Source organism: Dermacentor silvarum, chromosome 4, assembly GCF_013339745.2.
Source record: "Dermacentor silvarum isolate Dsil-2018 chromosome 4, BIME_Dsil_1.4, whole genome shotgun sequence".
Taxonomy (NCBI): domain Eukaryota; kingdom Metazoa; phylum Arthropoda; class Arachnida; order Ixodida; family Ixodidae; genus Dermacentor; species Dermacentor silvarum.
In genome coordinates, this window is record NC_051157.2 from 151,740,708 (window position 1) to 151,812,796 (window position 72,089).

The following is a 72,089-nucleotide window of genomic DNA, read 5'->3' on the forward strand; positions in this document are numbered from 1 at the left end:
GACCAGAGGTGAATCCAGTGTCCTCCAAGCTGCGGTGGCTTCCTCTTCTCCTTCGCCAGAACGTGGCAGATGAACTTGTCCCACTCGAGGCTACGGGAGTCATCGAAAGGGTGGACGCCCTTTCTTTTCCTTTTTGAACGGGGCAATCTGTGGCTATTCAGAAAAATGTTCCGTTTTGTTCGGCATATTAATGCATTTTTTTCGCGTATACGTGACTTTGACGTGGTGAGTACTCTCTATGGTGACTGGGCACATCAGTCCTTTGTTCATAAGGTGCCTGTATGGTATGGTGAGGTGGCGCCACACTGTTTAGCTGGCTACCTACCGAGCTCTGTTTTTAACTGCCCCTGGCCCGGTCCAGGGCCTTGCCCGCACCTGGATTTACTCTCCATTTTTTCACGAAGACTTCGGAGATACGTGGACACCATTCGCATCCCGGTCCGACGCCAAGCTTGCCCTCCAGGCCCCTCCAAACATCCGAAGCGGCGCGGCGACGCGCCCACCCTATGACGTCGCGCCTGGACCTCTGGAATGTAGCGTCTCACCAAGCCCCTGCAGCCAGCACTCACCGCACCGTCCCAGGTTACCGCGCCTACCACGCCACGATGGGGACGCCGCTTGCGTCCGTTTATGTGCGCAACGACTGTTCTCGTCGAGTCACTTGACATCCCCGCTAGCCTCCTTAAATATTTAGTTGGTGTGGTCTATTATCGACCTTCGTCCCGCATCTCACTCGCCCTTATTTGTTTGTACAATCCCCCTGTCACATGCTCTTTATTCACGGCCCTGGGCAAGTTCCTTCATTCTCTTCCATCCACCACCCATCTCCTCCTTGGGGGCGACATTAACGCTCCTCACACACTCTGGAGCTACCCCCAGAGCCTCAAACCCGGCCTCCTTCTCCATTGTCTTGCCGAGGAACGCCACCTCGCTCTTCTTAATAATCCTGCCTCCCCTTCTCGAGCGGGCACTGTCTCACAGCGCTCCACGACACCCGACCTCACTTTCTCTCGGGGCGCCCTTTCCTGTCACTGCGCAGGTCACAGCCGAAACCCTTCTCAGCCACCACTTTCTCATTCATATTACCACCTCTCTTTCCCACATCGCTGGCACCAAGTCCCTCACACTGACTGGCAGGCATTTCGCAATAATCTTCTTTCCGTGTCCTTTGAATCTTACGACAACTGGACCTCATGCATCTCCGCAGCAGTGTCGACCAGTAGCCGTCGCGTTCGCTCACATCACCCGATCCTAGACCCGTATCCCCACTTTCTCCGTTTATGGCGTCGCCGTAAACGTCTCCAACGCTCCTTCCGCTCCCAGCCCTAGAATGCCCAACTTTGCTCCCGGATTACTGCTCTGCGAGCCGAGATAGTCGCCCACGGCGCATCCCTCGAGCATGCTCGTTGGAGTGCGCTTTGCGACGGCCTCGACTCCGCATTGCACTCCCGATCCACATGGTCTCTTTTATTGCGATAGCAATTATATGGACACTCAAAAGCAGATTTCTGCCGTCGGCGTCGCCGTCGCCGTCGGCGTCGCCGTCGCCGTCGCCGTGAGGTTCCGTATGACGTCAATGGAGATGAAATCGTGGCCGCGCGCCGCCGAACGCTGTATGTGCGAGTGAAAGGGCGCGAGGGACGCGCTCTTTCACGGGGAGTGAACGCACGGCGGAGAACAAACGCGCGTTCTGCGCCGTGCTTCCTTAAGGGCTGCAGAAGTAGGCGTCTCTTTCCTCCTTTACAATCACCATATATGTAGAGCAAACGCGCCTTCTTCCGATGTGCGAGAGGCCGTGGGGGAGGGGGGGAAGGGGGAGGGAAGGGAGGCGACGTTTAGCTGCGGCACCAAGTGCCTATTTATATCAGAGGCTCCGGCAACAGTCACCAACGCCGCACGCATTTTGAGCGAACGCGGGCAAAATGCCGACGGCGTCGACAACAGTTCGGCGCGTTGCCGGTGCTGCTGCATGTCCAAGTTTATACAGCTGATAAAGCTAATATCATTACTCCGTATATCTCTCTACAAATTTGCTATCGCAATTGATGCTTCACCTTTCAGGTGAAACTGCGACAACTTTTTTAAATCTCTCTTAGGTACTAAGCCTGTCCTTGCCCTCACTCAGGGCCCTTGCCCAGGGTCCTTGCCCAAAGCCCTTACTCAGGGGAATCCTTCGGAGGTCTTTGAGAAGCTCACCTCTCTGCATCTCCCGCCCCCTCTTACACCTTCCTAGCCAGCCTACTCGGGCGATCCTAACCCAGACCTGGACGGCCCTTTCACTCTCCGGGAGTTCGAGGCTGCCCTGGCTTCCAATGCTTCTCGCTCCGCTTCCGGTGAGGACGCCATAACATACACCACACTCCGCAATCTTCCTGACCACGCCAAGGAATTCCTTCTCCAGACTTTCAATAAGGCCTGCGACAGCGGCTCCCTGCCAAGCTCCTGGACATCCTCCCTCATTTCTATGATTCCAAAGCCACGCAAACCTCCCTCTGTCTCTAACCTTCGCCCCATCTCCCTGACGTCGGGTGTTGGCAAGACCCTTGCGTGAATGGCTCTAACTCGCCTCTCTGATTCTCTTGAGGCGAGAGAGTTCTTCCCCCATTCTCTTATCGGCTTCCGACGCCGCGTCTGTGCACAGGACATGTTCCTGATCCTCCAGCATACCTTCCTCTCACCCCTTCCCAGCCGGATCCACGCTCTTGTGACTATTGATGTCCGCAAGGCCTTCGACGGTGTGTGCCACGACCACATCCTGTCTCAGCTTTCCTCCCTGGGATGCGGCCACCGCTTGTACTCTTATATCCGCTCCTTCCTCTCTAACCGAGTGGCTCGCTTTCGAGTTGACACTCATCTGTCCCACCCCCACGTCCTCACCCGTGGTACTCCTCAAGGTGCTGTTCTCTCACCTACCCTTTTCAATATTGCTATGAACCCTCTCGCCTCCCAGGTAGCCCAAATTCCAGACCTCCACGACATCTTTTATGCCAACGACATCACTCTCTGGTGTTCGTCTGGCTCTTACGGTCACGTACAGGACACCCTGCAACGTAGGCTAGATCTCATCGGCTCCTTTCTCACCACAGCTGGCCTGTCGCCTGCTCCGGGGAAATCTGAGTTTCTCCCTCTCAACCACTCCGCATATCAGCGTTCCCACCACGCCCTCATCTGCCTCCATCTTTCTGGCTCTCCCATTCCTATCGTCCCCAATGCAAAGTTCTTGGCTTCCCTTTGCATGCAGCCAAGAACGCGCATGCCCTCCACCACGCTGTAACGACCTGCCACTCAGTAATTCACCTCCTGCGGCGCGTGGTCACTCGGCGCTCAGGCCTCCACGAGGCTCATGCGTGCCGCGTCGCCCGTGCGCTCGCCCTCAACAAGTTCCTGCACTCTGTACCTTACGTTTCCTTCACGAACACTTAACTAAAGACCCTTGAAACCGCCCTTTTAGACCTCTACAAAGCAGCTCTCAACCTCCGTAATACTACCCCCACGGCTAAGCTCTTTGCTACAGGCCTTTTCCATCCTCTCCGTTCTGTTCTCTCTCTCCACCGTGACTCCAAGCTTGCCCGGCTTTTCCTTACCCGTCAGGGTCAGTGGTTACTGGCCCAGGCGGGTATATCCCCCATTCCCGTTTCCACATTTACCTCTCCTATATCCACCCCGGCTCCCAACCTTAGTATCCTCCCCCTCCCGTACAATATGTCTCCCGTCTTGCATACCTGCCGTCGTCACGCGGCAGCGCGCACCATGCCCCCCCCCCCCCTTTACTACCCAAGGAGTAGCCTATACGGATGCCTCTTTCGTGGCTCCTCCAGGTTCCTGCGGCTACGCTATCTTCCATCCCCACCTCTCAGCACCTGAAACCCACACGAGCGTGCCGTTCCTACACCTTCCGGATGCACTCTCTCTCTCGAGGTCCTTGCCATTGCCCATGCCCTACAATCATTTACCTCCTTTCCTCTGTCCCAAAGTACACAATATACTCCGACTCCCAAGCCGCCATCCACCACATACAGAACCGCACATTACCCATTCAATCCAACAGGAGGTCGAACGAGCGGTCTCTGCACTGCAGCCTTCCACCGCTTTCCTTGGCTGGGTCCCTGGGCATTCAGCGATTGACGGCAATGAGCTGGCCCATCAGCTCGCCCGTGACGCTCCTAACCGGGCACCGTTGATCCCCTGGCCCAAGCCCTCGGGGGACGGTGGGAGACTCTCCCTGCGCCGCACCATCAAGGAAATCTACCTCCAGCTCCGTATCGACAAGCGCCTCTACCCTCCCCCTAATCCACCACTCACTGTGCGGGAGGCTCGCCTTCTGCGGCATGTCCAAATGAATGCATTGGTTACCCCCTCCCGTTTGTTTCTCTATCGTTATCGAGTCGACCCCAGCTGTCCCAACTGCCCCTCTACATATGCGGACCTAGCTCACTGCCTTTTCTACTGCCCCGCTGCTCAGCAATCGCATTCATCCCCCCCCCCCCCCTTCCCTTACAATGATCACCTGGCTCGACTAGCTTGGCGCTGAAGGGGAAGAAGAACGGCGTAGACTTGCCGCCCAGGCGGTTGATATGCTCGGCCTGTAGTTTTTGGCTGAATAAATGTCTACTACTACTACTATGGTATGGTAACCGCAACAGGACCCTGTGGTCCTGTTGCGCGCCTATTCGGCGAATTGGAGAAGGGCTACTTGTTCACCACTTCCAGCGTCGGCGACATTACAAGTGGCGATGAGGTCAAAAGGACTTCTACTGCTGCGGGCAATACATCCGAACGTTTACACTACTACTGCTCCGGATTACGCTTGTCTAATGCACGCCAGGCAACTTTGCTGCTACTGAGACGCATCCCTATTGTACGTGTACTACTGTAGCTGCGACGCGTCCAAATTGCCGCCCATGCTCTCTATAAAGAACCCCCTGCTATATACAGCTGCGACGAATGACATTACTGACCTTGCATACTACTACAGAAAGGCGCCCCTACTTCCTGCGACCACTTCTTCGGTCTGAGAATGGCTCAGACGCTACCCTGGCGCTAACCCTACTTCGAACGCTGCTGCTGCGGCGTCGACTGCGGCGTCGATGGACCCCCAGGTATGCCTCGTCTGCTGAGACGCTATTGCTGATACCCGAGTATGTCCTTCCTACTATTGCTTCGGACCACGGACGCTGAGCGCTTCAGCGCATTTCGTTGATGCGGACTGGAACATAGACGCTTCCCCGACATGGACTGCTCGGATACTGAGGCTTAGGAAACTGCATTCTTGCCCGCGTTCCAGTGTACCCTACTCGGACGCCGACCAAGCTTTGTGGAATTCCGCCGCCGTCTTTTCTGCAGACGCCGGGTCCACCTCCTATACCGTGGGCGCATTGGCGCCGCGTTTACGTGGAACTGGCGGTAGACACTACTCCTGATTTCAACAAGAGGATTCTCCTTACCGCCCCAGGGGTTGAGGGCCTGCTTACATATTCCCAACTCCAAGAGGCCCAGACACAGACCGGGAATTGCAAACATTCATCGAACGATGAGTCCACGGACGAGTACGAGGAGTCGCTAAAATGCTGGAGCGACACTTCAGAATGCAAGACACCCACACTCAAGATGCGCCTACAGCTCTTAGCGTCTCATGCGCTACATGAGCCCTTATGAGTGCAGAGCGTCCCAAGGAGACGCCTCTCCGGGTGTCCGTTCGACTACGATTATACCTCCCACCCCATCTCTTCCAACGCCGTCCCTTCAAAGTCTTACCCCTACGACGCCTGCTCCAATGCCTACGCCTCCTAGGCCTACGTCTGCCATGCCTACGCCCGTGAAGAATACTGTTTCAATGCCTGCTTCTACGAAGAGTATTTCTTCAATTCCCTGCCATGCTCTGTCGAGGGTGGAGAAGAGGCGACGCAGCTAACTTCGCTGCCGGACTTCTCGGCGACGAATCAATCAAGCCAGATGCGGCTCCTGTGGACTTAAACAGTGCCGGACTTCTACGAACGCCATGCGGTCATGTACGACGCCGCCTTCTGGGCCGACGGGCCAATGCACTCATACCCCATGCCCCTGCCGATCGACATCAGTCCACAGCGTCCACATTACTACGCGAACCACAGGACGATACTACTACTTTACCCCTTCGAGCGTCGGTTACAAGTCGCCGTACCAGCGGGCTTGGGTGCTCTGACTTACAAGTGCGCGAAACACCTGCGGCTTCTGTGGAGGACTTGGATGACCGCGTAAAAAGACGCCGGAAGGCTTGGGACTTGTTTGGACACCACATTACTTGACCATACCGTGTACTTTTTTGTGGTGTGCAGCTTCTTTGCAGTGTGTACTTTGCAGTGTGTACTTTGTAGTGCGGATACCTTCTGTGCAGTGTGTACTTTCTATGCAATCTGTACTTTGTTGGTGCGAGTTTTGTTGCGTGCAGTTACTGTTACCCTTATGGATGCTCTGTTTCTTTCAAGGGCGGGATGATGTGATGTCATCTATGCATCCCCCGAGTAGGACGCCCCAGAGCGGCAGTGACCAAGCGCTCCTAGCGTCACCTGGTGGCATGCCTATATGTACCGGATACACCATGAATAAATTGGGATTGCACGAGGGGTTCTTCGACTGTGCAGTTGTCCTTCCTTGCATGTGGTCGGCCGCCGCCCCGGCCGCCGCCCGGGCCGCCGTCGACGAGATAGCAGAAGAGTTGGCAGAGCGATGTCGTACGCATTGCGAAAGGGCTCGATAACGTATTACTGCCACGCAAAAAGTTTTATCATGCGCAATGCTCACCGCCATGCTCATGCTCACCGGCAGGCGCGAGTAGCGAAGGCCGAAGTGATGGGCGGGCAGCCATCTTCTATTCCTTGCGGAACGTGGCAATCTGTGGCTATTCAGAAAAAGTTTCAGTTTTGTTCGGCATATTAATGGGTTTTTTCGCATTCACGTCACTTTGACGTGATTAGATATCCTGGTTTTGTGACGTCACGTGACCGACAGGCAAAATGGGCGTAGCCATAAAACATTGGACCAATAGCACAGGGCTAATGGTGAAAAGGCTTCGAATCAGGAATCATTATTTTTCCTTTGTGTGGTTTAATCATGCATAACCAGTGGGCACACATTATATCACATGGGGAGCTATCGCTGTGTTCGTGACGTCGCGCGACAGACAGGCGAAGTTGGGAGTGGCCCGAAAAGGTTTTGACCAATCATGGAGGCTGATTGAAGAAATTGGACTCAAAACAGTTTTGAATCATTTTATGTTATAGCGCCCCTAGGATACGCACCTCACAAATAGATGGACCCATCGCTTATGTGTTGTTTTACTTCTATGCTCGCTGGTTTGCTTTATTTGTTTCTCTGTTGTCTTGTCCATGTCTGCTATGCAATCTCACCCAAAATGTAAAAGAAATAAGGGTTAGTTTACACATCAGCTTCTGTGTGATCGTTTTCTGAACAACATGACTTGTTCAAGTATTAAGCGCGACTTTTCTTGTATGATAACTATGGTGCAGAGTGCGTAGGAACACATTAAACGCTGCGTTACATCCTGTATATAACACGTCACTGATTCTTGTGTCTCTGTTCTTTCGAAGCCGAGCGTCGACCGGCATAGGATTGTGCTGCTTGGCCACAGGCTGCTTGCTTTTCACCGCCTTGGTCGGCGTCGTTTTGGCCCTTTCCTTGAATATTTGTAAGTATCGTACGCCTGTTTGCACACTCGAAGCGTCTTCGAGTGAGCGCATTGTACCAGTGCATTGCACTAGCGCGGAGCATGGAACATCAGTTAACGTAGCCATTGAAGAGGCGCCTACGTATAGCACCCTCAATGCGGCACTGGCCAGGCGACAATATGATTTACGAATTCAGTGAACCGCAATGTTTTACTTAAAAGACATTTCTTAAGCGTGACCTTTACAATGCATTACACTAGCGCCCCCCCCCCTTCCCTCCCTACCTTCCTCCGGAGCATTCCGCGCGACCGGACGACGGTGCACTTCGTTCCCGCTTCGCTCTCTAGCGTGCGCGTGATACAGCCGCGATCGCCCGCTCAACCTCGCGCGCTTCACTCGCACATACAGAATACGGCGCGCGGCCACGATTTTATCGCCCTTGCACTTTACATGGAACCTCACAGCGACGACGACGACGGCAGAAAGGCCCTTGGAGTGTCCATATAATTTCTATCGCAACAAAAGAGGTCAATCGGGTCACATTTGACGGAGAGAGCCAGAGAGCGACGTTAATTCACCGATGAGCACGTGTTATTGCGATAGCAATTACATGGACACTTCAAGCGGATTTCTGCCGTCGCCGTCGCCACCGTGAGGTTCGGTATAAAGTCCAAGGGTGATTAAATCGTCGCCACGCGTCATATGTAGCGAACGCACGGCGGAGAGCAAACGCCACTTCTTCCGTCGCGCGAAACCCATGGGGGTATGGGAGGGTGGGAAGGGGCGACGCTATGCGGCGGCACCAAATGCGTATCTTGCAACCGGGCGCAAGGGGAACTGACGACTCAATTTCCCACGCGAAAGGAGGAAATCGGGAAGGCAGCCCGGGAGGGAGGGAGGGAAGGGGGGCAGCTTCTACTCTGCCAACAGCAGCGCACTTGTGCTTCGCGCCGGTGCGGGCTGTCGCGCGCGCCGTATCTCGAAAGCGATCTCCACACGGCTCTGATCTTTGTATGCGTTGTGCTTTCGCCGCTAAGTTTCCGTTGAAGCGATAGACCACACGTACCTGCGCTTGCTGCGGCGGCCGCGCTTGTGGACGCCAGCGTTTTGACAGTGGTTGTCTGCGGTCATCGAGTGTGATCTATCCTTGTTTGCTTGTGCGCGCTGACAACACGCTTGTTAGTTCAGTTAGTAAGCGAATGTGTCCAAGTTTATGCAGCCGATAAAACTACTATCCCTACTCCGTATAGCTCCCCTGTCACGATTGTAAACAGGAAGATGATAAGAATTGGTCAGAAAGTCGCCCGCGTGTACAGTTCTCGCTCTATGGAGTATTGCGTCAGAATGCCCGATAGCACGAGGTATCTCGCTAATGTGCATTTTCTCAGTAGGTCATGTAGCTCTAGCTCACGTAGTGCCTGCAACTGGATGCAGGCAATGTCGCTGTTGCTTGTCTAAAATAAATTCTTATTGTAGCCTTATTGTACCTTATTGTACTTATTGTAACATTGCTGCTATTTCGAACAGATGCACATTGAATTGTCTCTTGGTCAATCAGTAACTTCACACTTGTGATCAAAAGCGTAATTAGTAGAGAAGAAGGCTTATCTGTCTTAGTCTGTAATTTTAATGCAACGCGATGCTTTTTGCATGCGCTCCTGTTCAATTTGAATAAAGACTTAGAGAACAAAACGCAATGTTTAATAGATAGTTACGGCAATCGGGTAAATACCTACAATACAGTACCATTACATTATCTACAAAACTTTTAGTGCTTCCTGCTTGAGTAAAATGCCATACGAGGAGGTATTGAATCGCACCTTTCTGAGTACATTCAGAGTCTGAGAAAATTTCCCTTCACGATCAACTTTCCTGGAATATGAGTGAAGTAGATCAATGACTGGTCTAAAAGGTACAATTTCGCTTATAGGCTTTAAGCAGCAAGCATTATAGATACATACAGCTAGAGAAAAGAGGATTTAGGTGGAGGCCAATCGCCATGGGGTTCACACGAGACTTCTAGACAAGCTCAGTCTTAGAGACTTTCAGATGCCGGTTATCTGATTAGCATTCAAAAGGCAGTTTCAGCGTCATTGTTTCGAGAACTACTTTCCTTGGAATGCTGCTGTGCTGTCCTCCTCAGAAAGTGAGAAATAATAAAGAACTGGATTTATTCCTATACTACATAATATTTCCTACCACACCCAAAAATAAAACAGTGATGTAAAGCAACAGTAGCAATAGCATTATAATCTTGGTTAGCTTTGTGGTTTATAACCTGAAGTAACGCGAAATGTTGGGCAATAAGAAACTGGCAGTGCAGTTTTTTAACTGTCAACAATAATGTATTGAAGCAGCTTCCAGACCACACGGTCTGTTCCATAGAAGGCGGTATCTGAGAACATTTCGCTAATAACAAGAGCACGTGTAATGATAGAGAACACGTGTAATGATAGGCTCTCGCTTGCACTATAAATTTTGCTGGTCATCGGCCGTTTTTATTGCATGTACTGCGGTGAGTAAGGACAACCACCAATTCATACACGGAATAATTAATGCGGTACCAATTTAACGACTTGAGTCAGACTATGTGAGTGCCCGTTTGTGGTCATGAGTGATACAAACGTTGAATTTCCATAAAATGCGATGCAAGCATGCTTGTAACTTTGTGTCACTGATGTCTATAAGTATGTGTCTTGGAAAACACTGCTGCAAGAAACTAGTGCTCTGTCTTTCTGTTCTTCATTCTTAAGTGTTCTTCATTCCCGCTTGTGTACCCTTGCTACAGATATCTTTCATAAATTTTGCAGTATGTCAATATAATATCTTGCTTACTATGCAGAGATTGAAAACAGCAGTTCCTGGACTGGTAATGCACGATGTATACATAACGCAGCGTGGCCCGGACAATGTGCGGAGTCTATAGCAAACAGTAGCTTTCCTATGTATTCAACCGCGACAGACGTAGTGGATGTTCTAGATAACATGTTAGACAATCCAATGCTAAGGATATTACCGATTACACGTACCTATAGAGTGTTTAGTGCAGTTACGTGACATCTCAGGTATAATGTCATACATTTTGTCAGTGCTGTTCAGCAATATGGCATATGCAAGTTATAAGACACGTGCATTTTGTAAGGTTGCTGTTTGACGCTTGATATTCTTCTAACGTGCTTTTGTAATGTTATTCCCCTACTGATGACATCGCAGCTGTTGGTGCGGAAGACGTTGCCGATACCGAGGAAGAGATCTACGGCGGCAGTGTTGGCGGTGGTGGAAGTGGAGGCGGTGGTGGAAGTGGAGGCGGTGGGAGCGGAGGAAGTACTTATCCCGGAGACCACCAGTTGTATTTGTTACGCCTAGCATGACAGGTGCGTGTGATGCCAACACAGTGGAACGCATCTACCACGAACGTCTCTATACCGAATTGAACTATTTAACTGAAACATTAATTATGTCGCAGTCGTATTTCTATCCTTCCTATATATGGTGAGTGACTCCGCAAGGAATACGACTAGAACAAATTTGCCTGCACAACGGAGAAATTTAGGCGTTCCCGACAGCTGAATTAATTCTTTACAACGAACCCCACGTCTCTCACGTGCAGCCTTGTCTTTATACTTAAAATGAGCGTAGCATCAAACAAGACAGATATACAGCCGCACTCTTTCCAATGGAATGATTGGGTAGATGACGGCTGGCTCTAGAGAGAAGCTTTTTGTTGCATTAAGCTATTACTTAAACAGCGCCCATTCTGGGTAACGTAGCCTTTCCTCAATGATAAAGGAGTGCCAAAGATGAGCCCTGTCTCACACGGCTATTCTCCGACGTGGCCTGATACTGTGCCTATGTGGGCTCACGCGCCACTCTCGACCCTTCCGTTCCACAGCGGCGCATAGTTTGGTCATTTTGTTCTTTGACGGAAACATTACATTACACCCATACGTGGCTCCCACTTAAGACTATGTGTAACGCCGTGCCACTACAGAAACCTTACAAATGAAACTTTCGAGCGATTGTTTCAGGTACTGAAGCGTTAAGTTCTGCTTTTGCCCATTGCATGACCCTCTCGCTCCGAAACGCCAGGCTCTCTCCAGGTTGCCGCGATTGGGTTAGTTTGCCTAGTTGCCTACCGAAGCTTTTGTCTATGCAATGCGCGTACAATTTATCAAGGCTGCATTCAGAGAGGAGGCAGCAATGATATTCTTGACTACCTTCTGATGGCCCAAGAGGAAGAATAGGTTTTACAGAATATGTTACATAGATACAACAAGTGTGAAATCTCCTAAATTGCAAGGTCTAGTCTAAACACGAGAACATCTTTCATTGGGGACATCCAACATGAACATTAAGCCAGGAACTCTTTATGTGAACACCCTAAAGATATTAACCGAGTTATCCACACGCATGCCTAGGTAAATAAAAAATAAGTGTTATCGGTGTACTTAAATGCTTTCACAGCAACATCATCCAGGCTGGTTTCATGTTCGTGACCTGAAACATATAATTAGATGTCGCTAAGAACCGGTTTAGCACTACAGCCTACACATATATCAGATTCTTGCAGATACCAGCCTGCCTTGTCTTCTCCAAAGATGGTTAAGGTGAGCGACACAAAAAACCTTAATAAGGACTCTAAAGAAACACCACATTTCTCTGTAAACCTCTGCTCATCGTTGATCATATATGCAGTTCTTAATAAAGTTAACCCCTGCTGTGGTAGTGAATAAAAAAACTGTGGTGGTTTAGGGGCAAATGCAAAAGAAATGCGTTAGTATTACGTGGTACCTCTTTCAGGTACAGCATCGATGACTTGAATCGTGTTTACTCAATTCGAAGGTGCTATTCAGGAGGTCACTCAACACACGTTCTTCCTCTTGGAGGGCCGAAGGGCAACTGACGGTGGTCCGGAGTACTTCACCACCATGTCACAATTACTGACACTTGAGCTCCGGTATCAATCAAAGCTCTTACATGCACACCATCGACATAAACTTCGATGAGGTTTCGTCAGGGAGCAAGGGTGAACAGAGGTTTCGCACTCCGGGTTGTCAATGCAGCCTCACCTGCGGGAGCTGCATCGTTTCCGCTGCTTCGTTTCCTGAGAAGTGGCGAGAATAAGGTGGGGACGGGGAGCGTCGAGATGGAGCGTGCCAAGAAGCAGGTTAAATGCATCGTCCGTGATCCCCTTTAAAATGTGACCGCCTTTAAATGCCTCTAACGTGTCCTTATCTGCTTTACGACTAAGAGCCAGAATGTCCTAAATGTGCGAGACGTACGATTCCCTAAACGTCTGGCACGAGACGCGGGCTCTTACTTGGCTGATAACTGGCGTGCAACAGGCTTTCCGAAAAAATCACGCAGCTTGTCTTTGCATGTGTCTCAAGTCAGAAGGTGGGATTCGTGCGTCTCAAACCATGCCTTTCTGGTTCCTAGCAGGAAAAACATAACATTAGCCCACATAAGTGTGGCATCCCGCCTGTTTGTGCTTCCAGACGCGTTCGTACTATGCCAACCATTCGTAGACGTCGTCGGTGCCAGTCAAGGTTCCCGGGACAGGTGGGTAGGACAGGACAACTTGCGGTGCTGTCTGAGTGGTCGGGGCAGCGTCGTTAGCCATGGCAGCGAAACAGACGTGATATATGTATATATATATATATATATATATATATATATATATCATCAGCCTATATTTAAGTCCACTGCAGGACGAAGGCCTCTCCCTGCGATCTCCAATTACCCCTGTCTTGCGCTAGCGTATTCCAACTCTTGCGCCTGCGCATATATATATATATATATATATATATATATATATATATATATAGGAACGAGAAGAAAGGGAACCGAGGGACCCGATTATTATTAATCATATCATAAGAAGCGAACAAACAATGCCACCAAGGACAACATAGGGGAACTTACTTGAACTTACTAATTGAATTAAAGAAATGATAAATTACCCATTAAGGTCCCAGAAAAATCCACCAGTTGCATTTTGGTGATTTTTTGTACTAGGCGATACTTTCACACTGCAAGTACATGGTGAAAGTTTCATGAGTGCCGCTTTATTCGTTGAAACGCTACGATAGTGTACTTTATAAAGTACGCTGGGCCTTTGTGGGAGCAAAACTTGATGTAGGTCACTAAATCTGAATGCTATATTTTGGAGCGTCAAAAAACAGGAAGGCTTGCAGCGGAGAGTGAAACAAACTTTGCGTAAGCACTCATAACATTGTGGTAACAAAATGAGCATTTTAGTGGAAAATATTCTTTGCTGGGAATTGTTCTTACTATTCAAGTGTTCAGCATGATTTAACGGGGAAGGACTTTGGGTATTGCTTTCAGAGGCGCGCGATGAAAATATATTATTGATGCAGATCTCTACGGGATATCTTACGATGAATGCAGGTTTTCAAAGCTAAATCATTCAGCATTTGTTTCAGTGGTAGCTGAAACATTCAACAGACTGGTGGCATCTCCTCTAATAACCGTCTGTTCTTGCATTTCAGTCCTGTTGTATGATTTGGTAGGCAACATTTTCGTTAGAATTTTCTGACCTTTCAAGAGATGGGATCAATGTCTGGTTCCCCAATGCGGGTTGCTCTACTTTCATTGCATAACTCCTCTCAATTGGCAGAGGAATATAGATCGTATTTGTTGTTTTCTGTTTCCTCCCACCTATTCTCCTATTTGTAATAAAATCTTGCATAAATAATCTGTCGTTTTAAATAATGTTCATATGATATCTAAATGCATTTTTATTGATCTAAATTTAACGCAACACTGCTCGCTATTTTATAGATTCTGAAGATTACAGCGTCATCTTTCTCGGCAGTTAGAAAGGAACCAGGATGAATAATAGCAATCTTGATGCAATACCTAATACATTTTACCAGCAGTGGTCTCTAAAGTATTTGTAGTCAGCAAAGAATATTTAAAAAATAGACAGCGAAACATATTGGTGAAAAAAAGTCACCGTGTGTGCTTCGTGAACAAGCACATCCGTCTAGCATACACATAGACCCAGTGTACTTCACAAAGCAAACCTACATTCATTTTCTCGCGACGCTGTAAATATGTATTGTATATAGAACGTCAGGCATGCATCGTTTACGCCATTTTTTTCTAAAGCTTTCACACAAACCTCAGCTTCGTGATGTATATGATATGCTCGACAAAAAATAAGGAAGGCACATGTACAGCAGCAGCTGCTATGTTCAGCACTTCTCCAAGTTTGGCGATGAATAAATTAAATACATAATGCATCTGACATAAAAACTACAATGTGGTCGTCTTGGCAAGACTCTTTTTAGCAAAATGGCGTACTAAGGTACACAGTATATTTCTTCTTTAATTATTTAGGGAGAGGCCTTTGTCCTGCAATTGACGTACAGTTTACAACGCTATTAACCTGCACTCACCTATAAAAGTCAGAAGAACGATGTTTAGCACTTTTCAGAAACGCCGCAAATCCCAATGATGCACAATTGACAGGGCCCTTTGTAGCTGATCGCCGCCAGCGGGTACCGAATCAGGAATCACGTGAACCAGAAGTCGACGCAAGCGCCATCCGTAGCGATCACAGTAGACAGCTGCATCGATGCACCGTTGTTTACGATGCGCTGATCACAGGCGCAGTACGAAGCTCGTGGCACGAGATCCCATCACGTTTAGCAGGGCCGTCGACGGTATCGCTATAAAAGGCGGAAGAACGATGTTTAGCACTTTTCAGAAACGCCGCAAATCCCAACGATACACAATTCACAGGGCCCTTTGTAGCTGATCGCCGCCAGCGGGTAGCGAACCAGGAATCACGTGAACCAGAAGTCGACGCAAGCGCCATCCTTTGCAATCACAGTAGACAGCTGCGTCGATGCACCGCGGTTTACGATGCTCTGATCACAGGCGCAGTACAAAGCTCGTGGCACGAGATCCCATCACGTTTGGCAGCGCCGTCGACCGTATCGCTATAAAAGGCGGAAGAACGATGTTTAGCACTTTTCAGAAACGCCGCAAATCCCAATGATGCACAATTCACAGGGCCCTTTGTAGCTGATCGCCGCCAGCGGGTAGCGAACCAGGAATCACGTGAACCAGAAGTCGACGCAAGCGCCATCCTTTGCGATCACAGTAGACAGCTGCGTCGATGCACCGCGGTTTACGATGCGCTGATCACAGGCGCAGTACAAAGCTCGTGGCACGAGATCCCATCACGTTTGGCAGCGCCGTCGACCGTATCGCTATAAAAGGCGGAAGAACGATGTTTAGCACTTTTCAGAAACGCCGCAAATCCCAATGATGCACAATTCACAGGGCCCTTTGTAGCTGATCGCCGCCAGCGGGTACCGAATCAGGAATCACGTGAACCCGAAGTCGACGCAAGCGCCATCCGCAGCGATCACAGTAGACAGCTGCGTCGATGCACCGTGGTTTACGATGCGCTGATCACAGGCGCAGTACGAAGCTCGTGGCACGAGATCCCATCACGTTTGGCAGCGCCGTCGACCGTATCGCTATAAAAGGTGGAAGAACGATGTTTAGCACTTTTCAGAAACGCCGCAAATCCCAATGATGCACAATTCACAGGGCCCTTTGTAGCTGATCGCCGCCAGCGGGTACCGAATCAGGAATCACGTGAACCAGAAGTCGACGCAAGCGCCATCCTTTGCGATCACAGTAGACAGCTGCGTCGATGCACCGCGGTTTACGATGCTCTGATCACAGGCGCAGTACAAAGCTCGTGGCACGAGATCCCATCACGTTTGGCAGCGCCGTCGACCGTATCGCTATAAAAGGCGGAAGAACGATGTTTAGCACTTTTCAGAAACGCCGCAAATCCCAATGATGCACAATTCACAGGGCCCTTTGTAGCTGATCGCCGCCAGCGGGTACCGAATCAGGAATCACGTGAACCCGAAGTCGACGCAAGCGCCATCCGGAGCGATCACAGTAGACAGCTGCGTCGATGCACCGTGGTTTACGATGCGCTGATCACAGGCGCAGTACGAAGCTCGTGGCACGAGATCCCATCACGTTTGGCAGCGCCGTCGACCGTATCGCTATAAAAGGCGGAAGAACGATGTTTAGCACTTTTCAGAAACGCCGCCGGAAATCCCCTGAAGCAATGCACGTTACAGCAGAAGCAACCGCTTCTGAGCACCATTGTTACGCAGAAAACATTCACAAATAGGTTCTCAAGTGTAGGTAGGGCATAGAAATGTGTGTTTGCATGTTGTGGCTGATCCGTACAGTTGTAGGCACTAGCCCGGCTCCAGCGTTATATGCTCCTATGGAACCTCCTACTTGATTGCAAGTGAATCGCTTTTTAAAGCGATAGTTATACTAACCTAGTCGAGCCGAGTTTCGTCGTCGCCAGCAATTTCACCATCATTTGACCGCAGCTGCGCCGTAGCCTTAACAATGCATCGAGTGACCCACCGCGCGGAGCATGCGCTCTCAGCAGCGGTATGCTTTGAGCCGTTGTTGCAAAGCGGCGCCTGACCCCCCTGCCGATATCGCCCGGTGAATGCTTCACTGGAGATGGGTCCGGAGTGGCAAGCACGCGAAGCAAGCGTCGGATACTCAGGAAGAGCGAGCCGAACGCTCGCAAAACGCCGGAAGCGCGACCCCAACCGTAGACAAAGGAAGGCTTGGACGAACAAAAATCATTCGCTTTGCATATTCAGGGCTAGATGAGCTAAGCCGCAGCAATTTTTGTTGTTGTCACTTTGATCTTCACATTACAGAGAAAATTGCAAAACTTGTTTGGTCCCATAGCCTGGCTGGCTAGTAACGAGACCATTTGTTCGGCATACCTACACACTAAGAAAAAAAAGAGTATCCCTTACTCTTTTCGAAGAGTCTGGACTCGCCACATATATGACACACTTTGGGGGAGACACCCGAACTCCCTTTCGCCAGAGAGTCCGAAGACTATCTGTGATGTATACAAGGTGGTTACTTAACTCCTCACGCAGTAGTCTTGCACACTCTTTTCTAGTAGTCTCCTGGACCCTCTCAAGAGGGTTACAAGACTACTGCTGAGGGAGTCTATTAACTCTTCTAGATGAGTCAGACGACTCAAGATAGAGGGTCACATGACTACTGCTAAGGGAGTCTGTTAACTATTCTAGGTGAGTCGGACGACTCAAGATAAAGGGTCACATGACCACTGTTGAAGAAATCAGGTAACTATTCTTGACGAGTCTAATGACTCCATTTGTATGTGTCGCAATACCCCTAGTGCTTGGTGCAGGACTCTTGCAAATAGAGTAATCTAACCAATCCATGTAAGTCATTCGACTCTCTGCTGGCAGTGTCGAGCCGCTTTTCAAAATGAGTCACAAACTTTTGCCGACAGTGCAAAGTGACTATCGTGAAAAGACAACATAGAATAATAATGAATCCATAGCTAAGCACAAGGGAGGTTAGCAACAAAAAGTGATTATTCTGTCATTTTGTTATTGTCTTCTGGAAGTGTCTTCTTTTTGGGGTTTTATGTGCCAAAACCAGTTCCGATTATGAGGCACGCCGTAGTGGAGGGCTCCGGATTAATTTTGACCACCTGGGGTTCTTTAACGTGCACTACGACGCAAGCACATGGGCGTTTTTGCATTTCGCCTCCATCGAAATGCTGCCACCGTGGCCGGGATTTGATCCCGCCTTCTGGAAGTGTCAAATGTATCAGTCAGCAGAGAATCACCATGAACACCAGACAGTTCTCTTTACTATTAAACTGGAATCAATGGCCAACCAAGGAAACAGTTTTAAAGAAACACCCAATATGCACCTTGCAGCTGTATGTGCATGACACTGCAATGTCACTCTGAACCATAATGACACCATAAAATTGTATGTCACTCATGCAAAAGTTCGATTCACCCCAACACAAGTCATAATTTTATATTGTCGAAAGGTTCTTAAGCTAAACCTATTTCACTGTTCCCTCAGACATATTTTTATTTAGAACTTAGGATGTAACCTCCTATGCAAATAATGCACACATGAAATATAACAAAGGGCTACACTGTTGCAAAAAGGAGAACCAGATAATGAAGTGCAATAAAAACAATATTCCAACTTAGATTACATAATCTATGCAGTACAAAATTCAAGACAGCAACTGGTTGGCAATCGATAATCCAATTTAACAGTAAAAACAGCTGTCTTACCTTATGGTACTCTTGTTGGCACTTTTCCCACACAACTCATGCATGTTTCTTAGCTTGAGTTGAAAATTGATCTGAAAAACACCATATTAAAAAGTTGTGCATCAATTTTATTCTTTCATACAATCTGCAACAGTGGATACAAACTTGAAAACTGACAATATTACAAAAAACATACACCAATATTTAAGCTAAACATTTTATTGAAGTTGACCTAAACATGGTTTTCTAGGACTAAGTTTTTTAAGACACCAACAATTTCACTGATTGCAATACGCACTAATACAAGACTTGCCATAAATCAATCATGCTGGCAAAATATGTAGCACAGGTAGCTGTATTTTGCATGACAAAGATAGCGCATGAATCATGAGGACAAGGAAGGAAGCAGACCAGGTGGTAACTAAACTGAACTCAGCTGCACACATGCAGCTGTAAAAGACATACAGAAAAAGCTGAAAGACACATGCAGAAAGTAGAGACATGAGGAAGGCTTCTTTTACTCATCACAAGTCATCCTAAGAGCAGATTACGTAACGACTGTAATTTACTCTCAGTAAATGCATTTGCACGTCACTCATATAAAGTTCTTGTGATCTAAAGTTCATGTGATTATATAGAAGTTGTGTCACTATGTTAAAGGCGACTATAGCAAGGGACACGTTTTGTTTATTAAATCTTGTGTTCAAGGGAAATGCTACTCAAAATGATTTTCTTTTATTTTTTTGTACTAGAGGTTTGAAAATTAAGCCAATTAGAGGGTTCTTCAAGCTGATTTCATATATGTTATTTTTGTTTAGCTGCTACATTTCTTCAGTTATGTCTTAAACAATGGCACAATGTATATGATCTTTGCGGTCAGTTTCTTCTGTATTAAATTTTCACAAAAACCATTGTGCTAACTTAGCTCTTTGTAGATGACAAAGTGCCGATATCTATCGAAACATGTAAACTTAGTGGGACTATGCAAGTAAAGCTCCGTACACTTTAATAATTTTTTCACAATCCCATGCAAATAACTTTGTGCACTTACATTTGTCCGATACTAACGAGATTCGGCTTACATACTCTTAAGGTATGTAGAATGCTAATATCTACTTGAAATTGCAATATCTTTCAAAATTATTTCAAGTGTCCTATTTTTTGCATAGTTTCAGTAATTTTACATGCTGTTTGGGTAGATATCGGCACTTTGCGGTCTACGAGCTGAATAAGATACAGCACGATCATTCTTGTGAAACTGTTATATACATTAAAGTGCCCGCAGATACTTTGCCACTGTGTAGGACCTAACTAAAAAAATATAGCAGCTACACAAAAACCACTGACATACTTAAAATCTGCATATAAAACTATATGCAGCAGGATTTTTCAAATCTCTCACTGAAATAATTTTAAAAAGTTGTTTAGAGAAGCATTTCACCTGAATAAGTGGCTGCCAATGTATTCTACCAAAGCGTTAGACAATGCATTCAGGCAGAGCACAGGGAGTTTTAGAAATAGCACACCAAAGCATCTGCCCCAAAGCCCCATGTCCTACTTGCATTTTTTTGTTCTTTCGTGCATTCTGTTGTATGCCACCATTTGTGTCCCTTAACACTGAGTGCGCAAAACCTTAAACACCCCATTATTACATCGAATTTTTAGCCTGTTAAGGAATGGTGTGCAAATGGGCAACATCAACTATGTTGACAATAAACAAATATTTGTTCTCACATTAATGAAACGAGTCATATAAAATATATCACAAATTTGGAAATGAATGCAGAAAGAACCTTGCTGATTGTTAAATTAGTGCCACGAACAAGATATTTTGAAGTTTATAATTCTTAGTTTAATTCACTTCCCTCTAGTGCATGGGCTCTCAATGTAGTAGACTAACCCAGGCCTGGAAGGCAATATTTAAATCTGAAATAAAGACATACATCCCACCACCACATGTCGGTGCTGTGTCATCAGAAGCGTGTATCTATAGGCATATAGCCTGTAAAATAATTTTTACATGATCTGCACCATTACTCTTGCATTCATAAATATTGAAAATTAGGAAATATAGTGGTGATTCAAAGCACTGCTGCAAACCTTCATGTTCGAGACATGCAATTCTCATAAGGTGTAACACAACCAATGTGTGCATGAAACCTACAGTACCGTTGGCATTCGTAAGTGTGGCAAGCCTATTTGCCATACTGACGAATGCCAAGCGTATCCTGGGTTTCATGTCTCAAACGTTGTCCACCAGTGCCACTGGTATCATTGCACTGAAAGGAAGTCACATTATTAAGACACTTATGATGGGCAGCCAGGTTTTCCTACTATAATACTGTTTTTTACATGCTCCTACGTTCTTTCCTTTTTAAAAAATAACGGGTGCTTGAAATAGGTGCTCAACTTTGCTCTTGAATTTATCCTGCTATGGGGCACTAGTTGAGTTAAAATTCTTGAACGTTTTACAGCGCTGCAGATCAATAAATGAACAAAACATGATGTAAGTCAGTGTTTTAGCCTTACGCATTACAAGAGTTAAGAACCTATCAATTACATACACAAGTACAAAATAACTACGAGAAACTGGGCATACATACAGATATAATAGCAGGAGATGTTAAGAATTCCAAGAGAAAGGAAATATTAAAAGTCGGTACTAAAAACATGTAACTTATAACAGGAGTATTTGCCAAGAATCCTGAAGAGCAAATAGAACATGAAGCCCAGGGAACACTCCATGCCAATATTTGCCTATGGTTCAACAAGTGGGCACAGCTAGCGATGCTGTTTGGATAGATGGCAGCCGAGGTACAGCTGCGAAATAGGTGAAACACATAGAAAGGTCACCAAACATTGAACAGTGGGGCACAACAGGTTGCCTTGATCCCTGGCATCCTCTGACATCGACGCGTGGAGTCTGATTATGGCATCCTTTCCAAGAGGCCTGGCTCAAGTGTGTGGCCCAGCTCGCGTAAAATTTCGCAGCAACCTGAAAACCAGAAGCCCACACCTATAAACACCAAAATATTCTTCACCATAGGACAAATCTGAATCTTACCACCTACACATAGCAGATAATGAAAACAGACACAGGTCACCTGACTGAAGGTAAATAAATGTGCAAAAAGTATAAATAAATGTAAGGAACTACTTATAGGATGGAATGCTTGTCATTTTGTCTTGTGTTAATCAATAATTTCACCTTAACGTAATGCCAAGTGTATGTTACTTGGCCCTCCGTATGCCCCATTTCTGTAAGAAGGCTATTGCATACAAACTGTCCCCCCCCCCAACCTAGCCCTCGACCATTTCGGATTTCCTTTTGAAAAATTGGAGGCCCTTCAATATCAGGACAAATTATGATTTTGTGAAATATTTCCATGTGAAACATTTTTTTACTGGTGTAAGTTCGATGTGAATTTTGTTCTAAGGCACCGAAAGGCATAGCCAAGATACCGGTTTCTTCAATGTGAGAGCAGAACTAATTTTTCTCTGGAGAATGAAGAGGCCTTACACCTAAAATTGTTTTCCTTGATCATCAGTTTATTATGGGCCGTTAAATATGGGCAAAATGACCTATTTTTATTTTCAGAGAAATGGCTTCTAGCAAAAGCTGTAAACTAACGTGATCCAAGTGCTCAGGACATGTACTGTGTACGCACAATGGTTTCAGAAATATATATCTCATGCAGAAACGCACAAAGATGAGGATGAACTCGCAGAAAACTATGTTTTGGCGTATGTTTATCCGCAGGTTTAACAATGAGGCGGTCCTAGTAAAAATATGCCAAATATCACTTCTGAGAGCACACTGTATTGCTTTCAAATCGGTAAAGCTTTATTAGTGCTAAGCAAGAAAAAAAATTGTATAAGTGGTTTCCACTAGTATCAAAATGTGCATCGTGGTTCGTCTAATCCACATAGCTTTTTGGCGGCTAAAACAAATTGCGTGGACTTGAGCATTGCTGCACCAATAGAGGGACGTGGAATAGTGGAACTTCTTCAAGGTTAATTCATTGCTGAGTGGCTACAGGCTGCTTCAGTCAAGACACTGCTGGATTGCATGTATTTACCTGCATCTTGCCGTCTGCCATCGGACTGCTTGGCATCATCACTAAGGTTGCCAACTCTCTAGTGGAAGCAGTCGGGACAGGGTGGTGGTGGAAGGCAGGAGCAGGAGCCGCCAAATTCTACCTGCAACAAATTTGCACAAATGTTTCAAGTCCTACCATGTCGTAATTTACAAAAATGCAGCAGTTGTCCATGTAACGTGGTTACTAAAACAAAAAAAGGTAAACAGTTAGCTCTTACAACACTAGAACCCCAACAATAACGAAGCCAAAGTTATGTTTATGAAAATGCCAGCAAAGACGAAAAAGTGTGCAACCCGAACCTGAGCTCATGCCACCAAGTGGTGTGCTAATCAACTGCAAGCCTGCCATCTTAAAATGTCATTGTATATTTTTTAACCTGCCTTAATCCAAGTTGAGCATCTCTTGACAAAAGTAAATCAAGCTAATTTATTTACTAATTTCTATGGTTATTAATGCAATAAAGTGCAAGCTGCAAATGAAGCTGGCCAACTGGGTAGTGCTAACAAAGTGCTTCTCTAAATCTTATTCTTGTTTCTCTGCCTGTCTTGGATCTAGCATTAGACTACAGAAAAACTTTCACATTCTTGACCTTTCACCCTGCCAATTTTTATTACATAATGCATAATACTTCAGCAAGAGCAATAATGGTTCCTTTTAACGGTAAATAGTGATAGAACGAGAAATGTCACTGGAGCCAACACGCTGACAAGAGGACTTGTATTATTCTCCTTGTCGAAACATTGGCTCCAGCAATGCTCTTTGTTCTATGACTCTTCATCATTTGAAGTCTCTTGTGTTACTGTGTGTGTACATATGTCCTTTCATTGTTGCGTTGATGAAATTGTAATAACAGAGAATTAATCGTACCTGACGAGAAATTTTGGCTTGTTGGTAGATGAGGACAGAGTAACCGCGCAACATTCATACATGGACAAAGGAGGCTTATGTGTCCTGTCTCCTCCAGCCATGTCTCGCCCTTGAGTGATTACTCTGTCTCTATGTTAACGTATTACCATTTGCACAATACTAAAATGAATAAGGCAGGAACGAGGCCAAAAAATTACAACAAATCGCATCATACTGCTAAGAAGATATGCCAAAGTGCCTGCTACGATTTCTCACCCAGAACGTGCTGGATAATATGGCTACTTTCTGTGGCTGTTGCCGCTTCTTCAATACCTAAAATAAAATACATTTAAAAATTAGAAAACATGCAGGACAACAGCAGTAGCGTAAGAGATCACACAACATTGTTTCTACAAGGTAAACTAATCTCTGATACATGACAGACAAAATTTTTAAAAATTAAATTAGTAGAATACACCACACCACATTAAATTTCATTCAACGCTGTCAGTGTTCCTTGGTACAAGAAAAAAAGTATTTCTGCATGGCAGCAGTAAAATAGTACACAGAATTCTACTTTTACAACAAAATATCCTACAGCGATTAAGCCAACTACAGCTGTATGTACTTGCTATGTATGTCATCATCATCATCAGCCTATTTTATGTCCACTGCAGGACGAAGGCCTCTCCCTGCGATCTACAATTACCCCTGCCTTGCGCTAGCGTATTCGAACTTGCGCCTGCAAATTTCCTAACTTCATCATCCCATCTGGTTTTCTGCTGACCTCGACTGCGCTTCCCTTCTCTTGGTAGCTATTCTGTAACCCTAATGGTCCACCGGTTATCCATCCTACGCATTACATGGCCTGCCCAGCTCCATTTCTTCCGCTTAATGTCAACTAGAATATCAGCTATCCCCGTTTGTTCTCTGATCCACACCGCTCTCTTCCTGTCTCTTAACGTTAGTCCTAAGATTTTTCGTTCCATCGCTCTTTGTGCGGTCCTTAACTTGATCTCCGAGCTTCTTTGTTAAGCCCGTTTCACATGGTGCGATCTTGCAGTGCGTTTTGCGCACGAACAATTTCCGCAGATGCGAAATTCGCAATCCCGTTTCACATGAATCTACGGCAGCTGCGTTTTTCGCATACTCGTTAAGCATTCTGACTGGCAATAACGTATGAGCGAGCCGCCTCTTATTGGTCGTCTGTTTCCACTGCTACAGTGGCTACCAACGCATCTGCGTTTTTCGCAGAGAAGTTCAGCACGCCGAACATCGAAAAAACGCACGCACGAAGGGTCCGGCGGCCTATTTTCCGCAGCTGCGAATTCGCACGTGCGAATTCGCAGACAAAATCGCATCATGTGAAACGGGCTTTAACCTCCAAGTTTCTGCCCCATATGTTAGCACCGGTGCTATGTATGTACTATAGCTGTATTGTTATACGTACAATAGCCAAGACAGGATTAACTTGTTTGGGTTCATATGCAGCTCACTGGGAGGTACAACTTTGCAATGAACTCATTTCTGCTTGCCAAATATACAAATACCAATATACTTACATAAAAATACAAATGAAAGAACCATTTCTTTCATAAAACACAAGACACAAAATAGAAAATCGAGTAATAATAGTCTCCGCGCGCATTCCTAGGAAACGTCTGTAACTGCCAAGAGAAACGTCGTGCCAAGAGAAACGTCGCGCAAAATGTAGCCAAACCGGAAGGGCCGAGTACGCGCCGTTTGAAAACTCGAACAAAAGCTGATACACTCACCTGAGACGTTAAGAGAAAAATGGCACTGTCACTCCCTGCTGGTAGGCTTTCGTATGCATCAGACAGTCTCTGTGCGTTACGATCTCTCACATCACGATGAAAGACGACGCAGTGCAGACCGCAACACTTCGGGTGCTAGCCACGGTCCGGCGAGCTATACTTGTTCGATGTCGGCCAAGACGAAATCGGCGACACGCTACTGCTGGCCGTTCTTGTCGTCGCAATCACGTAGCACGGAAAGAAGTTCCCATCGTAACTTGCCGTAATGTTCGGTTGCACTCGCCCCTAACGCAGCGCTTTCAGGGCCGTTCAACAACGACAGCGAGCACGCGCATTCATGTTGCAACACAACTACAAAATGGCGCCGGGCTTTGGATGGCTCCGACTTTGGATCACTTTGGGGCCGCAAAAATCATAAACTAGTTTCGGTTTTCTTCCCTCGCGCTGAAAAAAAAGATGTTTCGCTCACTGATAATTTTGCTTCACGTAAATAATGTTGACGAATGAAAGAGCCATGAATTTAAACAAGGTAGAACTATTTCCGTTTATTTGTGATAGTGATTTTATGGACACAACCGGTGAAATTTATCTGTTGGCGTTGCTGTGAGCTTACGTATGAAGTCCAAGTGCGATAAGATGCTACCCCGCGCCGTTGACTGCGCGCGTGAGAGGAAGTGTTCGAGGGTGAGCCGCGCCGTTGACTGCGTGCGTGAGAGCAAGTGTTCGAGGGTGAGCCGCGATGGATAGTGGCTTGATGGGCGCGCAATGAAACGTGATAACACGCGCGAAAGCCGGGGGAAGGGAGGCGTTGGTTTAGCGCGCGTCTCCTCTTGCCGTTGCTCTGAAACCGGTATTGCGCCACAGTCGCCCTGTTAGAGGTAATCTCCGATGGGTCCAAAAGCGGGGTGAGCCGAGGTAGCGTAATTTAAAGTTTCGGAAACGCGTTGAAGGAAAGAGGCAGAAGAAGCGTTCGGTCCCCTCTCTTTGAGCTCATCACGCCATCGCTGTGACAGCAAGCGTTCGCCATCAATTGAGTGAGATCTGTTTATGTTAGCACGTGCGCGTGTGACCTCATGCTTGCTAATGTAATTAGTAAACGAATGTTTACTGCAATTTATACAGCCGATGAAACTACGAACCTTGCTTCGTGCAGTTGTCTAATACATTGCTATAGCTATCAAAGTTACGTCTTTCGGGGAACCTGCGACTTTTTGTTATTATATTTCTAAGGGGGCTCAAAAGCTGTGTAGTGTACGCTGATGTTTCTTTCTGGTCGCGGAACGCAACGAACCGCGGTAGCCCAGTGGCTGTGGCATTGTGCTTCTGAACTCGAGGTCACGGGTACGATTACAACCGCGGCGGCCGCATTCCAATGGGGGCAGAATGCAAAACCGCTCGTGCACCGTGAATTCCGGGCACGTTAAACAACCCGAGCTGCTGAAAATTAAACTACAGTTTCCCATTAGCGTGTATCTCATAATAAGATCTCGGTTTTGGCACATAAACCCTCAAAATAAAATTTTACGTCACAGAACTACATTTACAATCGGCACTGTTGAGTGCATCCACTGAACTTGTTAACTCGTTGATATGCTCTGTTTAATAGCCAATCTTTTTTTTTTAGATTTGCTAATGGTCATAATCCAGTGTGACAAATCCTGGTATTTCTTAACACAGAAAACCAGCTATCGCTTAAATATGCGAGCTGTCAACAGACATGGTCAAGGAAAATCCACATTGCAGAACATGGGACGAAAAAAGTCGAGGTTTTGACGGAAGCCCGTCGGGTCGGGAGGCATCATGAAGAAGGGTAAAAAAGGACACCGACCACTGAAAGAATGCAAGAAAAGACGTTGCGGCTCCCGTGACGGGAGCCTTGTTCACAATCTGTAGCCTTTTTCACAATCTGAACCACAGATTGTGAAGAAGGCTCCCGTCAGGGGAGCCGAAACGTCTTTTCTTGCATTCTTTCAGTGGTCGGTGTCCTTTTTTTACCCTTCTTCATGACCCTTCTTCATGGGACGAAAGAGTGAGACATTATGACAACCACGACATAAACCCTGAGGGTCTGCCTAAACCAGAAGCAAGCATAAAGCCAGAAGAAATTATCTGGTATTTCTTTCCTGCATTAAAATCTTTCGTCAATTGCTGCACACAAAGAAGTCGCGATCTTTCACGACGACTCTTCGCAAGCCATTGGGAGTCAATTGACTCATGCAGAAAGGTTGACTCTTATTTTGTGACTCTACTCACGAAAAAGGGGGTCTTAGCCCAGAAAAAGAGAGTCACGTTGCTGTGACTCACTTTTGACCCTTTTTTTTTTCTTAGAGTGTACATAATTCGGCAAGCGGTTACAACAGTGACAAATCGAAAACAAAACTGAATACGGATATTAGAAAACTTATGATTCAATTATACAGAGGATAACAGCAAAGAAGTTGACCAGTTATCCAATTGTACCATTTATCCACCGATTATGAAACGCTTCATGGTCGCGGAAAAATAGTGTGCTGCTTTCGCACTAGTCGGTATAGCATTTCAAATGATAGCGCCGTGAAATTATATTGGTCTTTGACCGTAGGCTTTTCTGGCAACCAGTAAATTAAAGCAGTTGTTCTCTGCAGCTCTTTAACAGCGCGCAGGTAATATAAAGGTGCTTAACGGGAAAGGGTCATCATGTTTTATTATTCTAAGTATTATGTCAGCCGCACTTATGATGTAAAGAGAGTACTGCCGAAGTACACACATCAATTGGAACAGTTGCTTTGGGGCATCCGTCCTGTATGAAAATGTAATAATCATTATTGCTCTCTTTTGTAAGTGGCTAATAGATTTTAAATGCGTTTTATATGTGCCGCCCCGCGATATTATCCTATAGCTCTGATAACTATCCACAAATTCGAAATTTAGGACATGCAAAACTGTTCCGCCAAAGCATTCACTGGATTTTAGTAACGTGTGGCAACCATACGCTAGCTTCGATCATGCCTTACTTATATGCGATAGCAAGTTCACATGTGAATCAACCATGACTCCTAATATTTAAGCGAGACTATTCGCTGGAATAATGCGTTCTCTAAAAGTAAATAAAACCTACCAAAATCGAGTTGTTTATTCCTGGAGTGAGACTCCATGTATTTAGTTTTTGTATGTAAAATATTTAGGTGATTTTGTTTAAACCAAGAATGAACTCTCTGTAGCCCCTCCTGATTCCATCTTCAATATCATTTAAGCTGTCACCAACAAAGATTAGTGCCGTATCGTCTGCATACATTAAATCTTAGGAGTATAATAAAATGGAGCGAAAATCGTTAACATACAGCGAGAAAAAAATGGGTCAATAACTGAGCCTTGTGGTACCCCTGAGACTACTGACAGAGTAGACGACATGACACCATGCATCACTACTCGTTGCTGTCGGTCGGAAAGGTAACGCTGAAGAAGCTGGTTAATTTGGCCTCTGAAACTATAGTCATTTGTTTATTTCATAATATTGTGAGTAGTAAGCCCAAGCAGGAGTGAATGAATACACACGGAGAATATTCCAACAAAAGCCAACCAACCAGAAAAATCCAGAATGTAATGATAGGAATAGAGACTTTGATAAAAAAATCACAGCTGAACTACTCAGTACGCTTGCGGGCTACTGAAGCAACACATTTTGAAGTTCCTTGCTGAAATCAGTGGCATCGAAAGGGGAATAAGGAAGTGCTTTCCATTCAGTAATAATCCGATGAAAAAAATCTGTTTTTGAACTAACGGATGGTTCCAGTTAATTTTGTGCTCAGTGCATAAAACGACGTTTCGTTAAGAACCTAACTGGAACGCCAACGCATTTCTCCGCAAAGTTCGGGAATTAATATCTCGAAACTGGTGTCATCCAGAGAATTCGTTCCAAGTGGATCCGCCTTTCGAGCTCCACGGCTACAATTTGTAAATTGCAATATGGGCCATCAGGTAATTAGTTAAAAAATTAATTAGTGAATTTCTGTTAATAATTTCATTATGCATTTCAATTTCTTGTGCACGTAATGTCCGCCTCTTCGAGTAGACCAGCTCATGAACAAGAAATCTGCTATCTGTCACAGGCAACCTTTAAGAATTTTTGAAAGTGTTCGCTGAAACACCCTGTATAATAAAGTACCAATGTCTTATGCGCCCGACAAAACATTGTGAGTAATTTCTGTTCGGTTAAGTTGTCTACGCTTTTCTAATGTTCGAATACGATTGTCAGCCATTAGTTGGGTAGGATAATCGCATCTTTTATAGTTTCCATAAATAAACCGTACTACTTTTCTCTGTAGCATTTCCAAGTAGTGGATTTACTTTTCTGTGTGGGGATCCCAAAATGCTGACGCATATTCCAACTTAGTCCTAATGCAGGTTTTATACACCAACAACTTAAATTTGCTATAAGCCTTGCTAAGTTTTCTTCTTAAGAAGCACACCTCCGTGAAAGCAGAACAAACTTGTGTGTTGACCTGGAGAGGCTACTGGTGACAGTAACACCCAGATACTTATAATTGCTTACCTGGGTTATTTCACAATTATTAAGTTTATAGGTAAAAGCAGTAGGCTGTTTTTACGTGTCCTCCTTAAAACCACAGTTTTATCAACATTTATTTCCATATCCGATTCCCGACACCACCGTTGAACTAACAAGGAATGCTGCGGTAGCCTGTGGTCTTCATCAGAGAACACTTCCTTATAAGTAGGCCCTTCAGGCAACGGGTCCACAAGCGTCGACACCAACTTTGCATTCACGTAGTTCCAAACACAGATTAAAAAATGTGATTTGAAAAGCGCGGGCGAATGCGTCTTTCGTTCCTCTATTTGACAAGTAGCGCCATCGCCTTGATTACATATGATAATGAGGATGAGAAAGCGCAGCAAAATGGCCGCTTCAAGCTTCGACGCTGCGAAGCGTAAGTAGGTCTTCGTTTTTATTGGTTTTCATGGTATTAACTTCATTAAATACATCCAAAAGCCATTTATTTGTAAAAATCAATGTTTCGTGTTTGTCGAATACTACTTTCCTTGGAGTACCAAGTGTAAGAGAGCCGCACGCAACTACCGAAAATTAGTGCGCACGTTTGTGGACATGGCGCCTCAAAGCTGCCTTTCCTAGCGAGCTGCCTTGTATAGCACATGACGGCCCTTGGTTAAAATAATCAAAACATATCTAACTTTTTGAGGCATTTCCAAGCATGCCGTAGAGAGAAGGAAGGTCGATGACCAAACTGTCGACAAACTGTTAGTGAAAATTCAAAATGGCGACGTATCCAATGCAGATCTCTCGAATGATGAATGCGCGGAGCAAGACTTGGCGCATACAGTGGCCCGTGAGAGTGATTTTTCTCATTTTCTGTGTTTTGCGCTTAGCAACAGCTGGTTAGAGTTTCTCAGGAACGCAAGCGCTGGGAAGCTCCTATAGAGAAACACCACCCAAATGATGGAGTTCCAAACACATTGCGAACAGCCTGATCACTTGCAATAGAAATTCTCCAAAAAGCGCAGTAGGCTAAGTAGTGACAGCTCTAAGCCCGTTGTCAAGAAGGCGACACCGCAGTGACTTCCGACCGCTGCCGATGTGAGGGCTGGGCGTGATGGCTGAGGCGTGATGGCTGAGGCGTGAAGGCTGAGGCGAGAATAACAGGGTACGAACTATTTATTAGAGCATAGTGGCACGCGCCAAAAACCGTGACCGTCCGTGGCGGCGGTCGTAGCGAACGGAGAGAGAGCCCTCCCTCGCTTGGGCTTGGCGTTGAGTCGGCGTAACAGCGCTGTAGGTGGCGTTAGTGATGAGATAGGCGGCACATGCGGGCGCTCACATCCCACCCCAGTCTGACTGACCACGTCTCGTGGTCAATTGCTTCTGCACACTGTCACACGCGCGATACCACACCCACACGCATGCGCGGGAACGCTGCAACTTCACTCGAGCACAAAGTCGTCGAGGTGGCTCGGTAGACATCAAGTGCGTTGGGTCCGTTGAGGCTGTTGCTGCTCTGTAGAGGCGATAAACACCATTGAAGCGAGGTGCTATTTTCTCATTGGCAACCGGAGCCTGTCGTCTCACCCAGACCATATCACCGACGGTAAAGGTGTGAGAACGGTGGCTGCGGTCGTAGCGCTCTTTGTGTGCACCTTGGGCTGCTTCCGAATTGGCGGCTGCTTCGGAGCGCTGCACTGTTGTGTCGAGGATGCGCTCGGCAAGAGCGGAGTGCTAGAACGGAGGATGGTGTTGGAGTGGAATCTTTGGTACGTAGCCATAGAGAAGCTGAAATGGCGTAAAGTTCGTGCTGGCATTCATGGACGTGTTTACTGCAAATGCTGCCTCTTGAAGTTTGGTAGGCCATGACAGTGGTTCCATTGCACAGACCTTGCGGAGGGCTGCCAGGAGAGTTCCATTGCTTCTCTCGACTAAGCCATTGCCATCAGGTCTATAGGCAGTTGTGAAATAGAGCTCCACGGAATGAAGACTCATGAAGCGTTTGAACTCATTGGATTCGAAGGCTGAGCCATGGTCCGAGAGGCAGTGGTGTGGCGTGCCGTAAGTTTAGAACACATTGTGCAAATGCTTGATAACGTCGCCCGTAGACGTGGACGAAACTGCTGCGGGCACGATATAGCGGGTGGCAAAATCAACGACGTTGAGAATGTAGCGCTTTGAGTTGATGGGTGGCATGGTTACATGGTCAATTGCTATGCTGGAAAATGGAATGTCCGTGGTAGGCATTCTGCCAAGAAGGCCTACACTGGGTGAGGTAGGGCGATTGAACTGTTGGCAGCACTGGCAGGATGACACATATCTCTCCACTGATCGGTCCATGTCAGGCCACCAATAACGATCCTGGACCTTGAGCAACGTACGCTTTGTGTCAAAGTGCCCTGCACCATCGTGTAATGCTTGTAAAATGGCAGGGCGCAGTTTGGACGGAGCTACGACTGCATACGTTCCCAAAGACAGTCGGCGGTAAAAGATGTCATCTAGCTTGGCGAACTCCGCTGGGTCCTTTTCATTGGCTAGGCGTGCAAGAATCGCAGCGCACTCGGAATCTTCTTGCTGCATCGTAGCCAGCGACTGCGAAGACTGTGTGACAGCACCTGCCAAACGGGACAAGTGGTCGGCTACAACGTTTTGGCGTCCTGGCTGATGTCGCACGGTGAAATCGAACTCTACTAAGTCCATGAGCATAGAAGTCAACCGACGAGATGGCCGCACGTTGGACGTTAAGCAGGCAACAGTCCAGTTGTCTGTGACCAGAGAGAATTTTCTGCCTTGTAGGTATTGGCGGAACTTCACGGTTATTGCCCCGTGAACGGCGATACACTCCCATACATTGCTGTGCAGTTTGCGTTCCTCCAACGTAAGTCCACGGCTGGCGTAGGCAATGACACATTCTCTGGTGTCTTGGATTTGCGATAACACTGCTCCAATGGCTTCCTGCGAACCGTCTGTGGTTAGCGTTGTGGTTGCCATGGGGTCGAAGTGCGCCAAAAGGGGAGGCTGGGTGAGGGCGAGCTGGCTGTCAACGCGAGCCGGGGGAATGTCAGGATGATTGTGCACGAGCGCCGTGTCGGAAGCGCGGAAGTTTGACACTAGAGGAGCGCTACTTGAGGGCAACATTTGGGCTGCTAACGCTTGCCATGGTGGCTGCTCTTGCAACAGCAACGGATCACGTTGTAGGCAGTCTGTGGAACTGGGCCTGGTTTCTGGAAAAAGGACGGACCTTGTTGGGATCACAGCATTTGCCATTCTTGGGATTAGCTTTTGGTTTGCGGTAATGGTGATATTCGTGGCTGTATGCTGTAACTGCGCTGGCTTCGGAGGCTCAAAGATGAGACGTGCCTGCGCTGCCGAGAACCAATCCTCACCAAGAATGAGGGGGAGTACATTATCTTCTAAAACAGCAGCTTCAACAACTCCTGTGGCTGGGCCGATGGATATCTTCAAAAATGCAGCACCAACAGGTGGCACTGTGCTTCCTCCTACTACCACGAGTGGAGGCTCGGTCCATGGGCTGATCATGCTTGCAGGCACACAAGCTTTAGAGATTAATGTCACCTTGGACCCAGAGTCAGGAAACGCTTCACACTCACCGACTCCATTGAGAGTTGCGTTGAAGAAGGGGCATTGCTGTTGTGAGCCGTCAAGCGGAACGGGTGCACTGTGCAGTGCTGGGGGCTGCTGTGTCTTGGGCATGGTTGGAGGCACTGGTGATGATAAGCGGCTGGTGCGTGTAGGGCACTTGGATGCCAGATGACCCAAGGCATGACATTGGTAGCAGACAGCTTGAGACAGGTCTTGACCGCTACGAAAAGCTGGAGCGCCATACTGTGCCGAAATAGCTGCATAAGTAGCTTCTTGTTGCTCAGCGGGCAGCTCTAAAATGCGCGTTTTTGGTGTGGCCCCTCGGGAGGACTGTGGTGTCGATTGTTCTGAGCGAGGCTGCTGGCGCTCTGCGGGCTTAGCGGCACGAAAGGGTTGCGACGGCGGCAAAACAGAACCGGCAAATGGTGACGGGCTTGCTTTGGCGTGCAGATGTTGCGCACTCTTGTCGAGGCTGGTGCAAGTAGAAATAAACTCAGCTACCGTGGGCGGCCGATTGGCTGCTATGGCGGCGAGGATGTGTTGTTCCCGTAAACCATGCAGCAGGTAGTCAATCTTTTGGGCCTCAGAGAGGTTAACAGGGCAACGCTCAATGATCTTCAACTTGGCAAAGGCATATTGATGTAAGCTTTCGGATGGGGCCTGGGTTACCCTCATGGCCTGCTCTTGCCACTCAATGAGGGACAATTCTGTACAAAATGTGTCCTTCAGGGCGGCACTCCACGTGGCCCAGGTGCTGTACTGGTTGCCGAACGCGAGATGCCAGTCTCGCGCCGTGCCTTTCAGCTTACTAGCTGCGATCAGGCGTGTGGTGGCGTCGTCCCACGAGGCGAGCTGCTGTACTCGTCGTACGTCGTCAAGCCATGTATTGACACTGTGGCTGTGCAAACCAGCGAATTGCGGGATGGACGATGACAGGTCTGGCAGTGTCGTCACCGTTGTTGCAGGGCGAGGTAGCTGCTGGAACAGCATGGCGAGGCTCTGTAGAGTGGCTGGGTCCAGCGTCAAAGGCGCCGCAGCGTTCGAGGCGGATTCATTCGTTTCAACCGGGGGGGGGGGGGGGGGTAACTTCACGCTGCTGCTGAATGTCGGCTTGCAAACGCTGAACGAGCTCCTCTTTCGAACCTGTGAGGTCCAGCTGTCGACGGGCCAATTCTTCGCGTATAATGACGACGCCGAGGCGCGACATGGTCACCGCGTCGAGATTCTGCCACACAATTCCCGGCATGGCGTTGCGAAACGAGGCTGGGCGCACGGGAGACTAGGCGAGTGATCTCTAAGCCTAGTTGTCGACTAGGGCTAGTCAACATTCACGGCACTCTTCATATGACGGCCGTGCTTTACACAGACGAGCGGTAAAATGGCAGGAGTATCTTCAGGCGTGAGTCTTCGGCGGCGTGAGTGCGTAAGTACAATGACGAATGCAGTTGAGAAGGCGTACTGACCGGCGTTCGACGCTGGCGTTGTTGCTGGCGTTCGACGCTGGCGTTCGAAAGGCGTTCTTGCGCTGCCGTGGCTGAATGGCTTGGCTGAGGTTCGGGGTCGACTGCGCCAGATGTGAGGGCTGGGCGTGATGGCTGAGGCGTGAAGGCTGAGGCGAGAATAACAGGGTACGAACTATTTATTAGAGCATAGTGGCACGCGCCAAAAACCGTGACCGTCCGTGACGGCGGTCGTAGCGAACGGATAGAGAGCCCTCCCTCGCTTGGGCTTGGCGTTGAGTCGGCGTAACAGCGCTGTAGGTGGCGTTAGTGATGAGATAGGCGGCACATGCGGGCGCTCACACCATTAGGTATGACAGGTACGTGAGGGATGCGCAGCGAAGAGCAGAATTCGCTGCCGAAAATGCCACGTATTTTTGTGCCTGTCGGCTCAGAATGATTGCTTTCATCCTTACCACACAAAGTAGATTACAAATGTTTAGATAATGAAGGAAGAGTCTCAGGAAAAATGTTTTGAATCATTTACCTAGCTAAGCGAACTACAAAGTAGAGTGAAACATTTTTTCTGGATTAAGGCAGTTTCTGTTGTGTCCACAAATGTGGACACAACGCAGGCGCATGTTGCAGGCGCATGTTGGAATCAGCTAGAACAAGACAGGGGTAATTGGATATCGCAGGGAGAGACCTTCGGGCTGCAGTGGACATAAACATAGGCGGCTGCTGCTGCTGCTGCTGATGATGATGATGACGATGATGATGATGATGGTAGCACTGTATTGTGATTCGAAACGAGTGGTGGTAACACAATGGACATTTTTAACGTAGCTGGCGCACGTGGCAACTTTTGCCGCGCGAACCGGCCACTCGTAGACAAGATTTGATGTTTGAGCACTACTATCTGCTTGAATAACAAACTTATACAAAATGTTTTTCTTTTGTTTTTTTCTGTATCGGGTATATTTCAATCCTCTATTGCGGCCCGATCACGTTGATATTGCAGTATAAAAGTGTGCGCCAATCATGAAGATAGTTCTTGTACAGGTGCTCCTACCGGTGGCGCCAGTGACACCAGTAGGTTTACAGCGCAGCTGTATACCGCTCGTTCGTCGGATGTTATATATATATATATATATATATATATATATATATACAGGGTGTCCCAGCCATCGCGCAACACGATTTAAAAATAGCGGAACGGCGTTACGCGAACCTAACCTGGTGCGTATTGTTTCCAGTACAGTGGAGTATCCGCCAGTATTTTTTCGTTACTGAGATTTAACTATTTATTGTAAATAATTACCTAACTCGAGAAGTACTGTCCTAATTATCATATTGTCAATATGAAAGTTATAGAGCAATATGAAAAACTCCCGATACAGCTTTCCGTTGCTCAATACGTGCTACATAAAAGTGTTTTTCCGAGCATGAAAGAAGCCCGGAATACACGCAAAGTGTCTCGAGTGGCCAGTCGTGCGGCAATTATGCGTGTATTCGCGGGCTTCTTTCACAGTCGGAAAAACACATTTATGTAGCACGTATTGAGCAACAGATAGCTGTATCGGCAGTTGTTCATGAAGCTCTACAACTTTCTCATTGACACTTTGATAATTAGGATAGTATTTCTCGAGTTAGATAATTAATTACAATTATTTAATTAAATCTCAGTAACTAAAAAATACTGGCGGATAGTCCACTGTACTGGAAACAATACGCACTAGGTTTGCTTCGCGTAACGCGGTTCCTCTATTTCTAAATCGTGCTGAGTGATAGCTGGGACACCCTGTATATATATGCCTGATTGCAAAGCAAGATATGCTTTCTGCATTCAATTGCTTAGCTGGTGTTTTTAGGGGCGAAGCTCCTTAGGGTGTGGGTCTGTCCCTCCTCTGTAGTAGTAGTAGTAGGAAGCCACGTCTACTTTTATGAGAAAAAAAATTCCGAAAATTGTGTCCGTAGCGGAATCGAACCAGGGACCCCTCGCTTCTGAACGCGTGGCGCTAACCACTACGCCACGAAGCGCACATGGACAGACGCACCACGATGGCAGTAAATACCCAACATTAACGAAAGACTGCGCGTTTCTAACGCGTTTGTGCTAGCGCGTTACTGCCCGTGTAAGAAGCTGGTGTAAGACGCTGTGGCCTCTCCGCCTTACCCCCGTATTCATAAACGCTGATGGCGTCGGCAAACGCGGTGCACGTTCCGGCATGTGTAAACGGCTGCGTAAGACGCTGTGGCCTCTTCCCCTTAGAGTACTGCACGTTTCTAACGCGTTTGTGCTAGCGTCCCCTTAAGCGGGAGATGGTGCAATTATAATGAACGGCGCTGTTATAAAATAGTAATGACGTCACATATGGCGCGTGTCATTGATGGAAGTCAATCGTTCGATTTAGTGCGGCGAGACTGGGCGAATTACACGGAAGATTCACGGTTTACCGATGATTCCCTCCGGAGCTTCAGCCCACTCATCATCATTCACCCCGTGGATATGCGGTGCTTTTTCTGTGTTTACATCACGAAATTTTCCGACCAACGAGCGGTATACAGCTTCGCTGTAGAAATTATGCGTGGCTCTGCTACCGCAAACACCAGAGACCAGTGGAACTGGGGAACGCCTAGTAAAGTAGTGGCAAACCACAAACTTAGTTTCCTGGTGCTCAGGATTTCTTCGCGATGTTCTGCGTAGTATCGCGATTGATCTCTTCACCGCGCCGGTGAAGAGATGTAACGTGTAGTCTGACCATCTGCGGAAGAAGGTGATTCCCCGGCAAGCTAGCCGACGAGTTCCTCGAGCGTCTTCATTTCCGGAAGAAGTTCCTTCTTCGAGATTTGCCTCGAGCTACGCCGACATCCTCCGGCTCAAGGCTGAATACGGCGCACGGGTGAATACGAGTGGACACTTCGTGTTCCTATTCATTCTGTACTTGTTTGAAACATATATTTTGCTGTGTTTTGACAATTCTTGGCTCTGAATGGGTCTTTAGAACATAACAGGCGTTCGCTGGCGCACCAGAAGACCTATTACAGCAAAGCTGTATATCTCTCGTGGGTCGGAAAATTTGGTGGCGTAAACACAAAACTCCATGCCCCATACCAGCTGTGCAACAGCTTCGCCGAGCTGGAGGAGAGTGAGCTAAGAGAGAGTGAAAGAAGATCATAAAAATAGCATCGTGCAACATAGCGGATGCGAGGTGGAGAGGAGTGAAGGCATGTGGTAGTGAGACGCGTAGAGCTGCTGCCGACGCCGATCGCGCCTGGTGTCCGTGACTGCAACCGATGCCTCTGGCGGGGGCTCGGCAGGTTTCTACCCAAGGAGGTTAAAGAAAAACTGCTGGAGTGGAAGTTGCCTATACCAGCCTATGGGCTCAGGTGAAACCGCCGGCGGCTGTCTTGTGGAGGGCAAGAAGTGGCCTGCCAAGAGCTTCGCAGTGCTGTTTGCTGACTTTTCCAGCGGTTTTTAATTACTGAACAGATTTTAAAGTTCTAACGTAACAGTGTGGGCTATGAGGCGAGCCATATTGGAGGTCTCGAGATCGATTTCTACCCCGTCAATATCCGAGTACAGGGGCATTTTACTATTTTATCGTCATCAGTATAAAGCTGCCGCAAAGTAGAAAAATATTGGCGCAATAATTAGCGTTTACTCACCTTTTCAAAGCAGTGTAATAATTGATAAATCATGAAAGCTGTCAGAACAAAAAGCAATTAAGAACTGAAAATGTAGCATGAGAAATAACAGTACATGCAACACACATAAGTATCTGGTAAATGCAGTATTTTTAGAAGTCAGATAGAGCAACATAGCTACCAGTACTTCTGAAAATACAGACATACTGGAGTAAATAAGAAACATGACTGTCACATAGGCGCAGCCAACCCTCATAAGCATGAAAGCAACAGATCCTGGTAAGTTCATAGCGTTTTCTGCCCAGCAAGGGTCCTAGCTGACACAAACGTGATTGAAGCACCAGCTAGCTAGTGGGTTACACAACATTGCCAGCAACACGAACTACAATGATGGAGTCACTTGTGTCTCGGCAAACAGTGTCAGCTGGCTAAAATAAGGCAGACTTACTATCGATCATAGCAAATTTGTTCAACACACTCGCAAATAGCAAAAAAGGTAGTACAACTGATGAAGTGCTACAAGCCACGCATCCAAATATTCCAAATGGCACGTCCTCGTGACACCTTTTTTTATGTAAATACAAACAGTCACACCAGTTGCTTTAATGCCACAAGTCTGATTGATATTCTCATTGGTTCTCAAATATGGTCAGCCTTGAAAGGACGGATCTTACGATGTCCTTTGTAACACACCTATTCCTATCTTTTGTTATATGCTGAATCCTGCATTTGCATAGCTTGGAGACATGAATGGCTAATGCTTCGCAGTCTCTGAGATACTCATTCAATTGAGCAAACATATTTTTCTCTGGCAACATGTGCAACACTCCCAGTACTAAGTGCTTTGTTTTCAAATGAACTGTCTGGATGCTTTCAGATTCCACTTGCAAACGACGAAGTCCCATCTTTGCCATCTCACAAAGCGAGATTACATCCTTTGAAAGTGATGTAAGCCCACCTCGGCTTTTTTGTTTCACCAGTGCTGGTTCTTCTTCAGCATAAACAGCTGTAACACACTGATCACAGGTACTTTTTGCAGCAACTTTTTGAGTGACAAACCCGTCAATGTAGGGCACAACAGAACTAATAATGGAGTGAGGCTTTCTGGGTAATCAACTCGATGCGTGTAGCCTGTGGTCCTCGGCTTGCCGTATGGAATGTCTTCGCGTCGTGGTGACAGTTGTAGTTTCACTCTCCATAGGTACAATAACAAATGAGCCAAGGACAGACGCAACGTCCTGTGAACAGTTTCCAGATTCGGATGACTTCACCTCTGTCTGCACGAGAAGACGCTTGTAGGAAGCCATAAACCGGGCTGCTGTTGGATTATTATTGAATCCACCTTTCTCTCTTTTACAGTGAAAAAATGTCTCAGCATGATCTTGGCTCATCTTGTGAGTTAGCAAGATGTCTCAGTATGATCTTGGCTCATCTTGTGAGTTAGCAAGTATTTCAAAGGGCGCCTATTAACAATCTCATCAAAAATGTTCTCAGTGTTTTGCATGTATAATAGAAAGTCCAGAAATGCGATTTTCTTAACACCTTCTAGAACATGCAGTCCTGTTGGCTGCTTGAGTGCGCTTATATACACTCGAGCTTCAGAAAAAAATGCCCTCCAGCAGGATTCATTTTGGGTTCGCAGAAGTGCCTTGTAGGATTTCGCCAAGGGATTCTTTGAATTCAAAATGTCGAACAAATGGTCGAACAGCCTCACAAATCTGGCCGTAGCACCTGCACCTGTTTACTGTGGCAGCATCATTACCTCCTCACAAATATCTAAAGCGTCAGGTACCGAAGCACTCAGCGTTTGGACTGCCGGTCGGACCTTAATTTTTTTTGCCCGCTCGATGTGCATTTTTTTACCTTATTCCAAATTCTTAGTCCTTCCTCACACTGCAAGGTGTCAAGTGCTTCTATATAAGTCCACTTTACAAACTGCCCGTCAACATCAACGAAATTGCTCACAGTTGCTAACGAGTTTCTGATTAGCTTGAACACATGGCATGCATCTAACATGATATGCACTTTTTTAAAGAACGATTTGGGTTTTCAAAACATGTGGAAATGTGCTCACCACCGAGGCGAAGCTTAGTACCCAAACGTGCAGCCATGTTAAAATTAGACGATGCACCATCAAATGTCAAAGATATCGCCTCAACCCCTACCGAAGCCAGTTTTGCAATGCACTGTCATCTTCCAAACCCGTGCCGCAATCGACATATAGTGCCACTTTGTCACCGACCACCTGAATATGCTTTTGTAGCGCCATGCCATCCACAATGAGTACAGAGTAGAGGACTTCAGATCGAGTCTGCACAAGATGCTCCAGAAAAGAGAATGCTTCAGCTGTGCAACTTGGACGTCCATCCAGGGATCGATACCACTCGTGGAGTGTCCGTTGTGATGGAAGCGCATCATTGAACTTTGAGCGAACGTATTCATACGCTGCTGGTGAGCAAAAATGCAGTGTAAGGACGAATGTGAGAAATGCTGGACGAAAATTGCCTTTCTGCTCAGCTCCTGCCCTATGCAGCAGCTGCTGTATGTCACTCGAGAATGCTGTGCTAAATACGTCAACTCCTTCATCATACAGAAGTTTTCTCTCTTTGATTGTCCTTAGAATTTCCAGGAATGTCTCATTTCTTTGCTGTATCCTTCGTTTTGACTTTTGCAGAAGGTTGACCTTCTTCTTTAGGCGCACTGTTTCTTCTTTAGAAGCATGCAATCTATTCTTGTACCATTCCTTGCTAGGTGAAGCGGGTGAAGTTAAGGTAGCCTCTTTGTTATCATCAGGTGTTGCCGGTGCTTTAGCACCCTCAATGCATGGGGGGTCTTGGTATTTGGTGGCGGCCGTTTTCTTGTAACCTGAAATATAAAGCTTTCCTTTATTCTAGAGCAAGGCAATGTTGATCTGCAACATTAATTAAATGAGAAGGATAACGCCAACCTGTCAACTGCTTGTACGTCAACTTCACTAAAAACATCCGGGCGCGCAAGTAAATTTTGGGATCCGCACAGCACCGTGCACGGCAAGATACGACGACCCGAAACACATTAGCTAACGACACTTAACCACTATCAGGATTTACGCACGAAGGAGAAAGAGTCGAGACACAAGTTCTCAATTGTTCAGCACGCATATCAGAATGGCGGCTTAAGGGCGCATGTGTTGTCGTTGCATCTCGTGCCGTCGTCGTAGCGCCAACCCGTTTCCTTATCAGCATGCATCCCACAAAGTAGTTTCAGTCCTTTCAGAATAATAGTCGCGCCTGGTTCCGTCTGCCCTCTATCTTTTATTGCAAAGCAGCAAATGTCTTGAAGAGTTATCATGCCTACCGATACCTGCAGGGGTTCCAGGAACGCAGCAATTACTGTCGGCACTGTGCCTGCGGCCCAGCCGCGTCGCTTGTCCAGTCCGGTCAAAGCTTTCCGGAGCTGAACGCAAGCGGTCTCCGTCTTTTGCTCGCCAGCCCTTGCGACGAACAGCTTGCTCCCGAAGTCTCCGTGCCTTAGCATCATTCAAAAACCTAGCAGTAAAGAAATTGACTGTTTTAGGCGCACAAGTATTACGCGGCGCAATGCAAGGAGCACGGCCAGTTTGGAAGGTTGGGAATAGGGTCTCGCGTGCGCAACTTACCTGTGAAGCGTTACTCCTCGCGTCATCTTCACATGGTTTGTCCAACCGTAAGCCACGCGTGAACCAACCATGCTTGATGTGGTCGTAGTACATGCCATGCACATGAATAAAAACCCCACTTGTCCGTATACACAGTGGGCGCGCGCTGCCTCGCACTTGTTCGTGTACGCACTAGCGTGCTTTTGGCCGCCCACAACATGACGCGGCGACTTCACTTGACGGGCGCTCCCTCCACTCCAGCAGTATTTCTTTAACATCCTTGTTTCGACCAGACAACCGGACACTAGTTGCTTTCGAAAGACTGAAGCGAGAGCTAGATAAGCTGAAACCAAGCGTCGCCGAAGAGAACATCCCGAGTTTAGATTGCTGGACGCCGAGAGTTCGCGTAGGCGAAGAAATGAACATCCGGAGGCTTGTGAACGTGGCCGGTTGAATTCATAGCGATACTACGCAGAACATTGCAAAGAAATCCTGAGCGCCAGGAAACTAAGTGTGTATTTGCCACTACTTTAAAAGGCTTTCTCCAGCTCCTCTGGTTTCTGGTGTGTGCTTTGGCAGAGCCACGTATAATTTTTACGGCGAAGCTGTATACCTCTCGCTGGTCGGAAAATTTCCTATCGTAAATACAAAACGCCAGGTTAACAACTGAAGGCAAACGGTATGTCTTTCTTTGCAATCAGGCATACAGCGTATGTATGTATAGTGACGCGTTACCATGCTTTCACATGTAAAAGGAAGACCTGTCTAGCAATTCATTCAGCTCATTCTAAAACTTCCATGGGTAAACCACGGAAATTAAACACCAGAAGAACAGCGTGAATACAATGCTCGACCGTGTGTGGTGTTTGATACAGCTTCGCTGGACATTCACATCCATGGTACCACTACGCAATACCACTTCATGCTGGTGCTGATGCCTACGACTATGGTCTCGAAGACGCAGGCGCTCTCACTGGATAACCCCATTCTCACTCCCAACCAGGTGTAAGAAGATAGGTGCTCCGACGGCGCGCCCGCGCTGGGGCGAGAGCGGCCACTTTGTGTGACCGGAACTGAGCGCCGCAGCTAGGGGCAGCACGTGTTCAGGAGCAGCAGCACAGAGTGGATAATTTACGTCCTCCGTCAGCATTTAAACACCCATACCCAAAGATATGCAATTTTTCGTTATTAAGACGCCAAATTCTGAGCAGGTAGAAGGTTTCATGCCACTTACTGTCAAAATACCGTCATTTCCGAAACGAGAGAGACGCGTCGTCTGCTCGAGCAGACGGCGCGCTGCGCTGGTGCTGCTAGGTAGCCGCTGCTCGGTGTATCGGAGTCAATCGGAATGTCGCCAGAAGTATATGGGGACGTTCCTCCAACTAAATAGAGTCGTTTTAAGCAGGCGAACGACATATATGCATCGAAATAAAGCACCTCTGCCGCGCGCACCCATAGAAGCGCCAGCAAAGCGAGTGAAAAAGTGACCCCCAGAACAGGTGCTGCCTCTTGCGGCAGCGGCGTGTGTCAAGTCACACTAAGTGGCCGCGCCTCGCGCCGCCGTTGGATCACCCATCTTCTTACACCGTGCTCCCAACACGCCCAGGAACGCATTGTCCTTGATGGACGAAAACTATAGGCTGTATGGAATTACAAATTTTACAACGAAGCTGTATACCTCTACCAGCCAAGAACATTTTCATGTCGCTGGCGTAAGCAAAAAAAATCGCCAGGCTGAAAATTGAATACAAACAGCATATCTCCTTTGAAATCAGGCATACAGCATACAGCTCAGCACTCGTGTTCAAAAGAAAATCTACAAAACAAGCATCAAAACCAAATGATGGATGATAAGGCACGTGTGAACAATGGGCACATCCTCCGACGCGTTCTCGTAAAGATTAGGTTTGTAGCTGCTTTGTAACGGGCTGACGTCATTAAATACCCTCGTGTGATGTGCAAACTGTATAATGTATGCTAATGACGTCTGCAAATAATGTGAAGCACGTTCTTTCTCCCGCGTGTGTTTCCTGGTAAAGATTACGGGTGCTTAAGCCCAACCCAACAGCATAGAGATCACGTAGTGACGTCACCACGGTCTAGCAACTCATTCAGTTCATTCCAGGCTACCATGGGTAGACCACGGAAAGTAAAGACACCGGAAGAACAGCGTGAATATAATGTCGTCTTGAAGTAATAAAGGGGGTGGCTTAGTAACTTTCACTTGTCTCTGGTTTCACTTTTTGTAGAGCCGCGTGTGTGAATTGAAGGGACGTCACAATGGGTAATTGTTGTGGCTGTCGTTTACAGCTTCGCTGCCCAACCACATTCACAACGTGGATTGGAGCCACAGTTTTATTTCGTTTTTGTTTGTTTTTCACACCAACAGATATTCAGGGGAGGACAGTCCCACGAGGACAGGCAGGCCGTGGAGTACCGGCAGGCCGTGGAGTACCGGCAGGCCGTGGAGTACCGGCAGGCCCTGGAGTTCCGGTAGGTCCTGGAGTACCGGAACGCCCTGGAGTACCGGCAGACCCTGGAATACCAGCAGGTCCTGGAGTACCGGCAGACCCTGGTGTACCAGCAAGCCCTGGTGTACCAGCCCGTCCTGGAGTACCGGTAGGCCCTGGTGTACCAGCAGGTCCTGGAGTACCGGCAGGCCCTGGTGTACCAGGAGGTCCTGGAGTGCCAGCAGGCCCTGATGTACCGGCAGGTCCTGGAGTGCCGCCAAGTCCTGGAGTACCGGCCGGCCCCAGAGTGCCGGCTGGTGCTGGAGTGCCGGCAGCTCCTGGAGTACCGGTAGGTCCTGGAGTGCCGGCCGTTCCTGGAGTACCGGCAGGTCCTAGAGTACCGACAGGCCCTGGAGGGCCGGCAGGTCCTGGAGTGCCGGTAGGCCCGGGTGTACCAGCAGGTCCTGGAATGCCACCAGATCACGAACTACCGATAACCTTTACATATCGTCCGCCTACCAGCCTGACTGCAAGATCAACTACCACCACGTCAATACCAACGATATCCCCCGATCCAAAGACTAGTGAGTTGTGGTTTAAACTTCAGCTACTTGAGTCTCCTTCACTCCGCTTCAGTGAGAAAGAATGTGGCATAGTTTGGAGCGTTGTTTGCACAGTAAGCTTACTACCCAATGGCATCACACAATCCGAGCAGTTTGATAGAAACTCTTAGAATAGTATAGTACTTATTATGTGGTACGAATATCCCTTGCATAGATTTTGAATATGTGTAATTGTTCACTCTGTGTGATCAAGCATCAAATTTGCGGGAATTGTGACAAATTTATTCTCTGCGGCTATAATACACATAAAACACCAGAAGGTTTGTATTGGAGATAACAGCACTTGAGAAAACACTGAGGGTACGCACTGGTGTGCGCCATGTCACTCCGTGTATTCACCTTTGATTGGACATTTACACCTAAACTGCCGTCATCCTCACTCAACAATAAGCCCCGAGAGTGCAAATAAATCAGTTACTTCCTCCAGGCACACATGGAGCATCCGTACCTGTTTATTAACAACACTTCATAGCATGCAATCTTATGAAAGTAAGTGCAAACTTTGTGAATATACTAGCATGTGAAGATGCATTAAATTAAGTGTGAAAAGGGCTACTAAATACTCCACACTTATTCGAAGTGATTCAATATTCGATTAGACTGGCTTATTCAATTTATATACAATTCCGTGTGGAAAATTACACTATGCACACCCCTATAGGCCACATTCTTCAACTTTCGAGGCAAGGTACAAATGTAGACTTGAGTGTGAAATTGCAGTGCGTTGGGTGGTCGAGATGTGTGTTCCTCCACTGCAATGCGCATTGACATATAAAGAACAACCCAAGTGGGGAAGCCTATTTTCTCGTGATTGTTGGGACTGCCATTTCGTCTGTCCACCTTTCTAGAGGATGGCTCTTGGTAGTGCACTTAAAGGCCAAACTACACGTACGCTTGCCATCGCTCAAAAACTCGCGCCGGCGCGCCAGGCGTTTGCCGCGGGTCGCGGTGAATGACGGTTTTTACTAGGCTCACTCCTAGACGCTTTGGCAGACATCGTCTCGCCCGTTGTTAGTGAAAATGCTTCAGAATGCTTACATATTGATAAACGCATATATCTTGTTTTATATTTAAGGCTGTTAGGTCACCGCAAAAAGAAGAAAAAGCATATTCTCGCATTACATAAATAAGCCTCGATGAGTGTTGCTTGCACCACGCCGTAGTACTTAGGCAGGAGCGTCGAAACACGAGGTAGCCAGAGCCCGATATCTGCTGGAACAGGCATCCGTGATCGCGCCGCGCCTAGACGTGCAAGAACTGTCCTCCGCATGGGTCGAATTCACAAAAACTGGTAAGGCTAAAATTGTTCGTAAGAAAGAATTTCAGCCAATCCGAATGCAAGACATAATATTAGAAAAGGCAGCCGGCCAATTGCAAAAAGCGCTTACGAAAGAAAAGCATAGTGAATGTGGCTCCATCTTCGCACGCGGAGGCGTGCCGACGCCAGCTTTCGCGCGCCGCAAGCGAACGTGTAGCTTGGCCTTAAGCGTTTCTTTGTGTCACGTGCGCAACGAGGAACGTCTCACTCAAGGGGGTACGTCAGGACCCTAATTGGTTGCGAAATTCTACTATTGGGTGCATCAACAGGCAAGTGAGGTTGTAGAATTGTTTCCATAAGTGCCGTTCTCTACCGTACTAACGCTCGCTCTAAAAGTGATGTTTCTTCTCCCGCAGAGAGGCCACTGCCGCTCGGCTCTCTCATTTGCACGCTGCAAAATCCATACGGCAGACATTTATTGCAAGCCCTACCGGACGGGCTTTGTTCCATCGTTGTGGCCTACCCGTTTTACGCACCCTCAGGAGACACACTCTTTCCCATAAAGTACTACTCGTTCAGAGGTTTTAACCGCGTCGTCAAGGAGGCAGAAAACCAGAACAAGACGGAGTTTGGCATCGGTATCGATTACAAGTATGTACTGCGATATCCTTAGCAATGTAAGAGCGAACTGTTATACTTAAGGCAATATTTGGTAAATTGTGGGGTGCGGTATTAAAGACCTGTCCTATTGGAGACTTCTACGAAGGCGTAAGGAAAAAAATTACGTACTGTTGTTACAAATTGACTTCCTCCTCGTATCAGCAACCCTACCATCCTCAGGGTTTCATCAGTCACTAATAGAGAAAACATGTCAGAGGACGTTACCTGGTATGGCGCGTCCATCAAAAATGACCATATCATAGCGTTTACTGCAATTTAGTGCACGCTCATGTGCAGAAAGTGAAGGGAGAAACCTTGCCATAAAATAATCATTACTACATACTATGATGTCTACTTCATGACAGGAAGAGAGTGGTGTGGATCAGAGTGAAAACTGGAATAGCCTATATTCTAGTTGACATTAGGAGGGGAAAATGGAGCTGGGCAGGCCATGTAATGCGTACGATGGATAACCGGTGGACCATTACAGCTATAGAAGGGATACAAAGAGAAGGGAAGCGCAGTCGAAGACGGCAGAAAAATAGGTGGGGTGATAAAGAAAGAAAATTTGCAGGCGCAAAGTGGAATCAGCTAGCGCAAGACAGCGATAATTGGAGATCGCAGGGAGTGGCCTTCGTCCTGCAGTGGACGTAAATATAGGCTGATGATGATGATGTTTACTACCTAACATAGCTAGGACCCCTAAAGGACTGCACAAGTTATTATATGCAATAATATATTTGGAATCTTGTGCATTGCTCTTCATTAAACTTAAAATGAACAAACATGACTTTCTAGTCCACAGAGCGTCTACAAAACAAATGAATAAGCGTCGACAAAGCGAATGTATTGTGAAATTGTAGCTGTTCTACTGCTTTTGCAAAGCAGATTGGTCTCATCCGACTAAGAACTTCAAGCTGTAAACGTGGCTGCCGAAAATGCCAGAAAAGGCCTGTATTGTGGAAGCCTAGCCACACTGATGGTGATGCAGACTAGCTCACGCAATTTTTTGTTCACAAAAAGATTTAGGTGTGCAGATGGGGGATGCAAACGTAATGACTCGTTCTCGCACTTTCTTTCTCAATCGCGCGCAAAGACTAAAATATGTAACAACTGTAAGCAGTTCGAAATAAACTTTTGATGCCAGATGTTTCATTTGGGATGTATTTCGAATGGGCCGTTTGGCAATCGATGTCATTGCATTCGGATTAAGAGCGCGTGCAAAAAATTGCTAGGTCAATAATCAATAATACAGAGTATGACTGCTGATCCTGTTTTGGAGCAATGCTTGATTTTTGTTTGAGCAACGGAGCAAATCCTGTCACTTACAACTAGATGAGCGAAAACTAAAAGTTCGGAATGTGAATTAATTTTAGAGTATCTTCAAAACAATTGAACTACTCTCATAAAATTTACTGCCGTATTTCTCCGATGTATTTTACTGAATCCAATGCTGGAAGATTACGACCACTTGGAATTCAAATTGATGAAATGCATAGTTAGAGGCAGATATTATGTCATATCCCCCACATAGAACCGCTCCGGCTCGAGTGAAGCCATATGAGCCTTACGATGTCTAAAGTGTTCTGCCACGACATTTGTAGAGGAGAGCTTTCATAAAGAAAGAAAATGCGATTAGCAGCACCGGATAATGTAGTCTTCATGTGATCGATGATAGCATTACATTGTATGAATTCTTCTCTTCATTTTTAGCTTTTGTAGGACAATTGCGAACATGACAGCAATTGCCAGCGATCCGAGGACCAAGACAGCCATGGAATATTTATGGAGCAAACGGTTTTACCACTACGGGCAAGTTAACCCTCCCCTCCTAGATCATGGCGGATCCATTGAAGATGTCAACGCCAATTGTGCCAAAGGCCTACAGGTTAGTTTTCTGAAAAGTTCAAAAGCGTGGCTTTTCGGCGGTGGGATCCAGTCTGGCCTCGCTTGGTCGTGTGAAAGTGATAATCCCCGGAACAAAACTCGTGACCTTGCAAGGCTGATACATTAGGACCGGGACAGGATTGAATAAACAACTAGTGCACATACCTTCCTACAGCAAAACCTGTCCACTTGTCTTTCAGTTTAACGCATTATAAAATATTTCATGCTTGAATATAAGCCGTCTCTAAGTAAAACAAGTGCAAAACATAAGAATTATTTCCATGTTTTGGCAGATGATGTCACGGAACCAATATTTGACTTGCTTTTCCGACTGAGCGATAATTGACTCTATTTACAAGGATATTCTTTAGTGTCAACATCAGCGTGATCTTATTTATTTAGGTGTACCTAACTCTTGAATTTCCTGCTTAATAATACATAGTAAGAGCACAATTAAAAGCTTTATCATATTCCTCATCAAGCGTCTTACCCCTTTTTAACTGCTCACGTAATTGCTTACCTCAGATGACCATCTAATCAAGCAGACGACTCAATTGAGCAATTTAACGTTCTGTCATTGTATTCTGGATTATGCAAAGGTATACTGCCTATTAGCTCCACTGCAGTGCAGCCTGGTTTTTATTTTGGTTCACCACAAAAGCTGGATAGATCGATGCTTGTGGTTTAGCGTTCCAGTGCATCACAGTCTATCAGAAACGTCTTAGCGTTGTGCTCCGTAAAGTATTTGCCACCTGGAGTATGTCAACACGAGCCTTAATATATGTAAGCGTTTCTTGCATTCCGCCACCACCGGAGCACGGTAACTCTTAACACCGGTTGCCCGACAAGCGTTATTATTACCAATAACTCTCGTCATCACCCAGTGTGTCGTTTTATTATAAAAGAACTCGTTAGTGACTTATGGAGACCGTCTCTCATATAAAGACTTCGTCCTATAACAATTAGTGGCACTCCTCCAGAAAACAAGTTCTCTGATGAAAATTTGTTTTAGCAAAGCTACCTCTTTATCAAGGAGCACTTTAGGCATGATTCATCATCATCATCATCGTCAGCCTATATATAAGTCCACTGCAGGACGAAGGCCTCTCCCTGCAATCTCCAAATGGAACTGTCTTGAGCTAGCTGATTCCAACTTGGGCCTGCAAATTTCCTAACTTCATCACACCACCCAGTTTTCTGCCGTCCGCGACTGCGTTTCCTTTCTCTTGGTATTTATTTTGTAACTCAAATGGTTCACCGGTTATCCATGCTGATGAAACATGATTAGATAGTCAAGAAGTCCTGCATATTTGTATGCTACTCCGAAAAACTCACACACAAAAAAGACCAAGCAAGCGTCGGCGCTAAAGAAGACAAGGTCGACGTGCATGCTTAGGCAGTCAATTCGAGGATTAAAATATAAGTCTCAATTCTGTCTCTTTATTATTAACTTATTTTGTATCTTATTCGTATCGTATATCACGCCCATCGGGTCTTCTTAGGTACGAAGACGGTCCTTGTATTCTTCAGAAGTCTAGACAGCTACGCGTCTGTCTTGGACGACTTTGTTCCATTGCAGTACCTCCGATCCAAGCTCAATTTCCTACTACTCCTCGCGCGCATGGCATGAATCACGCATTTCGGTGATACTTGGCCTCGCGAGCTTTCTATTGGCATTGCAGGCTCTCTGTGGGCTTGGCGTGCATGACGCGTACCTCACCTAGTTTTCTGCCGTCCTCGACTGCGCTTCCCTTCTCTTGATATCAATTCTGTAACTCTAATCGTCCACCGGTTATCCATCCTACGCATTACATGGCTTGCTCACCTCCATATCTTTTTAAATGTCAGCTAGAATATCGGCTATCTCCGTTTGCTCTGTGATCCACACCGCTCTCTTCCTGTATCTTAAACTTAGGCCTAACATTTTATTGCTATTGCAATTATATGGACACTTCAAGCGGATTTCCGCCGTCGGCGTCGCTGTCGCCGTGAGGTTCCGTATAAAGTCCAAGGGCGATAAAGTTTGGACCGCGCTCCGTATGTGCTAGTGAGAACGCACGGCAGAGAGCAAACGCGACTTCCGTCACACGAAAGGCCGTGGGGGTAAGGGAGGGAGGGGGACAATGCTGTGTTGAGGCACCAAATGCGTATCTTGCAACCGGGCAAGGGGAACTGGCTACTCAATCTCCCACGCGAAAAGAGGAAAGCGCGAAGTCAGCGTGGGAGGGAGGCGGGGTGGCTTCGACTCTGCCAACAACTACGCTTGTACTTTGCGCCGATGCAGGCTGTCGCGCGCACGGTGTCTTGAAAGCGATCTCCACTGTGCTTTCGCCGCTCAGTTTCCGTTGAAGCGATAGACCGCACGAACCTCCGCTCGCAGCGGCCGCCCCGCGTGCTCACGCCAGTGTTTTGACAGTGGTCAGCGGTCATCGAGTGTGATCTATTCATGTTTGCTTGTGCGTGATGAAACCGCGCTTGTTAATTCAGATAGTAAGCGAATGTGTTCAAGTTTATGCAGTCGATAAAACTGCTATCGCTACTCCGTATAGCTCTCGACTAATTTGCTATCTCAATTGATGCTTCGCCTTTTGGGTGAAACTGCGACATTTTTTCGTTCCATCGCTCTTTGTGCGGTCCTTAACTTCTTCTCAAGCTTCTTTATTATCCTCCAAGCTTCTGCCCCGTATGTTAGCACCGAGAGAAGGCAGTGATTGTACACTTTTCTTTTCAATAACAGTGGTAAGCTCCCAGTCAGGATTTAGCAATGCCTGCCGTATGCACTCCAACCCAATTTTATTCTTCTGTAAATTTCGTTTTCATCATCAGGGTCCCCTGTGAGTAATTGACCTAGATAAACGTAAAGTCTCTAGACATTTTTTTTGCTTTCTTTAAGTAGCGACAAGCTTTGAAGCACCGGCGACAAATTTCATTGGTCGGCGATCATTCCGGCGGCCATGTTCTTCCTAACGCTGTTCCGCACAGTAACTTGCATGCTGCTGCAAGCAAACTTGAGGGCAGGCTAAAGACGCATTATGTTTCTCTGCGTGCTTATCTTTTTGTCGTTTCCGTGCGCGAAGGATTTTCTGCGGTCGGTGCGACCACAGCTAAAAACGCGGCAGGCGTCGCATTGCGCGACCGGAATACAACGCGGCAGGCGTCACCGTAAAGACAAATTTCGCGTTCGGCCTCAACAGCGCAGTACTAAGCCTCTGTTGGGTTCGTATTTGATTGTCTGGCCCCATGCCTGAAGCGTATATTTCACTTGTGCGGTGCAGCAGCAGCCGTTGACTGTCGAATGCTATCAACGAGGTTAGGAAGAACATGGCGGCCGACGGAGGTAGATGTCGCTCCTTAAAAATAGCAGAAAATCTGGGGACTTTGGATAAACGTACTCCTTTACAGACTCTACAGGCTGACTGGCGATCCTGAATTCTTGTTCCCTTGCCAGAATATTCAACATTATCTTTGTCTTCTGCATAGTAATATTCAACCCCACTCTTACACTTTCTCGGTTAAGGTCCTCAATCATTTGTTGTTTTCGTTCACATTGTTGCTTAATAGGAGAATGTCATCTGCAAACAGGAGGTTGCTGAGATATTCACCGTTTATCCCCACTCCTTAGCCTTCCCAGTCTAAGATCTTGAATACTTCTTCCAAACATGCAGATAATAACATTGGAAATGTTGTCTCTGCTTGCTTGAGCCCTTTCTTGATAGGTAACTTTCTACTCTTCTTGTGGAGAACCAAGGTAGCTGTGGAATCTTTGCAGATGTTTGCCAAGATATTCACGTATGCCTCCTGAACTCCTTGATTATGCAATGCCTTTATGACTGCATGTATGTCTACTGAATCAAATGCCTTTTCATAATCTATGAAATCCATATAGAGACTTTATTCTACTCCGCAGATTTCTCGATTACCTCACTGATCACATGGGTGGGATCAATTCATCAATCAGGTAATCAATCAAAATGATTTTTGGCACTCCAGAAGGATTTGCGCCATCGCCGTCGGCGTTGCCGTGATGCTGTAGGTGCGACTGAAAGCGTACGAGGGTTACCGGAGCGGAATGGTGGCGCAATCTCGCGCGCACTATTCTACTATGATATTTAATATTTATTCATTTTCGTTGTGGATAAGCCAAAAAGGCGGGAGGTACTTAAAATGAAAATCAAAATGCTCAATTTTACAAATAAATAAAGTTGGATAATCAACTTTTCAGCTGATCACTTTAGCGCACGTGTTGGAATATACGAGCTGAAGCGACTTATTTCACAAGGCAGATAAACTTGTCAAATATTTATTTTGATTCTTATTTGAGCGCGATCTAGAACAAGAAGTAGAATTGTGGTACACACCACGAGTGATTTTTAAAAATCTGGTAATGATTAAAAATATCACTGACGATTTCGATACTCCCTAATACGAAATTTGAGCGCATCTCTCTCTCGGGCGGCACGTTGCAAACGGAGCGAAGTGTGGCACGACTGCCTCTGTGATTGGAGATCGCGAGAGGCGGCGCGTGGGTGACGCGTGGGCGCGATTCGCAGCAGCCGCCTCAGCAGACCTCCGCTCAAGCAGTGCTTTGTTTTCTTATATAGCATTGTTCATGGAGGAAGGAAATAGATAGGAAGGCAAGTGTGGTGGTCCAACACGTGGTCAAAACGTCAGAGCACGGATGACACATTAGAGCACGCGGTATGTTTTAGTACTCCCGGGTAATTTTTTCGATACCCATTTGCAAGCAGTTGAACCTCTTCACATAAGCAAAAACAAAATCAAAGAAAACAGACGAAAAAACAAGGGAAAATATCTTTTTTCCTTCTCCATGTGAGCAACTGCCGGTTGAACGCGCACTGAATAAAACCTGCCGGTAACCAAACGTCTCGGCAAATCTAGATTCTCTGTGATCTCGACGCAAAAGGTCACGTGTTGGGCCACCACTGCAGGCTACGCGGAGCGTTCGCTTTCCAAGGCTGGCTGCGTGACGTAATTCTCCCTGCTATATTTTTCCTTCCTCCATGGTATTGTTGACGGCCTCACTGCATGCCATCGGTGAACAGACGATGGCGCGATACTCTGGCACCATTTCGTAGCGGTCGTCGCCACAGAGGCGCAATACGTTTTTATTCTCACGCTTTCGCCATGCCCTCCTCCTCCACTTTACGACTCATGGTTCCGCTGCAACCCTCTCCTCCACTTTTCGCCATCTCTTCGCTATCGCCGCTTTCATCGCCAGCTGCGCTCACAGTTCACTCATTATTTGCTGTGCTCGTTCGCTCGTCTACACCGAGAGACAACGCCGACGCGGGCGCTCAACGCAGCAACTGGCGCCTATGAGCTCCGGTCTAAGGAAACCACGCCATAAATTGGGTATTACAGTAGCCATGTTGGCACGGCGCTATTAAGCCGCATTTCAAGCGCCGCGTGCGGGAACGGCATTAGCAGAGTTCAAGGCGCCGAAAATGCGTGCGTACAGAACAGCACAGCGGCAACCGACCGTGCTACGAGGTCCCTTAGAAGGCACGGGATCCAATCCGCCCGCTGCGATCGCATTTCAACGGGGGCGAAATGAAAAACGCCCATATGCTGTGCATTGGGTGCATGTTAGAGAGGTCCAGGTGGTCAAAATTATTGCAGACGGCGTACCTCAATTAGGTCGGGCGTACCTAAATTGCATACAGCGGTTTCGCCAACGAAATTTCTGCAACTGCAACGAAATTTCCCTTGAGCTCAATTGGCTATAAATGCCTATCATCTGCTGATGATGTATAGTGTTTACTGCCGCAAGGGCGTCCTGTCATATGCTATCATGCAAACTTGGCAAAAAAGCAGGACTGGTGATGGTCTAATTTTCTTATTAGTAGCCTTTACACACCACCTAAGCAGGTCTTGAGTGCACCTGTCGGTGAGTGGTAGTGATGCGCATATGGCCAAATCCTCAGAACTGTACATGACTGCTCAACTATATGTTGCGCCTAAGCACCCAGGCGTATCGCTCGCTCAACATTCACAAGTTTACCCATAAAGTGTAAACTTTTGTTTAAAGTGTGAAAGTTTACGACCCAAAAGGCATAACTTTTTAGAGTGAACCTTGGGAATACAGGCTAGGAGATACCCGCGTTATAGCGCGATCATGTGTGACGCAAAATGTATTGTTGGGCTCAACTTTCCATCCGACTTAAGATAGCGTTCCCACTAAATGTCGCAATATTGCGCAGCTGCTCTGCGTAGGCATCGGTTTTCTATTACCCGCCGTGGTAGCTTAGTTCCTACAGCGTCGCCCTGCTGAGGTTCAGGTCGTGGGTTCGATGGGAGCGAAACGCAATAACGCTCGCATACTTAGATTGATGGCACGTTAAGGACCCCACGTGGTCAGAATACTATGGAATGTCTCCCTACGGCGTCCTTCATAGTTAAATCGCGGTTTCGGCTCGTCAAACCTCTCAATTAATTTTTAACATTTTCTGTTTTCTTAATTAGTGTGTTTAAAGACCTTGGGTTATGTATATATGCTCAGATACGACATGTCACTCGAGCCTATAGCTTTTTTACACGTTTGCTTCATGTTTGTTCATCTTCGAAATACGTCACGATGCTATGACTGGAATGACGATGTAACGACATGTGCACGGTAAACGGAAAAGTGCATCTTTCAGGATGGTAAAATGACCAACAGCAGGAAAGGAAGTGCGGTTACGTGTTAAGTGCAGTTTGTGAGGCCATTTCTGGTGCTAAATATCTAACAACCGTTAAGAGCAGAGGAAAGCACTGAAACGTTTATTTTATACACATCTTCGAATAAGGATCACTAAATAACTTCTAGACGTTTTTTGCAAAGCGTTTTCTAAACGTTTCACTAAGATGCAATCAGAAAACATATATTAGACTTGAAGCTAAACATTTCGACAGAATTACGTGTCTGGTTGGGAAATTGACTAAGACTTAGAGATTGACTCCAACCAAATAAGGAAATTTACTAGCCCGACGTTTCGGAACCAATTCGGCTCCTTCATCAGGGAGTATTCTTCGGAGGTGCCACCTCCGAAGAATACCCCCTGAAGAAGGAGCCGAATTGGTTCCGAAACATCGGGCTAGTAAATTTCCTTATATGGTTGGAGTCAATCTCTAAGTCTTAATCAGAAAACCGTATAAAAAGACGTCTTCTCGCCATATTTCGCAGAAGTTCTTCAGCTGTGCATAATAAATGCTTTGTAGCTGTCTTGAATAGTTGTAAAGGCATGAGTTTATTTTGGGTGGTCGTAACGGCTACACTGCAGGACAAACGGCTCTCCCTACGATCTCCAATTACCGCTGTGTTGCGCTAGCTGATTCTATTTTCCATTTGCCACATGTCCTGCAGTGGACATAAATATAGGCCGATGGTGTTGATGATGAAAGGTTACAAAACATCTTGTTCCCAGTGGGACACACGGGTGTATTTTCTATGACACACTCAACGAACATCTTTATCTGTCTATTTCTCGCCCCCTCTTTCTCCTTATCTATATATATATTGTCACGACTAAAGAAGACAATGAAGGGATGGACACGAGCGCAAGCATCTCTCTCGCCGAAGAAGTTAAAGTTGGCGCGGACAATTATTGCTGGGCCTTCAATATAGAGCCTGTGTTTGCTGTCGCACCACCGTCGTTCTGTGTGCCGTTTTTCGCATCTTGCGACACTGGTGGAAGTGCTGGGTACTCTCTGATGCCCGGAACTCCTGTGCGGAGTGCAACGCCCAGTTCTAACCCGCAACCAGTTCCTCCAGTGGACACTCCTGTCCACCGCTACAGTCGCCGACTGCGGGGCCTCAGCCCGGAGGTAATCTTCTTGGACAACTCCCCACCAACCGGACCTCTACCTAACGATATGGCAACAGCAGGACCTTCTCAGGTGACTCTGCAGCATCCTCAGACTCCCGAGACATTCCATGGTGATGTTTACGAGGACGTCGAAGATTGGCTCGCGCAATACGAGCGAGTCGCCAAGGCGAATCGGTGGACTGCAGAAGAAAAACTCTCACGCGTCTACTTCGCTCTGGCGGACAGCGCTCGTACGTGGTACGAGAACCGGGAAGCCACACTGACTTCCTGGAATGAGTTTCGACAGCAGCTTTCCACCACCTTCGCAAACAACGATCGTCGCGATTCTGCCCACCAACTAATCGAGTCGCGCATCCAGAAACCGAATGAGAGCGTCGCCATGTTTGCGGAGGACATGACACGCCTGTTCCGCCGCGCTGACCCAGAGATGCCGGAAGCAAAGAAAATCCGCCATCTGATGCGAGGCGTCAAGGAACAACTTTTCGCCGGTCTTCTTCGCAACCCACCGACAACCGTTGCGGAATTCATCTCGGAAGCTACGTCCATCGAACGAGCACTGCAACAACGTTGCCCACCCTTCGATCGCCCAGGCAACGCCTCGAGCAACGTTTCTGCTCTGGCTGCCGGCAATGAGCTTCGTGAGCTCATCCGGGAGGTTGTTCGTGAAGAGATTCGCAACCTCCTTGTGACCCCGCAGGAGTCAGTCGGGGCTTCTGTAGCAGAGGTTGTGCGACAAGAAATCAGGCAGGCATTCTCGTTGCCCGAATCCCTACCAGACCAACGGTCTCTGAACTACGCATCGGCTGTTCATCGTCCTCCTCCAGCAGCAGCCTACAACTCACAACCAATGGCTCGTGCTTTCAACGAGCCGGCATCCCCGCCGTACAACGCGCAGCCACTGACCACGCAACCTAGTGTACCTGTGGAAACATCGGCCTACTTCCCTCCGCAGACAACTACAGCTTGGCCGCAGAGGACGCCCACAAGTCGACCATTTGTTCGCAGGACGGAAATGTGGCGCACCGTCGACCGCCGTCCTTTGTGCTTTCATTGTGGAGAAGCCGGCCACGTTTACCGCTTTTGCCCGTATCGTGACCCCGGATACCAGAGCTTTCCACCCACCTTTCCTCGAGTTCGCTTCGAAAACAGGCGCTACGGTGACGATGTTGCTCCACAAGGACATCCGTTCACTCGTCGAACCCGCTCTCCGTCACCTGCACCGAGCTCTTCGCCGCAAGGTCGCAGTTACGCCGATGTAGTCAGGGGCGGCAGGTCCCCAAGCCCTCGTCGGGGAAACTAACAGAAGCGACCTTTGGGGGGGAGGTTGCCGACCGTCAAAATGCTTCAACACCCCCAACACTATCTGTGCAATCGGACAATATGCCTCTGCCGACCCCAAGGGAAGTCGTAAGTGCCGACCTCGCTGTTTTCATAGACGGACACCCAGTAACCGCGTTAGTAGATACTGGGGCCGATTTCTCAATAATTAGCCAGAAACTCTCCGATAACCTTAATAAAGTCAAGACGTAATGGACTGGTCCCCACATAAGAACGGCGGGAGGTCAATTGATGATCCCTACAGGCAAATGCACAGCCAGAATTGATATTGGTAACTCGACGTTTGTTGCAACTTTCGTTATATTGCTGGAGTGCTGCAGAGACGTGATACTGGGAATGGATTTTCTGCACGAATACGGCGCTATTATAAACATTCCGGACAGGTCGGTCACGTTTTGGATGAATGCAGATTTGGCCGTACCCTGTGTCGATCAGCGACGTGAGCATTTACGTATCTTCGAAGACGATGTGACCATCCCTCCGCACTCAAGCGCTCTTGTGCCTGTAACATGCGACTCGCCAAGGTGCTCCAGCATGATCGCCGAACAAATTCCTGGTCTGCTGTTTAGTCATGGCGTATCAGTTGCAAGAGGTGTAGTTGACATCACTCGCGGACAGACGGACGTCCTACTAACAAACTTTAGTCCTGAACGCCGGCATCTTACAAGAGGTATGGCAGTCGCGTACGTGGAAGAGCTGAATGAGGTTCCCGACTGCATGACTGTTGAACAAGACGATTCCCCCGGTCTGCCGAACGTGCCTCTATCCGTTGATGTCGGCCCAAGTTTGCTACCTAAACAGAAAGAAAGACTCCTCGAGCTTATTGATGAGTTTCGGAACTGTTTCTCTTCGACGTCCAAAGTTGGCCAGACGCCACTGACCAAACATCGAATTATTACAGACGAAACGGCCAGACCGATACGGCAAAACCCATACCGGGTGGCAGCGCGAGAACGCGAAGCGATAGAAAACCAGGTACAGAAAATGCTCCAAGATGACATTATCCAGCCGTCGAAAAGTCCTTGGGCATCCCCGGTAGTGTTAGTCAAGAAGAAGGATGGCAGCTTGCGCTTCTGCGTCGACTACCGCAAACTCAACCAGGTCACTAAGAAGGACGTTTACCCGCTACCCCGCATAGACGATTCTCTTGATAGACTACGGCATGCACGCTATTTCTCGTCGATGGATCTAAGGAGCGGCTATTGGCAAATAGAAGTAGATGAAAGAGACCGCGAGAAAACAGCATTCGTGACACCTGATGGCCTCTATGAATTTAGGGTACTTCCCTTCGGCTTGTGCTCCGCGCCGGCAACATTTCAGCGGCTAATGGACACCGTTTTATCAGGACTCAAGTGGCAAACGTGCTTAGTATATCTAGACGATGTGATTGTATTCTCTGCGACATTTGACGAGCACTTGAGGCGACTACGTGCTGTTTTTCAAGCCATACGGTCCGCCGGTCTCACGCTTAAGCCGGAAAAATGCCATTTTGGCTTCGAAGAGCTTCTTTTTCTAGGCCATGTTGTCAGTAATGATGGGGTACGGCCTGATCCGGAAAAGATAGCTGCCGTTGAACATTTTCCTGTGCCATCCGACAAAAAGGCAGTGAGACGCTTTTTAGGCTTATGCGCATATTACCGGCGTTTTATTCAGAACTTTTCACGCATTGCGTCGCCGTTGACACGCCTCACCAGAGAAGACGTAGCATTCGTATGGGATGAAGATCAGCAGAAAGCATTCGACGAGCTACGGCAACGCCTTCAAAATCCACCGGTCCTGGGACACTTCGATGAAGACGCCCCGACAGCAGTTCACACCGATGCCAGCAATATCGGCTTAGGAGCTGTACTTGTGCAGTGGCAAGACGGCGCTGAAAAAGTAATAGCTTATGCAAGTAGAAGCCTTTCCCGCACAGAGGAAAATTATTCCACCACAGAAAAAGAGTGTCTTGCGGTGGTTTGGGCGGTGATCAAATTTCGCCCATATTTGTACGGCCGCTCGTTTGCTGTCGTCAGTGACCACCACTCACTTTGCTGGCTGACGAACTTAAAAGACCCATCAGGACGATTGGCACGCTGGAGCCTTAAACTTCAAGAGTTCGACATGACTATTGTGTATAAGTCAGGAAAGCGGCATACGGACGCCGACTGCCTTTCTCGTGCCCCATTCGAACCTGCAAGTACAGAAGATGACGACGCTACAGCGTTTGTTGCCGTTGTCAACACGACTACGCTTGCACAGCAGCAACGCGAAGACCAGAATTGGAGCCCATTATTAGCTTCCTGGAGGGTCGCACTTCCACTCTGCCAAAACGCTTTGGAAGAGGAGTTCCATCGTTTTGCTTACGCAACGACGTCCTCTATAAAGTGAACTTTTCTCCGAACGGCAGCCCCTACTTGCTCGTCGTCCCACCATCTCTCAGGAATGAAATATTGCAGGCATGCCATGATGAAGCAACATCCGGCCATTTGGGCTTCACACGAACGCTTTACAGAGTGAGACAAAAGTATTACTGGCCAAGATTGACGGCGACCGTTCAACAGTACGTCCGTACATGCCTTGATTGCCAACGGCGGAAAGTGCCAGCCGTCAAACCAGCAGGCTTCCTCCATCCCATCGAAGTACCCAGAACTCCATTTGCACAAGTCGGAATGGATCTGCTAGGCCCATTTCCAACTTCTGCTACGGGACACCGATGGATTATCGTAGCCACGGACTATCTAACGCGCTACGCCGAAACCAAAGCCCTGCCGCGGGGAACGGCCAGTGAAGCAGCTCGATTTTTTATAGAGAATGTTGTACTGAGACATGGCGCCCCCACAGTATTAATAACTGACAGAGGAACTGCATTCACAGCCGAGCTATTGGGCACAGTTTTAAGACTTAGTGGCACATCTCATCGGCAGGCAACGGCGTACCATCCGCAAACGAACGGACTCACGGAGCGCCTCAATAAGACACTTGCGGATATGCTTTGCATGTATGTTGATGTGGAGCATAAAAACTGGGACGAGATATTGCCATATGTCACCTTTGCATACAATACGGCTCAGCAGGAAACAACGAGGATGACACCGTTCCGCCTTCTCCACGGTCGCGATGTCACAACCATGCTCGACGCAATGTTGCCGCATGAACATGGATGCGATGGCGTCGAAACTGATGCTGACTACATCACTCAGCGTGCTAAAGAAGCCCGACAACTTGCACGCCTACGTATTCGTCGGCAGCAGGAGTACGATGCAGGGCGCTATAACCTTCGCCACCGAAGAGTCTCCTACGAGCCTGGAGAGAGAGTTTGGGTCTGGACTCCCGTTCGCCATCGTGGCCTTTCAGAGAAACTACTGCGGCGGTACTTCGGTCCGTATAAAGTCATACGACGTCTCTCTGATGTCAACTATGAAGTCGTTTCCGATAGTCCACATTCCTCAAGGCGTCGACGGCATACACCGGAGATTGTGCACGTCGTCCGGATGAAGCCTTATTTGTCCGAATGAAATCACTGCAGCGTACGCGTGGAAAGATCCTGGCGTCGTCACGATAAAGCATCGGGACGATGCTTTCTTAGAAGGGAGGCAATGTCACGACTAAAGAAGACAATGAAGGGATGGACACGAGCGCAAGCATCTCTCTCGCCGAAGAAGTTAAAGTTGGCGCGGACAATTATTGCTGGGCCTTCAATATAGAGCCTGTGTTTGCTGTCGCACCACCGTCGTTCTGTGTGCCGTTTTTCGCATCTTGCGACAATATATATATATATATACCCACACACATACTGTAGCTTCGGTCACCGCTTTTCACTGGATAAAAAATGTGAAATTTTATTGCTCGGCACAGGACCGCGCCTGCATCCGTCAAAAGTCTCTCAAACATTATCGATTGTTTTTATCCGTTGGCGGTTCACACCACACCTTTCGTAGACGGATTGTTTGTTCGAGGTGAATTGTGTATTGCTTTCTGGAAGCCACGGGGGCACCAGCAATTATACTGGAACCTTCGACGAGTCATGCATGAAAGCCAACGTGCTCGACAGCCAGATCACATTTTCGACGATCGCCGACATTGCTCACCGCTTTCGTTGGGCTTGAGTGTTACTTGTTGTGCCGGGCACAAATTCACCCAATTCAGAGATAAATTTTGTGGCTCACTGTTTGCTAACTGTGCCCTTCTTCACCATTACGATAACGTGAAAATAAGTGTATATATATATATATATATATATATACATTGTCAAACCGCGGAATTTTAAACCGACCAGCTAAAGTAAACAAGCTGTTATTTTGCGTACTCATTGCAGAAAGTAGCAGAATACACCGCTCGTTCAGTTCAGACTGCATCGATAATCTTGATGAAAAAATCGCGCAACCTTGTAAAGGAAAATATATACCAGCTCAAAACCACGTTATAGCAAATATACAAGGATAAATTGAGCATAGGTCATAATTTGCCTCATAATATTATCTGGAACACAGAAACTGTAATGCACTCTTGGGGCGCCATAACGTAAAATGATTCCAAACTCCTGACGTCAAATTTACGTAACCACCGAGGCGAGCATCGCGTGGTTACCCACAGCGTTGTCTGAACAACCCAATCAGCCTCCTCGTTTATAGGAGGTCACCTTTGTTCAATTTCAAAACCAATAACACTGTCTACACCCAGCGGTTTTTCTTATCTAATTGGCAGACGAGAGGCGAGGAGCACGCCCAAGTGGAGATGGTTTCGATGGGGACGAGCCAGTGCAGTGAAAATAGATAACCGCATGAAGAGGGTGGTGCCGGCTTCTCCGATTGGTGGTCCGCATCGCCTTACTTAGCCTGCGGTGGCTGGTGAGAAATCGCGGCGGCGTGCAACGGAAGGATAAGAATGCCGCTAAAACTGATTATCAGCACTGAGGAGTTCGCAGAGCGATGTCGTATGCATTCCGAAAGGCCGCGATGACATTTTACTGCCACGCAGAAAGGCTTATCATGCGCAAATAAATACATGCTCATCGACAGGTGCGAGTAGCGAGGGCTTGAGCGATCAGCGGGCAGCCATCTTCTATTCCTTTCGGAACGGGGCAGTCTGTGGCTATTCAGAAACAAAATCAGTTTTGTTCGGCATATTATTGCATTTTTTCGCGTACACGTCACTTTGACGTGGTCAGTTTCGCGGTTTTTTGAGGTCGCTTGACAGACAGCGAAGTGGGCGTAACCACAAAACATTGGACCAATAGCAGAGGGCTAATCGTGAAAAGGCGTCGAATCAGGAATGATTATTTTTCTCTTGTGCGGTTTAATCATACATAATCAGTGTGTACACGGTATATCGGATGGAAAGCTATCGCAGTTTTCGTGACGTCGCGTGACAGACAGGCGAAGTTGGGAGTGGCTCGAAAATGTTTTGACCAATCGTGGAGGCTGATTGCAGCAATTGGAATCAAAACAGTTTGGAATCATTTTACGTTATAGCGCCCCTGCTATTACTTTCAGCTGTGTCTTTTTAGCAGACATGTTTTAATGTTAGCATTTTCAGAATGTTTCACATTCTGTGCACGTAACGAGACTTAAGTGTCTCTGTAACTTTAATGTTAGCATTATTGTGCCTTTCGTCCTGGCTACATCTAAACACTCATTTAAAATCACATGTCTTTTTATCGCAGTTGCTCTTCAATTTGATAAAAGACAAAAATGACAACGTCAATCGTCCAAGCTACATCATACTGACCTTCCCATTGTATGCTCCGAGAAGTTTTCCTGTTCTTGGCCGGGCATTAAGGTAAGCGACGCACACAAAAATAAAAAAGAATGACCCATATTTAGCAAAACTACGCTGGCCTTCTAGCCAATACATACGGCTTCATTTTTCCCCCTTCGAAGCCTGTAGCCGAAATTGGGTATGCTAGACAATTGGGATATTCTAAAGATGACGAATTCCGAATATCCTCAGGGTGCCTTGGTGAGAAGAGTGCAATCTGATGAACTAATTAGAAAAATGACAACCAGAAGAGTGGCGCTCTCTTTGTGTATTACTACAAGGCCGACCAATTCAGTTCAGGTTTCGTTAAATAAATACTTCAAGAGTTGGAAACAGCTTCATCAGAATGAAACGCTGCGCTAACCGCTTCATTGCAGTCGGAGTACAAGGGATACATTGTTAAAACGGTGGATGAGTTCGAAAACAGTACTGCAGGCTTTACTGGTAGCCACTACAACATACATTCTAGCCTCAACGATTACACATTTGTCGTTGTTACGTCCAGGCTTACAATCTGGTAAAGATAATGCACTTATCTGCTCACTGCACAAATATTCTACTTAAACCATCCAACGCATTGACACTTATCGGCGCATATCGTATTTTGAAGCACCTTTCTAAACAAAGCAGAATAAATATGGCACTGCGTATGCTTGCGAACCCAATGATGAAATCTGTCCGCCCGGCCAGGCGCATGCGTTCAACGTGTTTATTTTGCTTCATACGTAAATACCTTGCAATATACTTTCCAATAGTATAGCTATTATGCCCAACCCATAGATTTCCACAATATTATATTTGCAATAATATCGTAATCCCGTTGTCTTAAATACTGTTCTGCATTAGGTCAATGTCCTTTACATTCTTTTTTTTTCGTTTCCATTTTCAGCAGTTCCATTCTTTAAATAATCATTTCTGCAAAAGATTGTTTGCAGTCTATTGTTTTAAGTTTGTATGTACATTTTGCCAAAATAACTACTTTCTTTGCCATCCACCATGTACAGACCTTTGTTTTCGGTGACCACCCCTCATGGAGTGCTCCAAATTCTGAAATCCGTGATATATATATATATATATATATATATATATATATATATATAAACGAAGACTGATTTTTCTTCCCGTGGTTAACCATGAGTGCTAGTCGTATTGCAGCTGACGTGCAAATAGACAAACTTTACAATTTATAAAAGGAATACATTGGACACATTGCGAACACAATTGGGCATCGCTTATTGTTTCTTATACCGAAAGCGTTATGCAGTGCACTGTCGTGAACCAACACTTGCATGTCCAATGCATAACTTACTCCGCTATAATAAGGATGTCATTGCGTACGCTAGCGAAAGCTAATGATGATACTTTGCTTCCTTATATCTTCATATGTGGTTGAAGTGACCTTGGTGTGATGCACCAGCCAGAAAGGAAATAATTTTCCTGAAAGGTAATTGAGTTGGAATCATTGCTTCGTTTACGTCGTTTTGACGTGTAAATAATCTAGAATTCTAGAATAGACACTAGCTGCGCCAATGACGTGGTCCCATGCCCCTGGTGGTCGTGCTCGTCAAAAATGCGAAATCATTATATGTCCCATGAGGCAGAAAAGCCGGCGTGTTCAAAACACCAAAAACAACCACGGCGCAAAGAGTAAAACACGTCAAGAAATTCTGGGATTGGCGTCAATTTTATCAGGAAGGATCCTGTAAACAATGTAAAATTGAACTTTAAGTGAAGATTTGCTGCGTTCGGACCTGTGTCGAAATCGAACCCGGGTCTCCGGGGTTTGGAGTCGAGTACGCTTGCCCAACGCCACAGTGGCTTCATGCATCTCGCTCACTAAATGTGTGCCTATTGCATGCATCATTGCACACGTCACGTCGCAGCGATGTGGCTCACTAAAGTTGTGTCCTAGTTCACAAGCAATTGGCCACATGAGGGCGCTGCCAATGGGGAGGAGGTGGCGCACGCGTAAGCAGTCTTAAGTGTCCTCTCAATGCTTCTGCTATTACCATCCTTCAGAAGTTTACGGACTTTCGTCGTTTGTCTGTTTGTACCTAGCCTCTTTAACCCACTGACCCAAGTTCACTACTAGCTTGGGCAATTAAGTATGTTCTGGCTCCTGTCTTTCCGGCAGATGAAATTAACCACTGCGTACAAGGCTGCACAAGCAACTTGCTGCTGGATGCTGCGTTGCCTAGTAGAGAGTTGGAGTTACCGGTTTCTGCCACTAGGTGTGCCGAGCAAGCAACTTTGAAACTGCGTATTTACCAATGGCATCTGCCGAATCTTTGGTCAATTTCCGAGACTGGATGTATCACAACGTGACACAAGGGGTGTTTAGCTTTAATTACGCAAAAAACATCACCAAGTCAAGGGCTATCCGCCGGCTATCCGCTTGACGGATAGCCATTGCTACAACGGATCAGCTGCGATACTTGAAATAGTGAGGGTTACAACGGACTTTCAAATGGGTTCCAGTGAGTAAAGCAATACTGTTTTAACAACGAGCATTCTTAACGAACAGCGAGCATTTTAACAACGAGAAAACAACGAGCATTCTTCTTATAAAGCACGTTATCTCGCAGGACAGAAGGATGTTAGCGAGCGGGACAGATGGCGTGGTATGGCTGAGTCGCGACCCTCTAAATGATCGATGATCGGTCGAATCTCAGCGTCGTCCCGATGCCGTCTGCTCAAGTCCGACGAACTAATGGCGCCCAGGAAGCCGTCATCATCCTCTGTTTCCTGACTGGCAGGATCAATGGGTGCGCGGGACAGCGTGTCAGCGTCTTCATGCTTACGGCCAGACTTATAAACGATGGTGGTGTCAAATTCCTGTAGCCGCAAGCTCCACCGTGCCAGTCGTCCTGAAGGGTCGCGCATGCTTGCCAACCAACAGAGGGCATGGTGGTCCGTCACTACTTTGAAGGGACGACCATAGAGATAGGGGCGAAACTTGATGATCGCCCACACGACCGCAAGGCACTCTTTCTCCGTAGTCGAATAATTCGCCTCGGCACGGGACAGGGAGCGGCTGGCATACGCTATAACTCTTTCCACTCCATCTTGAAGCTGGACGAGCACGGCGCCAAGGCCAATACTACTGGCGTCGGTATGCACCTCAGTATCAGCATCATCGTCAAAATGTGCAAGAACGGGTGCTGACTGAAGGCGCTGTCGTAATTCAGCAAGAGGCGCCTGTTGCTCATTATGCCACACAAATGGCGTATCGTCTCTTGTAAGGCGTGTCAGGGGTTCTGCTATCTTCGAAAAGCCTTTAATAAACCGGCGATAGTAGGCGCACAAACCCAGGAAGCGCCGGATGGCCTTCTTATCGGCAGAAGCTGGAAACGCGGCCACAGCGGCAAGCTAGTCTGGATCGAGTCGTACCCCTTTGGCGCTTACTACATGACCGAGGAACTTGAGCTCTTCGTAACCAAAGTGGCAGTTTTCGGGCTTAAGTGTGAGGTCTGCCGATCGGATGGCTTCTAGCACACTCCTTAGGCGGTGAAGATGCTGCTCGAACGTTTCAGAGAAGATGACCCCATCATCCAGGTACACAAGACAGGCCTGCCACTTCAGTCTAGTAAGGACAGTGTCCATCATTCGCTGGAAAGTAGCCGGGGCTGAACACAAGCCAAAAGGAAGCACTACAAATTCATAGAGCCCATCTGGAGTCACAAAGGCTGTTTTCTCGCGGTCGCGTTCGTCTACCTCGATTTGACAGTACCCGCTTTTTAAATCGAGAGAAGAAAAATAGTTGGCACGCCGTAGTCTATCTAACGAGTCGTCGATACGCGGCAGCGGGTACACGTCCTTTTTAGTCACGTTGTTGAGCTTGCGGTAGTCGACAGAGAAGCGTAGCGTTCCGTCTTTCTTTTTGACAAGAACGACCGGAGACGACCACAGACTGTTAGAAGGTTCGATGAAGCCATCGTCAAGCATCTCCCGGACTTGCGTACGTATGGCTTCGCGTTCTCTTGCCGACACGCGGTAAGGCTGCTGCTGTATCGGGCGTGCGTCTTCGTACGTGATGATCCTGTGTTTAGTGATGGAAGTCTGGCGTACCTTGGAAGAATGTGCGAAGCAGGTCCTGAATTCAAGCAAGAGCTTGCGCAGTGCTGTCTGGCTATCCGTGCACAGTTCAGAATTCATGTCGAGATGGCCCAGAGACGTGTCTGCTGTCTCCACTACTTCTGACGTGAAACAGTTGTTAACGTTTGCTATTGCGTCTGCAAACGCTATCGAAGTGCCGCGGAACAGGTGTCGATGCTCGTAGATAAAGTTGGTAACAAGCAATTGCTAATGACCAGCACGAATCTGTATAACATTGCGAGCCACACAAACACCTTGCTTCAGTAGGTGTTCCAAGTTACTTTCGGCCACCGCTTCGCCATCGCGTAAGCCGCAGCATGTGACGTCGACGAGGACACTGGCTCGTGGATGAAGCGTTACACTGTCAGCAGAAACACGAAGTACGTCGTCGCGCCGTTGGCCGTCTTGCACGTCGATGGCTCGTTCGGCAGAGAAAGTGATACGACGCTCTTGGAGATCGATAATCGCGCCGTACTCCTGCAGGAAGTCAACCCCAATGATAACGTCGCGGGAGCATTCGCGTAAGACAAGGCAGCTCGCTACGAATGTAGACCCTTGAATCTCAACTCTAGTCGTGCAGGCGCCCAGCGGAGTAACGATGTGGCCGCCAGCCTTCCGAATCTGCGAGTTATGCCAGGGCGTGATCACTTTCTTCAGCTGCGTTGCTATTTTCCCGCTTAGTATCGTGTAGTCTGCGCCGGTGTCCACTAAAGCACTAACGGCATAACCGTCAATAGTCACTGGTATATCGAGCGAAAGCCGGTCGTCCCGTTCAGCTGCAGGTGATGTCGGATCGGTATGTTTCCGTAACTGCGTCCGTCGGAGGTCTTCAGCGCTTCGTCCGTCAGCGACCTCGCCCCCAAAGATCGCCTCAGTTAGTTTTCCCGGCGGGGACTGGTCGACCGCTCGGGAGAATACCGCTGGGGCGGAGGTGAAAATCGTCTCGGAGACGGCGATCGCGACTGCCGCCTGGCAGGTGGTGGCAAGCGCTGCTGAGAGAGGTAGTCCTCAATGTCCCGGGGTCGCTGGCCATATCGGGGCGGTGGCGACTATGCGGAAAGCCCGCGAATCCCCAGGCGCCGGTATGGGCACTGGCGGTACAAGTGGTCAGCTTCACCGCAGTGGAAGCACAGAGGCCGATGATCGAGTGTGCGCCATACATCCGACTTCCGAGGGGGCGGGCGTCTGTCGTCGACATAGTGAACTGCTTGCTCCGAACGATGAGCAAATGGAGCGGCATGAACAACGGGTGGCGGTGTACACCCAGCGACGTAGTACGGTATCGGTTGCGCCGACTGAACTGACACCGTAGGAGGAGCACGAACGAGCAGCGGCGGAGAGGAAGCAGGGCGCTTCAGCGCTTCCGCGTAGGTCACACGGGGGTATTCAGGAGGTACTGCCGCAGCGTTATCAGGAGGCAAGGTGTCACGGAGCGCCTAGTGCAGTTCGTCCTTGATATTGCTCGCTATGGAGCTTACCATAGGGCGCGGTGTTACGGCGGCCTTTTGCAACTCTTCACGCACTACAGAGCGGATGAGTTCTCGCAGACAGTCACCGTTGCTTCCTATGGCCGTGAAAATGTCAGCAGCAGACAGGCTGTTCGCTTGCCGCTCATACAGGCTCTAGCGATGCAGAAGCATCTTTTCCGTGGTCACGGCCTCGGACAAGAACTCCGCGACCGTCTTCGGAGGGCTCCGCACAAGGCCAGCGAAGAGTTGCTCCTTGACCCCGCGCATCAGATGACGTAACTTGTTCTCCTCCGTCATTTTTGGATCCGCTCGTCTGAAGAGGCGTGTGATGTCTTCGACGTACGTGGTCACAGTATCGTTTGGCAACTGGACGCGGGCCTGAATCGCTCGTTCCGCTCGTTCGTGGCGATCAGCACTGGTTTAGGTCTCCAAGAGCTGCCGACAAAACTCGCGCCACGACGTCAGTTGCTCCTCGCGGTTCTGAAACCACCTACGCGCGCCATCCTCCAGGTAGAAGTAGACGTGCCTGAGTTTTTCCGTTTCGTACCATTCGTTCAAGGAGGCCACGTGCTCGAAGTCGACCATACAGTCTTCGACGTCTTCGAACACTTTGCCATGAAACGTGTTCGGGATCAGTGGGCTCTCAAGTGTGTAGCGGTTCGACATCGTGCTTCCCGTACCAGTTGGGGCGGTTTGAAGGGAAGCGCTGGTCATACCGGTTGATGTGGTGGGAACTATAGCGTTGACGACTTCTGGAGACAGTCCCCTGATCCTGCGGCTGGCCCGATGCACGGGAGTGTCGACAGGTACTGAATTCGTAGCGCGGATCCTTGGAGGGGTCTGCAACATCCGTGAGGACGCTTACCCCGCACCTCCACCAGTTTGTCACGAGCCTCTAGAAGTAGACTTGAAGGTTTAATAACCCGTAGAGCAGCTGGCTCTCGGAAAGGCGACCGTCGGGGCTGGCTCGAGCAGGGAGGGGGGCGCGCGGTCTTCTTTCTTCTCTTGGGCTCGACCCACTCTTGCCCCCGACCCACTACCTACAGGAGGCAATACGCGTATATACTGTGTTGGGGTATAACTTTGCATTGTGGATGACAGCGTGATTGCCACTTCGTGTGTCTGATGATGTGCCCATAAGGTTGCGTACGCCAGGGGTGGAACGGGTGTAGAGTAAAGATATTAGTCATAAAGCGCAAACATTCTCTCGACTTAAAGACACATAATAAGAAGTATTATTCCCGCATGAATGTCGCCAATGTGCTGCAAATAATTGGTCCACTCTGAATTTGGTTATCTTGTCCAAAGTACTGGGAGAGTCAACCGCCGACCGCTGTAGATACTGCATCAACCAGTTATCGGCATTCTTTGTAAAGGCATACCCACTCGCGATGATTAGGAGTCAGTTTCGCAGAGACGTGGGGGGGGGGGGGGAGTAATATTTAAGACTACACCTCGTGGACTGTCCACTTCAGCTGTCGCCATTGGCTCAGCCGTCACGAGCGCGAAGGTGCGAGCCAATCTCCTTCGCGCTTGTGAGGCCTGAGCCAATGACGACAGCCGAAGTGGACAGTCCACTCCCCGGACTCATATAGAATACCCCCCCCCCCACACACACACATAAGATTCCTAATATTGTGGTCTATTCACGTTAACAGATTTCGTCGTTGTGCTTACACTGCAAGAACGACAACACTGCGGACGTGTATGCTGTCCACTGGAGCCAGTTCTTTTCGAAACACGCGTAAAATCGTAGCATATGCTCTTGACCTGTATTTTGCTGAGACTGCTTGCGCGAAACATAAAATGTAATAGTCCTACGATATCGTACCGGGCTATTTACTCAAAGCTAGAACTCAACAAAAGAGCATGACGAGAGCTATCATTTTTTTTCGTGGCGCAGGATGCATTCGGTGGACATTTTTATTGCTGTCGGATATCACTCAATGCAAGACCACTATTACCCCGCCTGCCATATGGTTCCACCAACCATGTTGAACAAGCAACTCCTTCGACCTGACCTCTACAATCTGTATAGCGTCCGCCTGGTAAGAAATTTCAGCGATCACTACATTTCAGTCGTGTCAGCTACTGTGTATCCTGCGTTGTAACTGCATTGAAACAGCCAGCTAAATTTTACGAAGTTTGCATGCAGTTTCAATGGAGTTTTATTAGGATATTTGTATTGCGTGCTTTTGTCCGGAAATGTGGAAGTGGTGGCAAGTGAGAAAAATGCCGTCGTCACTGGAAGAGCTCCTTTGTGCTAAGTCACGCGGACAAAAACATCATAATTATGTTTAGCGGCGAGTAAACAGTAACCTAGACTGCTTGAGCTAACGGCGTGTTACCCTTGACGTATCTTTTACCTATCTCTTCTTAATCTTACTTTCGTCATTAAAATCTCTATC

The 72,089-nt window shown here is 47.5% G+C and overlaps 2 protein-coding genes and 1 long non-coding RNA gene across 3 annotated transcripts; all 3 read right to left on the minus strand.

Moving 5' to 3' along the window:
• Positions 1–18,152: 18,152 nt before the first annotated feature.
• Positions 18,153–25,884, minus strand: LOC125944818 (uncharacterized). The gene is made up of 4 exons (XR_007466525.1): positions 25,539–25,884; positions 24,040–24,096; positions 22,897–23,017; positions 18,153–21,812 (listed from the first exon to the last, which is right to left on the minus strand). It is a non-coding gene; the product is annotated as an uncharacterized LOC125944818 (long non-coding RNA).
• A 5,539-nt stretch (positions 25,885–31,423) lies between these two features.
• Positions 31,424–34,879, minus strand: LOC125945042 (uncharacterized). Its single transcript, XM_049666598.1, is given in 4 exon segments — positions 31,424–31,546; positions 32,881–33,067; positions 33,878–34,695; positions 34,697–34,879. Coding segments are annotated over 4 exon segments (1,311 nt in total).
• A 9,834-nt stretch (positions 34,880–44,713) lies between these two features.
• LOC119448991 (cerebellar degeneration-related antigen 1-like) lies at positions 44,714–51,045 on the minus strand. Its single transcript, XM_037712191.1, has 2 exons — positions 51,040–51,045; positions 44,714–45,178 (listed from the first exon to the last, which is right to left on the minus strand). The coding sequence occupies exons 1-2, from the start codon at positions 51,043–51,045 to the stop codon at positions 44,714–44,716; spliced, it is 471 nt and encodes a 156-aa protein (XP_037568119.1).
• Between the last annotated feature and the right edge of the window lie 21,044 nt (positions 51,046–72,089).